This window comes from Taudactylus pleione, unplaced genomic scaffold (assembly GCF_031769625.1).
Source record: "Taudactylus pleione unplaced genomic scaffold, aTauple2 ptg000032l, whole genome shotgun sequence".
NCBI lineage: Eukaryota > Metazoa > Chordata > Amphibia > Anura > Myobatrachidae > Taudactylus > Taudactylus pleione.
In genome coordinates, this window is record NW_028284434.1 from 13018520 (window position 1) to 13090608 (window position 72089).

A 72089-nucleotide genomic window follows, 5' to 3' on the forward strand; every position below is an offset into this window, starting at 1 on the left:
CTGAGTTATGCCTTCCGAAAAATCCATTATAGAGAACAGCAAAAGTGGTCCTAATTGAGAGTGTCAGAAAAAACTGACATTTGGAAATTCAGATTACTTCCAAAACCTATTTATTTATGTTTTTTCCATGAAATTTGGAATGCAGCACGAGCGACAGTTCTACCCGCCCATGCTAAATTTCAGCACAGTACCTCCGATAACTTTGGAGGTGTAGCCCCTTAAACACCATGCCCTTCCTCGGGAGTTCTCTATGGGAGATTTCAGTTTTTTTAAATTCAGCCTTAATATAACTGTGCCCTTATAATATACATAGTGACACGGAAACTTATACACAGACAGACATATACAGTTACAAAGACATATACAGGTACACAGAACATATAGTTACACAGATACATGTATACAGTTACAGACACATATAGTTACAGTGATACATATATACAGACATATTTATATATATATACAGTAACTCAGACATACATATTGTTACAGACACATAACTACAGTTACAGATACATATAAACTGTTACATAGACACATATATACAGTTACACAGATACACCAGTTGTCTTCTGATTCTGATGCCCTCAGCCAGACTGCTGCTACATAACTACACTCAGGTGATAGTTTAACATGTGTTCCTGGCATACCTTTACTCAGTCTGTCTCAGTCTCTGGTCTATAACTACCTGTACAATTATCTGCCTCAGGTTACTTTACTGCCCGTTGCTACTCCAGCTTAACTCTCTGCAGCCACCTCGTTTCTTACTTAAGCTCCTACTATCTTGAGCTTATGTCTTGGGGGGCATCTAAGTACTTGTGAGAATATAAAACTCTATGGAAATGGCAGCTGCTATAGGTGAAGACCTCTCTAGCTTGATTCTAGGAATTCATGTGGTTTCCTAGGTGAGCCCTTACAGTATGAATGTATAGCAGGAACATATTATCACACCTCTGCAGGCCTAGAACAAGGGTCCAGCCTGGGAGTTACCAGTAATTAATAATAATTAATTACCTGTCCTGTGTTTTCTTATCTTGTGCTTCTCCTCCAGGTCCAAGCTTTGCTCCTGTGGTGTCAGCAGAGGCAGGTGACTCAACTTGTTTCTTCAGTATATGTTTTGTGGTAAAGATGACCTCACAGTTGTCCCAAGTAGACGTTTGGACTGAAGGTGACCTTCTAATAGTCCAGCAATGTAGTATGCTTTGCTGTTGACCTCACATTTTGTTCATTGGAGAAGGCCCACCTGGAAAAAGTTAGAGGTGTGATAATATGTTCCTGCTATACATTATACATGCACATATACAGGTAGTTTTGCCTAAGTAAAATGTCCATACCTAACATAAATATTTTACTTCACCCTATCTTGAGTAAATGTTTTGTGGTAAAGACAACTTCACAGTTGTCCTGAAGTGAAATTACAGGTGAATAATTCATAAATGAATATTGCTTGGCTGTTGACCTCACATATTGTTGGATGGAATGGTCCCACTTGGACAAACCTAGAGTTTTAATAATGTTCCTGCGATGTAGTAAAATGCATATATATATCACATTACACCTCTCTCTGTTTGCAGGTTGATTTAACACCGATACTGGAATTAGGCAAAAGAGATTTTGTAGTATAAGATTGGGGACAAAACGCCAAATCACAAATAGTCAAATTTCCCACCTCAATCCAAAAGTGTCTTTAAACACCCACAGGTCTCATGTTTGGGAAATGTGAGTGCAATGCTGTTTAGGACTTTGACACCGAAGCCCAATATCTACATAAAAACAGGGAGAGTGAACCCAATAAATATCCTGCACAGAAAAGAGACAGAAAGGAACTAATGGCACTAAAAAATAAAGGCAAATCACTGCAGCCCACTAGAAAAAACATGGTGTTTTTAAAAAAAGAAAGTTACACACATATGTAATTATGCAGACATATACACAGACACAAATATACAGTTTCAGAAACCTATATACACATACACATTTATACAGTTACACTGAAACAAATATAGGTACAGACATACAGCATATACAGTTACATAAAAACATGTACAAACACATAAACAGTATACAGTTACACAAAAACATATACAGACAGATATTTAGTTACACAGACACATATATACTGTAGGTACACAGAAACATTTATCCAGTGACACAGGCACATACACAGATATATATATATATATATATATATATATATATATATATACTGTATATATATATTCCTTAGACAAAAAACCTTATGGTTTCACATGTCCCATTAAGGATTCTTAGAAATGATCTGAAATTTCACAAAACCTACTGAATTTTTGCCACTTAAACTAAAAAAAAAATGAAATTCTGATCACCTTAATGGAAGTGTTCCTTGCGCAAAAAAATATGGTATGCCATCACACCCTGTGGTTAACTGCAGATTCAGTACTCTCACAGAGTGAAATTGCTGTCACTCACAAAATGGTGTAAATGCTAATTCACAAAATTGTGTGCTTATTGGAATACACACATGCAGTCTATGTAGCGAATTTAGACTTGGGGTTTGTTTTATTCAGTAGCTATTATTCAGGGTATGGCCCCCCAAAAAAACAACAACTAGCAGCGGGCTTTGGACACCCAGTACTGGTTGTGCTAAATACATGGGACAAACGACATAGGGTCCTCCATATTAAGCACAACCAGCACCAGGCTTTTTAGAACCATTCCTGGTTGCCAAAATACAGGAGGACAAAAGATGTAGGGGGCCCCCGTATTCAGCGTAACCAGAAATGGGCTTTGAGTCGGTCCTGGAAATACAGGTGAAAAATATGCGAAGGGTCCATATGTATTTACCAGAGATAGCACCAAACTTTTTCTAGCGGGGGCTAATTCCACAGCAAGGAAAGCGCTTTTACTGGGACCCCCGGCCGAAGCATCAACAATGACCGCTAGTCAGCCCCCAGGCCGGGAATGCCTGGGTACTTCCTCCAATAAAGGGTTCCCCCTCTCCAGGGCACCCCAAGCCCAGGCTGGTGGGTGCCGGGTTGATTATGTAATGTTTAGTGCATAAGAAAGATATAATTTATTGTCTTTTACAGAAGCACTACAGGCCCCAGCAAGTCTTCCCCACATGCTGGTACTTAGAGAACCACAAGTACCAACAAGCACGGCATAAAGAGCTCCGCTGATACCTATAGTATCCCTGTAAAAGAAATTTATAGAAAAAACACAGACACCGATTGTTTTAAAATTTTATTTTTCTGTACCATCACCTGGGGGAAGGCAGCCTTTAAGCTCTTTTGCATGGCTGCCACTTCCCCAGGACTTCTCCGGTGTCTTCACCTGGAGGGCGGCAGCCTTTAAGCTCTTCTTTATGGCTGCCACCCATCCAGGACTTTCCCGGTGTCTTCTTACTTTGGCAGGTCTTCTGTGCTGCCAAAGGGCTCCCCTGGCTGTTGCATTAGCCCCCTCTAGAAAGAGCCCAGCGCCACTACCGCCTGCACTGGCCAGCCATCTTGGTGCACCCAAGTGAAGCCACAGTGAGTACATCTGCTCCTACTGATGCTGCGCAACAAGTTGGAACTACCTATCTCTACAATGGCGGATTTGTGAGGTAATACGGTAACTTTCTCAGTAACCTAAACCCCAAAAGTACCTATCTTGGAACAAAAGCAACCTAATAAAACAAACCCAAGTCTAAATTCATCCACTACCCTGAGTTATGCCTTCCCAAAAATCCATTATAGAGAACAGCAGAAAAGTGGTCCTAATTGAGAGTGTCAGAATAAACTGACATTTGGAAATTCAGATTACTTCCAAAACCTATTTATTTATGTTTTTGCCATGAAATTTGGAATGCAGCACGAGCGACAGTTCTACCCGCCCATGCTAAATTTCAGCAGAGTACCTCCGATAACTTTGGAGGTGTAGCCCCTTAAACACCATGCCCTTCCTCGGGAGTTCTCTATGGGAGAATTCAGTTTTTTTAAATTCAGCCTTAATATAACGGCACGACTGTGCCCTTATAATATACATAGTGACACGGAAACTTATACACAGACAGACATATACAGTTACAAAGACATATACAGGTACACAGAACATATAGTTACACAGACACATGTATACAGTTACAGACACATATAGTTACAGTGATACATATATACAGACATATTTATATATATATACAGTAACTCAGACATACATATTGTTTAAGACACATAACTACAGTTACAGATACATATAAACAGTTACATAGACACATATATACAGTTACACAGATACACCAGTTGTCTTCTGATTCTGATGCCCTCAGCCAGACTGCTGCTGCATAACTACACTCAGGTGATAGTTTAACATGTGTTTCTGGCATACCTTTACTCAGTCTGTCTCAGTCTCTGGTCTATAACTACCTGTACAATTATCTGCCTCAGGTTACTTTACTGCCCGTTGCTACTCCAGCTTAACTCTCTGCAGCCACCACGTTTCTTACTTAAGCTCCTACTATCTTGAGCTTATGTCTTGGGGGGCATCTAAGTACTTGTGAGAATATAAAACTCTATGGAAATGGCAGCTGCTATAGGTGAAGACCTCTCTAGCTTGATTCTAGGAATTCATGTGGTTTCCTAGGTGAGCCCTAACAGTATGAATGTATAGCAGGAACATATTATCACACCTCTGCAGGCCTAGAACAAGGGTCCAGCCTGGGAGTTACCAGTAATTAATAATAATTAATTACCTGTCCTGTGTTTTCTTATCTTGTGCTTCTCCTCCAGGTCCAAGCTTTGCTCCTGTGGTGTCAGCAGAGGCAGGTGACTCAACTTGTTTCTTTAGTATATGTTTTGTGGTAAAGATGACCTCACAGTTGTCCCAAGTAGACGTTTGGACTGAAGGTGACCTTCTAATAGTCCAGCAATGTAGTATGCTTGCTGTTGACCTCACATTTTGTTCATTGGAGAAGGCCCACCTGGAAAAAGTTAGAGGTGTGATAATATGTTCCTGCTATACATTATACATGCACATATACAGGTAGTTTTGCCTAAGTAAAATGTCCATACCTAACATAAATATTTTACTTCACCCTATCTTGAGTAAATGTTTTGTGGTAAAGACAACTTCACAGTTGTCCTGAGGTGAAATTACGGGTGAATAATTCATAAATGAATATTGCTTGGCTGTTGACCTCACATATTGTTGGATGGAATGGTCCCACTTGGACAAACCTAGAGTTTTAATAATGTTCCTGCGATGCAGTAAAATGCATATATATCACATTACACCTCTCTCTGTTTGCAGGTTGATTTAACACCGATACTGGAATTAGGCAAAAGAGATTTTGTAGTATAAGATTGGGGACAAAACGCCAAATCACAAATAGTCACATTTCCCACCTCAATCCAAAAGTGTCTTTAAACACCCACAGGTCTCATGTTTGGGAAATGTGAGTGCAATGCTGTTTAGGACTTTGACACCGAAGCCCAATATCTACATAAAAACAGGGAGAGTGAACCCAATAAAAATCCTGCACAGAAAAGAGACAGAAAGGAACTAATGGCACTAAAAAATAAAGGCAAATCACTGCAGCCCACTAGAAAAAACATGGTGTTTTTAAAAAAAGAAAGTTACACACATATGTAATTATGCAGACATATACACAGACACAAATATACAGTTTCAGAAACCTATATACACATACACATTTATACAGTTACACTGAAACAAACATAGGTACAGACATACAGCATATACAGTTACATAAAAACATGTACAAACACATAAACAGTATACAGTTACACAAAAACATATACAGACAGATATGTACAGTTACACAGACACATATATACTGTAGGTACACAGAAACATTTATCCAGTGACACAGGCACATACACAGATATATATATATATATATATATATATATATATACTGTATATATATATATTCCTTAGACAAAAAACCTTACGGTTTCACATGTCCCATTAAGGATTCTTAGACATGATCTGAAATTTCACAAAACCTACTGAATTTTTGCCACTTAAACTAAAAAAAAAATGAAATTCTGATCACCTTAATGGAATTGTTCCTTGCGCAAAAAAATATGGTATGCCATCACACCCTGTGGTTAACTACAGATTCAGTACTCTCACAGAGTGAAATTGCTGTCACTCACAAAATGGTGTAAATGCTAATTCACAAAATTGTGTGCTTATTGGAATACACACATGCAGTCTATGTAGCGAATTTAGACTTGGGGTTTGTTTTATTTGGTAGCTATTATTCAGGGTATGGCCCCCCAAAAAATCAACAACTAGCAGCGCGCTTTGGACACCCAGTACTGGTTGTGCTAAATACATGGGACAAACGACATAGGGTCCTCCATATTAAGCACAACCAGCACCAGGCATTTTAGAACCAGTCCTGGTTGCCAAAATACAGGAGGACAAAAGATGTAGGGGGCCCCCGTATTCAGCGTAACCAGAAATGGGCTTTGAGTCGGTCCTGGAAATACAGGTGAAAAATATGCGAAGGGTCCATATGTATTTACCAGAGATAGCACCAAACTTTTTCTAGCGGGGGCTAATTCCACAGCAAGGAAAGCCCTTTTACTGGGACCCCCGGCCGAAGCATCAACAATGACCGCTAGTCAGCCCCCAGGCCGGGAATGCCTGGGGACTTCCTCCAATAAAGGGTTCCCCCTCTCCAGGGCACCCCAAGCCCAGGCTGGTGGGTGCCGGGTTGATTATGTAATGTTTAGTGCATAAGAAAGATATAATTTATTGTCTTTTACAGAAGCACTACAGGCCCCAGCAAGTCTTCCCCACATGCTGGTACTTAGAGAACCACAAGTACCAACAAGCACGGCATAAAGAGCTCCGCTGATACCTATAGTATCCCTGTAAAAGAAATTTATAGAAAAAACACAGACACCGATTGTTTTAAAATTTTATTTTTCTGTACCATCAACTGGGGGGTGGCAGCCTTTAAGCTCTTTTGCATGGCTGCCACTTCCCCAGGACTTCTCCGGTGTCTTCACCTGGAGGGCGGCGGCCTTTAAACTCTTCTTTATGGCCGCCACCCATCCAGGACTTTCCCGGTGTCTTCTTTCTTTGGCAGGTCTTCTGTGCTGCCAAAGGGCTCCCCTGGCTGTTGCATTAGCCCCCTCTAGAAAGAGCCCAGCGCCACTACCGCCTGCACTGGCCAGCCATCTTGGTGCACCCAAGTGAAGCCACAGTGAGTACATCTGTTCCTACTGATGCTGCGCAACAAGTTGGAACTACCTATCTCTACAATGGCGGATTTGTGAGGTAATACGGTAACTTTCTCAGTAACCTAAACCCCAAAAGTACCTATCTTGGAACAAAAGCAACCTAATAAAACAAACCCAAGTCTAAATTCATCCACTACCCTGAGTTATGCCTTCCGAAAAATCCATTATAGAGAACAGCTGAAAAGTGGTCCTAATTGAGAGTGTCAGAAAAAACTGACATTTGGAAATTCAGATTACTTCCAAAACCTATTTATTTGTTTTTTCCATGAAATTTGGAATGCAGCACGAGCGACAGTTCTACCCGCCCATGCTAAATTTCAGCACAGTACCTCCGATAACTTTGGAGGTGTAGCCCCTTAAACACCATGCCCTTCCTCGGGAGTTCTCTATGGGAGAATTCAGTTTTTTTAAATTCAGCCTTAATATAAGGGCACGACTGTGCCCTTATAATATACATAGTGACACGGAAACTTATACACAGACAGACATATACAGTTACAAAGACATATACAGGTACACAGAACATATAGTTACACAGACACATGTATACAGTTACAGACACATATAGTTACAGTGATACATATATACAGACATATTTATATATATATACAGTAACTCAGAAATACATATTGTTACAGACACATAACTACAGTTACAGATACATATAAACTGTTACATAGACACATATATACAGTTACACAGATACACCAGTTGTCTTCTGATTCTGATGCCCTCAGCCAGACTGCTGCTGCATAACTACACTCAGGTGATAGTTTAACATGTGTTCCTGGCATACCTTTACTCAGTCTGTCTCAGTCTCTGGTCTATAACTACCTGTACAATTATCTGCCTCAGGTTACTTTACTGCCCGTTGCTACTCCAGCTTAACTCTCTGCAGCCACCTCGTTTCTTACTTAAGCTCCTACTATCTTGAGCTTATGTCTTGGGGGGCATCTAAGTACTTGTGAGAATATAAACTCTATGGAAATGGCATCTGCTATAGGTGAAGACCTCTCTAGCTTGATTCTAGGAATTCATGTGGTTTCCTAGGTGAGCCCTAACAGTATGAATGTATAGCAGGAACATATTATCACACCTCTGCAGGCCTAGAACAAGGGTCCAGCCTGGGAGTTACCAGTAATTAATAATAATTAATTACCTGTCCTGTGTTTTCTTATCTTGTGCTTCTCCTCCAGGTCCAAGCTTTGCTCCTGTGGTGTCAGCAGAGGCAGGTGACTCAACTTGTTTCTTTAGTATATGTTTTGTGGTAAAGATGACCTCACAGTTGTCCCAAGTAGACGTTTGGACTGAAGGTGACCTTCTAATAGTCAAGCAATGTAGTATGCTTGGCTGTTGACCTCACATTTTGTTCATTGGAGAAGGCCCACCTGGAAAAAGTTAGAGGTGTGATAATATGTTCCTGCTATACATTATACATGCACATATACAGGTAGTTTTGCCTAAGTAAAATGTCCATACCTAACATAAATATTTTACTTCACCCTATCTTGAGTAAATGTTTTGTGGTAAAGACAACTTCACAGTTGTCCTGAGGTGAAATTACGGGTGAATAATTCATAAATGAATATTGCTTGGCTGTTGACCTCACATATTGTTGGATGGAATGGTCCCACTTGGACAAACCTAGAGTTTTAATAATGTTCCTGCGATGCAGTAAAATGCATATATATCACATTACACCTCTCTCTGTTTGCAGGTTGATTTAACACCGATACTGGAATTAGGCAAAAGAGATTTTGTAGTAAAAGATTGGGGACAAAACGCCAAATCACAAATAGTCACATTTCCCACCTCAATCCAAAAGTGTCTTTAAACACCCACAGGTCTCATGTTTGGGAAATGTGAGTGCAATGCTGTTTAGGACTTTGACACCGAAGCCCAATATCTACATAAAAACAGGGAGAGTGAACCCAATAAATATCCTGCACAGAAAAGAGACAGAAAGGAACTAATGGCACTAAAAAATAAAGGCAAATCACTGCAGCCCACTAGAAAAAACATGGTGTTTTAAAAAAAAAAAGTTACACACATATGTAATTATGCAGACATATACACAGACACAAATATACAGTTTCAGAAACCTATATACACATACACATTTATACAGTTACACTGAAACAAATATAGGTACAGACATACAGCATATACAGTTACATAAAAACATGTACAAACACATAAACAGTATACAGTTACACAAAAACATATACAGACAGATATTTACAGTTACACAGACACATATATACTGTAGGTACACAGAAACATTTATCCAGTGACACAGGCACATACACAGATATATATATATATATATATATATATATATACTGTATACATATATTCCTTAGACAAAAAACCTTACGGTTTCACATGTCCCATTAAGGATTCTTAGACATGATCTGAAATTTCACAAAACCTACTGAATTTTTGCCACTTAAACTAAAAAAAAAATGAAATTCTGATCACCTTAATGGAAGTGTTCCTTGCGCAAAAAAATATGGTATGCCATCACACCCTGTGGTTAACTGCAGATTCAGTACTCTCACAGAGTGAAATTGCTGTCACTCACAAAATGGTGTAAATGCTAATTCACAAAATTGTGTGCTTATCGGAATACACACATGCAGTCTATGTAGCGAATTTAGACTTGGGGTTTGTTTTATTCGGTAGCTATTATTCAGGGTATGGCCCCCCAAAAAATCAACAACTAGCAGCGCGCTTTGGACACCCAGTACTGGTTGTGCTAAATACATAGGACAAACGACATAGGGTCCTCCATATTAAGCACAACCAGCACCAGGCTTTTTAGAACCAGTCCTGGTTGCCAAAATACAGGAGGACAAAAGATGTAGGGGGCCCCCGTATTCAGCATAACCAGAAATGGGCTTTGAGTCGGTCCTGGAAATACAGGTGAAAAATATGCGAAGGGTCCATATGTATTTACCAGAGATAGCACCAAACTTTTTCTAGCGGGGGCTAATTCCACAGCAAGGAAAGCGCTTTTACTGGGACCCCTGGCCGAAGCATCAACAATGACCGCTAGTCAGCCCCCAGGCAGGGAATGCCTGGGGACTTCCTCCAATAAAGGGTTCCCCCTCTCCAGGGCACCCCAAGCCCAGGCTGGTGGGTGCCGGGTTGATTATGTAATGTTTAGTGCATAAGAAAGATATAATTTATTGTCTTTTACAGAAGCACTACAGGCCCCAGCAAGTCTTCCCCACATGCTGGTACTTAGAGAACCACAAGTACCAACAAGCACGGCATAAAGAGCTCCGCTGATACCTATAGTATCCCTGTAAAAGAAATTTATAGAAAAAACACAGACACCGATTGTTTTAAAATTTTATTTTTCTGTACCATCACCTGGGGGAAGGCAGCCTTTAAGCTCTTTTGCATGGCTGCCACTTCCCCAGGACTTCTCCGGTGTCTTCACCTGGAGGGCGGCAGCCTTTAAGCTCTTCTTTATGGCTGTCACCCATCCAGGACTTTCCCGGTGTCTTCTTACTTTGGCAGGTCTTCTGTGCTGCCAAAGGGCTCCCCTGGCTGTTGCATTAGCCCCCTCTAGAAAGAGCCCAGCGCCACTACCGCCTGCACTGGCCAGCCATCTTGGTGCACCCAAGTGAAGCCACAGTGAGTACATCTGCTCCTACTGATGCTGCGCAACAAGTTGGAACTACCTATCTCTACAATGGCGGATTTGTGAGGTAATACGGTAACTTTCTCAGTAACCTAAACCCCAAAAGTACCTATCTTGGAACAAAAGCAACCTAATAAAACAAACCCAAGTCTAAATTCATCCACTACCCTGAGTTATGCCTTCCCAAAAATCCATTATAGAGAACAGCAGAAAAGTGGTCCTAATTGAGAGTGTCAGAATAAACTGACATTTGGAAATTCAGATTACTTCCAAAACCTATTTATTTATGTTTTTGCCATGAAATTTGGAATGCAGCACGAGCGACAGTTCTACCCGCCCATGCTAAATTTCAGCAGAGTACCTCCGATAACTTTGGAGGTGTAGCCCCTTAAACACCATGCCCTTCCTCGGGAGTTCTCTATGGGAGAAATCAGTTTTTTTAAATTCAGCCTTAATATAAGGGCATGACTGTGCCCTTATAATATACATAGTGACACGGAAACTTATACACAGACAGACATATACAGTTACAAAGACATATACAGGTACACAGAACATATAGTTACACAGACACATGTATACAGTTACAGACACATATAGTTACAGTGATACATATATACAGACATATTTATATATATATACAGTAACTCAGACATACATATTGTTTCAGAAACAAAACTACAGTTACATATACATATAAACAGTTACATAGACACATATAAACAGTTACACAGATACACCAGTTGTTTTCTGATTCTGATGCCCTCAGCCAGACTGCTGCTGCATAACTACACTCAGGTGATAGTTTAACATGTGTTCCTGGCATACCTTTACTCAGTCTGTCTCAGTCTCTGGTCTATAACTACCTGTACAATTATCTGCCTCAGGTTACTTTACTGCCCGTTGCTACTCCAGCTTAAGTCTCTGCAGCCACCACGTTTCTTACTTAAGCTCCTACTATCTTGAGCTTATGTCTTGGGGGGCATCTAAGTATTTGTGAGAATATAAAACTCTATGGAAATGGCAGCTGCTATAGGTGAAGACCTCTCTAGCTTGATTCTAGGAATTCATGTGGTTTCCTAGGTGAGCCCTAACAGTATGAATGTATAGCAGGAACATATTATCACACCTCTGCAGGCCTAGAACAAGGGTCCAGCCTGGGAGTTACCAGTAATTAATAATAATTAATTACCTGTCCTGTGTTTTCTTATCTTGTGATTCTCCTCCAGGTCCAAGCTTTGCTCCTGTGGTGTCAGCAGAGGCAGGTGACTCAACTTGTTTCTTTAGTATATGTTTTGTGGTAAAGATGACCTCTTAGTTGTCCCAAGTAGATGTTTGGACTGAAGGTGACCTTCTAATAGTCCAGCAATGTAGTATGCTTGGCTGTTGACCTCACATTTTGTTCATTGGAGAAGGCCCACCTGGAAAAAGTTAGAGGTGTGATAATATGTTCCTGCTATACATTATACATGCACATATACAGGTAGTTTTGCCAAAGTAAAATGTCCATACCTAACATAAATATTTTACTTCACCCTATCTTGAGTAAATGTTTTGTGGTAAAGACAACTTCACAGTTGTCCTGAGGTGAAATTACGGGTGAATAATTCATAAATGAATATTGCTTGGCTGTTGACCTCACATATTGTTGGATGGAATGGTCCCACTTGGACAAACCTAGAGTTTTAATAATGTTCCTGCGATGCAATAAAATGCATATATATCACATTACACTTCTCTCTGTTTGCAGGTTGATTTAACACCGATACTGGAATTAGGCAAAAGAGATTTTGTAGTATAAGATTGGGGACAAAACGCCAAATCACAAATAGTCACATTTCCCACCTCAATCCAAAAGTGTCTTTAAACACCCACAGGTCTCATGTTTGGGAAATGTGAGTGCAATGCTGTTTAGGACTTTGACACCGAAGCCCAATATCTACATAAAAACAGGGAGAGTGTACCCAATAAATATCCTGCACAGAAAAGAGACAGAAAGGAACTAATGGCACTAAAAAATAAAGGCAAATCACTGCAGCCCACTAGAAAAAACATGGTGTTTTTTAAAAAAGAAAGTTACACACATATGTAATTATGCAGACATATACACAGACACAAATATACAGTTTCAGAAACCTATATACACATACACATTTATACAGTTACACTGAAACAAATATAGGTACAGACATACAGCATATACAGTTACATAAAAACATGTACAAACACATAAACAGTATACAGTTACACAAAAACATATACAGACAGATATTTACAGTTACACAGACACATATATACTGTAGGTACACAGAAACATTTATCCAGTGACACAGGCACATACACAGATATATATATATATATATATACTGTATATATATATTCCTTAGACAAAAAACCTTACGGTTTCACATGTCCCATTAAGGATTCTTAGACATGATCTGAAATTTCACAAAACCTACTGAATTTTTGCCACTTAAACTAAAAAAAAAATGACATTCTGATCACCTTAATGGAAGTGTTCCTTGCGCAAAAAAATATGGTATGCCATCACACCCTGTGGTTAACTGCAGATTCAGTACTCTCACAGAGTGAAATTGCTGTCACTCACAAAATGGTGTAAATGCTAATTCACAAAATTGTGTGCTTTTTGGAATACACACATGCAGTCTATGTAGCGAATTTAGACTTGGGGTTTGTTTTATTCGGTAGCTATTATTCAGGGTATGGCCCCCCAAAAAATCAACAACTAGCAGCGCGCTTTGGACACCCAGTACTGGTTGTGCTAAATACATGGGACAAACGACATAGGGTCCTCCATATTAAGCACAACCAGCACCAGGCTTTTTAGAACCAGTCCTGGTTGTCAAAATACAGGAGGACAAAAGATGTAGGGGGCCCCCGTATTCAGCGTAACCAGAAATGGGCTTTGAGTCGGTCCTGGAAATACAGGTGAAAAATATGCGAAGGGTCCATATGTATTTACCAGAGATAGCACCAAACTTTTTCTAGCGGGGGCTAATTCCACAGCAAGGAAAGCGCTGAAAGCGCTTTTACTGGGACCCCCGGCCGAAGCATCAACAATGACCACTAGTCAGCCCCCAGGCCGGGAATGCCTGGGGACTTCCTCCAATAAAGGGTTCCCCCTCTCCAGGGCACCCCAAGCCCAGGCTGGTGGGTGCCGGGTTGATTATGTAATGTTTAGTGCATAAAAAAGATATAATTTATTGTCTTTTACAGAAGCACTACAGGCCCCAGCAAGTCTTCCCCACATGCTGGTACTTAGAGAACCACAAGTACCAACAAGCACGGCATAAAGAGCTCCGCTGATACCTATAGTATCCCTGTAAAAGAAATTTATAGAAAAAACACAGACACCGATTGTTTTAAAATTTTATTTTTCTGTACCATCACCTGGGGGATGGCAGCCTTTAAGCTCTTTTGCATGGCTGCCACTTCCCCAGGACTTCTCCGGTGTCTTCACCTGGAGGGCGGCGGCCTTTAAGCTCTTCTTTATGGCCGCCACCCATCCAGGACTTTCCCGGTGTCTTCTTACTTTGGCAGGTCTTCTGTGCTGCCAAAGGGCTCCCCTGGCTGTTGCATTAGCCCCCTCTAGAAAGAGCCCAGCGCCACTACCGCCTGCACTGGCCAGCCATCTTGGTGCACCCAAGTGAAGCCACAGTGAGTACATCTGCTCCTACTGATGCTGCGCAACAAGTTGGAACTACCTATCTCTACAATGGCGGATTTGTGAGGTAATACGGTAACTTTCTCAGTAACCTAAACCCCAAAAGTACCTATCTTGGAACAAAAGCAACCTAATAAAACAAACCCAAGTCTAAATTCATCCACTACCCTGAGTTATGCCTTCCCAAAAATCCATAATAGAGAACAGCAGAAAAGTGGTCCTAATTGAGAGTGTCAGAATAAACTGACATTTGGAAATTCAGATTACTTCCAAAACCTATTTATTTATGTTTTTTCCATGAAATTTGGAATGCAGCACGAGCGACAGTTCTACCCGCCCATGCTAAATTTCAGCACAGTACCTCCGATAACTTTGGAGGTGTAGCCCCTTAAACACCATGCCCTTCCTCGGGAGTTCTCTATGGGAGAATTCAGTTTTTTTAAATTCAGCCTTAATATAAGGGCACGACTGTGCCCTTATAATATACATAGTGACACGGAAACTTATACACAGACAGACATATACAGTTACAAAGACATATACAGGTACACAGAACATATAGTTACACAGACACATGTATACAGTTACAGACACATATAGTTACAGTGATACATATATACAGACATATTTATATATATATACAGTAACTCAGACATACATATTGTTTCAGACACAAAACTACAGTTACATATACATATAAACAGTTACATAGACACATATATACAGTTACAAAGATACACCAGTTGTCTTCTGATTCTGATGCCCTCAGCCAGACTGCTGCTGCATAACTACACTCTGGTGATAGTTTAACATGTGTTCCTGGCATACCTTTACTCAGTCTGTCTCAGTCTCTGGTCTATAACTACCTGTACAATTATCTGCCTCAGGTTACTTTACTGCCCGTTGCTACTCCAGCTTAACTCTCTGCAGCCACCACGTTTCTTACTTAAGCTCCTACTATCTTGAGCTTATGTCTTGGGGGGCATCTAAGTATTTGTGAGAATATAAAACTCTATGGAAATGGCAGCTGCTATAGGTGAAGACCTCTCTAGCTTGATTCTAGGAATTCATGTGGTTTCCTAGGTGAGCCCTAACAGTATGAATGTATAGCAGGAACATATTATCACACCTCTGCAGGCCTAGAACAAGGGTCCAGCCTGGGAGTTACCAGTAATTAATAATAATTAATTACCTGTCCTGTGTTTTCTTATCTTGTGCTTCTCCTCCAGGTCCAAGCTTTGCTCCTGTGGTGTCAGCAGAGGCAGGTGACTCAACTTGTTTCTTTAGTATATGTTTTGTGGTAAAGATGACCTCACAGTTGTCCCAAGTAGACGTTTGGACTGAAGGTGACCTTCTAATAGTCCAGCAATGTAGTATGCTTGGCTGTTGACCTCACATTTTGTTCATTGGAGAAGGCCCACCTGGAAAAAGTTAGAGGTGTGATAATATGTTCCTGCTATACATTATACATGCACATATACAGGTAGTTTTGCCTAAGTAAAATGTCCATACCTAACATAAATATTTTACTTCACCCTATCTTGAGTAAATGTTTTGTGGTAAAGACAACTTCACAGTTGTCCTGAGGTGAAATTACGGGTGAATAATTCATAAATGAATATTGCTTGGCTGTTGACCTCACATATTGTTGGATGGAATGGTCCCACTTGGACAAACCTAGAGTTTTAATAATGTTCCTGCGATGCAGTAAAATGCATATATATCACATTACACCTCTCTCTGTTTGCAGGTTGATTTAACACCGATACTGGAATTAGGCAAAAGAGATTTTGTAGTATAAGATTGGGGACAAAACGCCAAATCACAAATAGTCACATTTCCCACCTCAATCCAAAAGTGTCTTTAAACACCCACAGGTCTCATGTTTGGGAAATGTGAGTGCAATGCTGTTTAGGACTTTGACACCGAAGCCCAATATCTACATAAAAACAGGGAGAGTGAACCCAATAAATATCCTGCACAGAAAAGAGACAGAAAGGAACTAATGGCACTAAAAAATAAAGGCAAATCACTGCAGCCCACTAGAAAAAACATGGTGTTTTTTAAAAAAGAAAGTTACACACATATGTAATTATGCAGACATATACACAGACACAAATATACAGTTTCAGAAACCTATATACACATACACATTTATACAGTTACACTGAAACAAATATAGGTACAGACATACAGCATATACAGTTACATAAAAACATGTACAAACACATAAACAGTATACAGTTAGACAAAAACATAAACACAGATATTTACAGTTACACAGACACATATATACTGTAGGTACACAGAAACATTTATCCAGTGACACAGGCACATACACAGATATATATATATATATATATATATATATATATTGTATATATATATTCCTTAGACAAAAAACTTACGGTTTCACATATCCCATTAAGGATTCTTAGACATGATCTGAAATTTCACAAAACCTACTGAATTTTTGCCACTTAAACTAAAAATAAAATGAAATTCTGATCACCTTAATGGAAGTGTTCCTTGCGCAAAAAAATATGGTATGCCATCACACCCTGTGGTTAACTGCAGATTCAGTACTCTCACAGAGTGAAATTGCTGTCACTCACAAAATGGTGTAAATGCTAATTCACAAAATTGTGTGCTTATTGGAATACACACATGCAGTCTATGTAGCGAATTTAGACTTGGCGTTTGTTTTATTTGGTAGCTATTATTCAGGGTATGGCCCCCCAAAAAAACAACAACTAGCAGCACGCTTTGGACACCCAGTACTGGTTGTGCTAAATACATGGGACAAACGACATAGGGTCCTCCATATTAAGCACAACCAGCACCAGGCTTTTTAGAACCATTCCTAGTTGCCAAAATACAGGAGGACAAAAGATGTAGGGGGCCCCCGTATTCAGCGTAACCAGAAATGGGCTTTGAGTCGGTCCTGGAAATACAGGTGAAAAATATGCGAAGGGTCCATATGTATTTACCAGAGATAGCACCAAACTTTTTCTAGCGGGGGCTAATTCCACAGCAAGGAAAGCGCTTTTACTGGGACCCCCGGCCGAAGCATCAACAATGACCGCTAGTCAGCCCCCAGGCCAGGAATGCCTGGGGACTTCCTCCAATAAAGGGTTCCCCCTCTCCAGGGCACCCCAAGCCCAGGCTGGTGGGTGCCGGGTTGATTATGTAATGTTTAGTGCATAAGAAAGAACTAATTTATTGTCTTTTACAGAAGCACTACAGGCCCCAGCAAGTCTTCCCCACATGCTGGTACTTAGAGAACCACAAGTACCAACAAGCATGGCATAAAGAGCTCCGCTGATACCTATAGCATCCTTGTAAAAGAATTTTATAGAAAAAACACAGACACCGATTGTTTTAAAATTTTATTTTTCTGTACCATCACCTGGGGGATGGCAGCCTTTAAGCTCTTTTGCATGGCTGCCACTTCCCCAGGACTTCTCCGGTGTCTTCACCTGGAGGGCGGCGGCCTTTAAGCTCTTCTTTATGGCTGCCACCCATCCAGGACTTTCCCGGTGTCTTCTTTCTTTGGCAGGTCTTCTGTGCTGCCAAAGGGCTCCACTGGCTGTTGCATTAGCCCCCTCTAGAAAGAGCCCAGCGCCACTACCGCCTGCACTGGCCAGCCATCTTGGTGCACCCAAGTGAAGCCACAGTGAGTACATCTGTTCCTACTGATGCTGCGCAACAAGTTGGAACTACCTATCTCTACAATGGCGGATTTGTGAGGTAATACGGTAACTTTCTCAGTAACCTAAACCCCAAAAGTACCTATCTTGGAACAAAAGCAACCTAATAAAACAAACCCAAGTCTAAATTCAACCACTACCCTGAGTTATGCCTTCCCAAAAATCCATTATAGAGAACAGCAGAAAAGTGGTCCTAATTGAGAGTGTCAGAAAAAACTGACATTTGGAAATTCAGATTACTTCCAAAACCTATTTATTTATGTTTTTTCCATGAAATTTGGAATGCAGCACGAGCGACAGTTCTACCCGCCCATGCTAAATTTCAGCACAGTACCTCCGATAACTTTGGAGGTGTAGCCCCTTAAACACCATGCCCTTCCTCGGGAGTTCTCTATGGGAGAATTCAGTTTTTTTAAATTCAGCCTTAATATAAGGGCACGACTGTGCCCTTATAATATACATAGTGACACGGAAACTTATACACAGACAGACATATACAGTTACAAAGACATATACAGGTACACAGAACATATAGTTACACAGACACATGTATACAGTTACAGACACATATAGTTACAGTGATACATATATACCGACATATTTATATATATATACAGTAACTCAGACATACATATTGTTACAGACACATAACTACAGTTACAGATACATATACACTGTTACATAGACACATATATACAGTTACACAGATACACCAGTTGTCTTCTGATTCTGATGCCCTCAGCCAGACTGCTGCTGCATAACTACACTCAGGTGATAGTTTAACATGTGTTCCTGGCATACCTTTACTCAGTCTGTCTCAGTCTCTGGTCTATAACTACCTGTACAATTATCTGCCTCAGGTTACTTTACTGCCCGTTGCTACTCCAGCTTAACTCTCTGCAGCCACCTCGTTTCTTACTTAAGCTCCTACTATCTTGAGCTTATGTCTTGGGGGGCATCTAAGTACTTGTGAGAATATAAAACTCTATGGAAATGGCAGCTGCTATAGGTGAAGACCTCTCTAGCTTGATTCTAGGAATTCATGTGGTTTCCTAGGTGAGCCCTAACAGTATGAATGTATAGCAGGAACATATTATCACACCTCTGCAGGCCTTGAACAAGGGTCCAGCCTGGGAGTTACCAGTAATTAATAATAACTAATTACCTGTCCTGTGTTTTCATATCTTGTGCTTCTCCTCCAGGGCCAAGCTTTGCTCCTGTGGTGTCAGCAGAGGCAGGTGACTCAACTTGTTTCTTTTGTATATGTTTTGTGGTAAAGATGACCTCACAGTTGTCCCAAGTAGACGTTTGGACTGAAGGTGACCTTCTAATAGTCCAGCAATGTAGTATGCTTGGCTGTTGACCTCACATTTTGTTCATTGGAGAAGGCCCACCTGGAAAAAGTTAGAGGTGTGATAATATGTTCCTGCTATACATTATACATGCACATATACAGGTAGTTTTGCCTAAGTAAAATGTCCATACCTAACATAAATATTTTACTTCACCCTATCTTGAGTAAATGTTTTGTGGTAAAGACAACTTTACAGTTGTCCTGAGGTGAAATTACGGGTGAATAATTCATAAATGAATATTGCTTGGCTGTTGACCTCACATATTGTTGGATGGAATGGTCCCACTTGGACAAACCTACAGTTTTAATAATGTTCCTGCGATGCAGTAAAATGCATATATATCACATTACACCTCTCTCTGTTTGCAGGTTGATTTAACACCGATACTGGAATTAGGCAAAAGAGATTTTGTAGTATAAGATTGGGGACAAAACGCCAAATCACAAATAATCACATTTCCCACCTCAATCCAAAAGTGTCTTTAAACACCCACAGGTCTCATGTTTGGGAAATGTGAGTGCAATGCTGTTTAGGACTTTGACACCGAAGCCCAATATCTACATAAAAACAGGGAGAGTGAACCCAATAAATATCCTGCACAGAAAAGAGACAGAAAGGAACTAATGGCACTAAAAAATAAAGGCAAATCACTGCAGCCCACTAGAAAAAACATGGTGTTTTTTAAAAAAGAAAGTTACACACATATGTAATTATGCAGACATATACACAGACACAAATATACAGTTTCAGAAACCTATATACACATACACATTTATACAGTTACACTGAAACAAATATAGGTACAGACATACAGCATATACAGTTACATAAAAACATGTACAAACACATAAACAGTATACAGTTACACAAAAACATATACAGACAGATATTTACAGTTACACAGACACATATATACTGTAGGTACACAGAAACATTTATCCAGTGACACAGGCACATACACAGATATATATATATATATATATATATATATATATATATACTGTATATATATATTCCTTAGACAAAAAACCTTACGGTTTCACATGTCCCATTAAGGATTCTTAGACATGATCTGAAATTTCACAAAACCTACTGAATTTTTGCCACTTAAACTAAAAAAAAAATGACATTCTGATCACCTTAATGGAAGTGTTCCTTGCGCAAAAAAATATGGTATGCCATCACACCCTGTGGTTAACTGCAGATTCAGTACTCTCACAGAGTGAAATTGCTGTCACTCACAAAATGGTGTAAATGCTAATTCACAAAATTGTGTGCTTATTGGAATACACACATGCAGTCTATGTAGCGAATTTAGACTTGGGGTTTGTTTTATTTGGTAGCTATTATTCAGGGTATGGCACCCCAAAAAATCAACAACTAGCAGCGCGCTTTGGACACCCAGTACTGGTTGTGCTAAATACATGGGACAAACGACATAGGGTCCTCCATATTAAGCACAACCAGCACCAGGCTTTTTAGAACCAGTCCTGGTTGTCAAAATACAGGAGGACAAAAGATGTAGGGGGCCCCCGTATTCAGCGTAACCAGAAATGGGCTTTGAGTCGGTCCTGGAAATACAGGTGAAAAATATGCGAAGGGTCCATATGTATTTACCAGAGATAGCACCAAACTTTTTCTAGCGGGGGCTAATTCCACAGCAAGGAAAGCGCTTTTACTGGGACCCCCGGCCGAAGCATCAACAATGACCACTAGTCAGCCCCCAGGCCGGGAATGCCTGGGGACTTCCTCCAATAAAGGGTTCCCCCTCTCCAGGGCACCCCAAGCCCAGGCTGGTGGGTGCCGGGTTGATTATGTAATGTTTAGTGCATAAAAAAGATATAATTTATTGTCTTTTACAGAAGCACTACAGGCCCCAGCAAGTCTTCCCCACATGCTGGTACTTAGAGAACCACAAGTACCAACAAGCACGGCATAAAGAGCTCCGCTGATACCTATAGTATCCCTGTAAAAGAAATTTATAGAAAAAACACAGACACCGATTGTTTTAAAATTTTATTTTTCTGTACCATCACCTGGGGGATGGCAGCCTTTAAGCTCTTTTGCATGGCTGCCACTTCCCCAGGACTTCTCCGGTGTCTTCACCTGGAGGGCGGCGGCCTTTAAGCTCTTCTTTATGGCCGCCACCCATCCAGGACTTTCCCGGTGTCTTCTTACTTTGGCAGGTCTTCTGTGCTGCCAAAGGGCTCCCCTGGCTGTTGCATTAGCCCCCTCTAGAAAGAGCCCAGCGCCACTACCGCCTGCACTGGCCAGCCATCTTGGTGCACCCAAGTGAAGCCACAGTGAGTACATCTGCTCCTACTGATGCTGCGCAACAAGTTGGAACTACCTATCTCTACAATGGCGGATTTGTGAGGTAATACGGTAACTTTCTCAGTAACCTAAACCCCAAAATTACCTATCTTGGAACAAAAGCAACCTAATAAAACAAACCCAAGTCTAAATTCATCCACTACCCTGAGTTATGCCTTCCCAAAAATCCATAATAGAGAACAGCAGAAAAGTGGTCCTAATTGAGAGTGTCAGAATAAACTGACATTTGGAAATTCAGATTACTTCCAAAACCTATTTATTTATGTTTTTTCCATGAAATTTGGAATGCAGCACGAGCGACAGTTCTACCCGCCCATGCTAAATTTCAGCACAGTACCTCCGATAACTTTGGAGGTGTAGCCCCTTAAACACCATGCCCTTCCTCGGGAGTTCTCTATGGGAGAATTCAGTTTTTTTAAATTCAGCCTTAATATAAGGGCACGACTGTGCCCTTATAATATACATAGTGACACGGAAACTTATACACAGACAGACATATACAGTTACAAAGACATATACAGGTACACAGAACATATAGTTACACAGACACATGTATACAGTTACAGACACATATAGTTACAGTGATACATATATACAGACATATTTATATATATATACAGTAACTCAGACATACATATTGTTTCAGACACAAAACTACAGTTACATATACATATAAACAGTTACATAGACACATATATACAGTTACACAGATACACCAGTTGTCTTCTGATTCTGATGCCCTCAGCCAGACTGCTGCTGCATAACTACACTCTGGTGATAGTTTAACATGTGTTCCTGGCATACCTTTACTCAGTCTGTCTCAGTCTCTGGTCTATAACTACCTGTACAATTATCTGCCTCAGGTTACTTTACTGCCCGTTGCTACTCCAGCTTAACTCTCTGCAGCCACCACGTTTCTTACTTAAGCTCCTACTATCTTGAGCTTATGTCTTGGGGGGCATCTAAGTATTTGTGAGAATATAAAACTCTATGGAAATGGCAGCTGCTATAGGTGAAGACCTCTCTAGCTTGATTCTAGGAATTCATGTGGTTTCCTAGGTGAGCCCTAACAGTATGAATGTATAGCAGGAACATATTATCACACCTCTGCAGGCCTAGAACAAGGGTCCAGCCTGGGAGTTACCAGTAATTAATAATAATTAATTACCTGTCCTGTGTTTTCTTATCTTGTGCTTCTCCTCCAGGTCCAAGCTTTGCTCCTGTGGTGTCAGCAGAGGCAGGTGACTCAACTTGTTTCTTTAGTATATGTTTTGTGGTAAAGATGACCTCACAGTTGTCCCAAGTAGACGTTTGGACTGAAGGTGACCTTCTAATAGTCCAGCAATGTAGTATGCTTGGCTGTTGACCTCACATTTTGTTCATTGGAGAAGGCCCACCTGGAAAAAGTTAGAGGTGTGATAATATGTTCCTGCTATACATTATACATGCACATATACAGGTAGTTTTGCCTAAGTAAAATGTCCATACCTAACATAAATATTTTACTTCACCCTATCTTGAGTAAATGTTTTGTGGTAAAGACAACTTCACAGTTGTCCTGAGGTGAAATTACCGGTGAATAATTCATAAATGAATATTGCTTGGCTGTTGACCTCACATATTGTTGGATGGAATGGTCCCACTTGGACAAACCTAGAGTTTTAATAATGTTCCTGCGATGCAGTAAAATGCATATATATCACATTACACCTTTCTCTGTTTGCAGGTTGATTTAACACCGATACTGGAATTAGGCAAAAGAGATTTTGTAGTATAAGATTGGGGACAAAACGCCAAATCACAAATAGTCACATTTCCCACCTCAATCCAAAAGTGTCTTTAAACACCCACAGGTCTCATGTTTGGGAAATGTGAGTGCAATGCTGTTTAGGACTTTGACACCGAAGCCCAATATCTACATAAAAACAGGGAGAGTGAACCCAATAAATATCCTGCACAGAAAAGAGACAGAAAGGAACTAATGGCACTAAAAAATAAAGGCAAATCACTGCAGCCCACTAGAAAAAACATGGTGTTTTTTAAAAAAGAAAGTTACACACATATGTAATTATGCAGACATATACACAGACACAAATATACAGTTTCAGAAACCTATATACACATACACATTTATACAGTTACACTGAAACAAATATAGGTACAGACATACAGCATATACAGTTACATAAAAACATGTACAAACACATAAACAGTATACAGTTAGACAAAAACATAAACAGACAGATATTTACAGTTACACAGACACATATATACTGTAGGTACACAGAAACATTTATCCAGTGACACAGGCACATACACAGATATATAGATATATATATATATATATATATATATATTGTATATATATATTCCTTAGACAAAAAACTTACGGTTTCACATATCCCATTATGGATTCTTAGACATGATCTGAAATTTCACAAAACCTACTGAATTTTTGCCACTTAAACTAAAAAAAAAATGAAATTCTGATCACCTTAATGGAAGTGTTCCTTGCACAAAAAAATATGGTATGCCATCACACCCTGTGGTTAACTGCAGATTCAGTACTCTCACAGAGTGAAATTGCTGTCACTCACAAAATGGTGTAAATGCTAATTCACAAAATTGTGTGCTTATTGGAATACACACATGCAGTCTATGTAGCGAATTTAGACTTGGGGTTTGTTTTATTCGGTAGCTATTATTCAGGGTATGGCCCCCCAAAAAAACAACAACTAGCAGCGCGCTTTGGACACCCAGTACTGGTTGTGCTAAATACATGGGACAAACGACATAGGGTCCTCCATATTAAGCACAACCAGCACCAGGCTTTTTAGAACCATTCCTGGTTGCCAAAATACAGGAGGACAAAAGATGTAGGGGGCCCCCGTATTCAGCGTAACCAGAAATGGGCTTTGAGTCGGTCCTGGAAATACAGGTGAAAAATATGCGAAGGGTCCATATGTATTTACCAGAGATAGCACCAAACTTTTTCTAGCGGGGGCTAATTCCACAGCAAAGAAAGCGCTTTTACTGGGACCCCCGGCCGAAGCATCAACAATGACCGCTAGTCAGCCCCCAGGCCAGGAATGCCTGGGGACTTCCTCCAATAAAGGGTTCCCCCTCTCCAGGGCACCCCAAGCCCAGGCTGGTGGGTGCCGGGTTGATTATGTAATGTTTAGTGCATAAGAAAGAAATAATTTATTGTCTTTTACAGAAGCACTACAGGCCCCAGCAAGTCTTCCCCACATGCTGGTACTTAGAGAACCACAAGTACCAACAAGCATGGCATAAAGAGCTCCGCTGATACCTATAGTATCCCTGTAAAAGAAATTTATAGAAAAAACACAGACACCAATTGTTTTAAATTTTTATTTTTCTGTACCATCACCTGGGGGATGGCAGCCTTTAAGCTCTTTTGCATGGCTGCCTCTTCCCCAGGACTTCTCCGGTGTCTTCACCTGGAGGGCAGCGGCCTTTAAGCTCTTCTTTATGGCCGCCACCCATCCAGGACTTTCCCGGTGTCTTCTTTCTTTGGCAGGTCTTCTGTGCTGCCAAAGGGCTCCACTGGCTGTTGCATTAGCCCCCTCTAGAAAGAGCCCAGCGCCACTACCGCCTGCACTGGCCAGCCATCTTGGTGCACCCAAGTGAAGCCACAGTGAGTACATCTGCTCCTACTGATGCTGCGCAACAAGTTGGAACTACCTATCTCTACAATGGCGGATTTGTGAGGTAATACGGTAACTTTCTCAGTAACCTAAACCCCAAAAGTACCTATCTTGGAACAAAAGCAACCTAATAAAACAAACCCAAGTCTAAATTCATCCACTACCCTCAGTTATGCCTTCCCAAAAATCCATTATAGAGAACAGCTGAAAAGTGGTCCTAATTGAGAGTGTCAGAAAAAACTGACATTTGGAAATTCAGATTACTTCCAAAACCTATTTATTTATGTTTTTTACATGAAATTTGGAATGCAGCATGAGCGACTGTACTACCCGCCCATGCTAAATTTCAGCACATTACCTCCGATAACTTTGGAGGTGTAGCCCCTTAAACACCATGCCCTTCCTCGGGAGTTCTCTATGGGAGAATTCAGTTTTTTTAAATTCAGCCTTAATATAAGGGCACGACTGTGCCCTTATAATATACATAGTGACACGGAAACTTATACACAGACAGACATATACAGTTACAAAGACATATACAGGTACACAGAACATATAGTTACACAGACACATGTATACAGTTACAGACACATATAGTTACAGTGATACATATATACCGACATATTTATATATATATACAGTAACTCAGACATACATATTGTTACAGACACATAACTACAGTTACAGATACATATAAACTGTTACATAGACACATATATACAGTTACACAGATACACCAGTTGTCTTCTGATTCTGATGCCCTCAGCCAGACTGCTGCTGCATAACTACACTCAGGTGATAGTTTAACATGTGTTCCTGGCATACCTTTACTCAGTCTGTCTCAGTCTCTGGTCTATAACTACCTGTACAATTATCTGCCTCAGGTTACTTTACTGCCCGTTGCTACTCCAGCTTAACTCTCTGCAGCCACCTCGTTTCTTACTTAAGCTCCTACTATCTTGAGCTTATGTCTTGGGGGGCATCTAAGTACTTGTGAGAATATAAAACTCTATGGAAATGGCAGCTGCTATAGGTGAAGACCTCTCTAGCTTGATTCTAGGAATTCATGTGGTTTCCTAGGTGAGCCCTAACAGTATGAATGTATAGCAGGAACATATTATCACACCTCTGCAGGCCTAGAACAAGGGTCCAGCCTGGGAGTTACCAGTAATTAATAATAATTAATTACCTGTCCTGTGTTTTCTTATCTTGTGCTTCTCCTCCAGGTCCAAGCTTTGCTCCTGTGGTGTCAGCAGAGGCAGGTGACTCAACTTGTTTCTTTAGTATATGTTTTGTGGTAAAGATGACCTCACAGTTGTCCCAAGTAGACGTTTGGACTGAAGGTGACCTTCTAATAGTCCAGCAATGTCGTATGCTTGGCTGTTGACCTCACATTTTGTTCATTGGAGAAGGCCCACCTGGAAAAAGTTAGAGGTGTGATAATATGTTCCTGCTATACATTATACATGCACATATACAGGTAGTTTTGCCTAAGTAAAATGTCCATACCTAACATAAATATTTTACTTCACCCTATCTTGAGTAAATGTTTTGTGGTAAAGACAACTTTACAGTTGTCCTGAGGTGAAATTACGGGTGAATAATTCATAAATGAATATTGCTTGGCTGTTGACCTCACATATTGTTGGATGGAATGATCCCACTTGGACAAACCTAGAGTTTTAATAATGTTCCTGCGATGCAGTAAAATGCATATATATCACATTACACCTCTCTCTGTTTGCAGGTTGATTTAACACCGATACTGGAATTAGGCAAAAGAGATTTTGTAGTATAAGATTGGGGACAAAACGCCAAATCACAAATAATCACATTTCCCACCTCAATCCAAAAGTGTTTAAACACCCACAGGTCTCATGTTTGGGAAATGTGAGTGCAATGCTGTTTAGGACTTTGACACCGAAGCCCAATATCTACATAAAAACAGGGAGAGTGAACCCAATAAATATCCTGCACAGAAAAGAGACAGAAAGGAACTAATGGCACTAAAAAATAAAGGCAAATCACTGCAGCCCACTAGAAAAAACATGGTGTTTTTTAAAAAAGAAAGTTACACACATATGTAATTATGCAGACATATACACAGACACAAATATACAGTTTCAGAAACCTATATACACATACACATTTATACAGTTACACTGAAACAAATATAGGTACAGACATACAGCATATACAGTTACATAAAAACATGTACAAACACATAAACAGTATACAGTTACACAAAAACATATACAGACAGATATTTACAGTTACACAGACACATATATACTGTAGGTACACAGAAACATTTATCCAGTGACACAGGCACATACACAGATATATATATATATATATATATATATATATATATATACTGTATATATATATTCCTTAGACAAAAAACCTTACGGTTTCACATATCCCATTAAGGATTCTTAGACATGATCTGAAATTTCACAAAACCTACTGAATTTTTGCCACTTAAACTAAAAAAAAAATGAAATTCTTATCACCTTAATGGAAGTGTTCCTTGCGCAAAAAAATATGGTATGCCATCACACCCTGTGGTTAACTGCAGATTCAGTACTCTCACAGAGTGAAATTGCTGTCACTCACAAAATGGTGTAAATGCTAATTCACAAAATTGTGTGCTTATTGGAATACACACATGCAGTCTATGTAGCGAATTTAGACTTGGGGTTTGTTTTATTCTGTAGCTATTATTCAGGGTATGGCCCCCCAAAAAAACAACAACTAGCAGCGCGCTTTGGACACCCAGTACTGGTTGTGCTAAATACATGGGACAAACGACATAGGGTCCTCCATATTAAGCACAACCAGCACCAGGCTTTTTAGAACCATTCCTGGTTGCCAAAATACAGGAGGACAAAAGATGTAGGGGGCCCCCGTATTCAGCGTAACCAGAAATGGGCTTTGAGTAGGTCCTGGAAATACAGGTGAAAAATATGCGAAGGGTCCATATGTATTTACCAGAGATAGCACCAAACTTTTTCTAGCGGGGGCTAATTCCACAGCAAGGAAAGCGCTTTTACTGGGACCCCCGGCCGAAGCATCAACAATGACCGCTAGTCAGCCCCCAGGCCAGGAATGCCTGGGGACTTCCTCCAATAAAGGGTTCCCCCTCTCCAGGGCACCCCAAGCCCAGGCTGGTGGGTGCCGGGTTGATTATGTAATGTTTAGTGCATAAGAAAGAAATAATTTATTGTCTTTTACAGAAGCTCTACAGGCCCCAGCAAGTCTTCCCCACATGCTGGTACTTAGAGAACCACAAGTACCAACAAGCATGGCATAAAGAGCTCCGCTGATACCTATAGTATCCCTGTAAAAGAAATTTATAGAAAAAACACAGACACCGATTGTTTTAAAATTTTATTTTTCTGTACCATCACCTGGGGGATGGCAGCCTTTAAGCTCTTTTGCATGGCTGCCTCTTCCGAAGGAATTCTCCGGTGTCTTCACCTGGAGGGCGGCGCCCTTTAAGCTCTTCTTTATGGCCGCCACCCATCCAGGACTTTCCCGGTGTCTTCTTTCTTTGGCAGGTCTTCTGTGCTGCCAAAGGGCTCCACTGGCTGTTGCATTAGCCCCCTCTAGAAAGAGCCCAGCGCCACTACCGCCTGCACTGGCCAGCCATCTTGGTGCACCCAAGTGAAGCCACAGTGAGTACATCTGCTCCTACTGATGCTGCGCAACAAGTTGGAACTACCTATCTCTACAATGGCGGATTTGTGAGGTAATACGGTAACTTTCTCAGTAACCTAAACCCCAAAAGTACCTATCTTGGAACAAAAGCAACCTAATAAAACAAACCCAAGTCTAAATTCATCCACTACCCTCAGTTATGCCTTCCCAAAAATCCATTATAGAGAACAGCAGAAAAGTGGTCCTAATTGAGAGTGTCAGAAAAAACTGACATTTGGAAACTCAGATTACTTCCAAAACCTATTTATTTATGTTTTTTCCATGAAATTTGGAATGCAGCACGAGCGACAGTTCTACCCGCCCATGCTAAATTTCAGCACAGTACCTCCGATAACTTTGGAGGTGTAGCCCCTTAAACACCATGCCCTTCCTCGGGAGTTCTCTATGGGAGAATTCAGTTTTTTTAAATTCAGCCTTAATATAAGGGCACGACTGTGCCCTTATAATATACATAGTGACACGGAAACTTATACACAGACAGACATATACAGTTACAAAGACATATACAGGTACACAGAACATATAGTTACACAGACACATGTATACAGTTACAGACACATATAGTTACAGTGATACATATATACAGACATATTTATATATATATATACAGTAACTCAGACATACATATTGTTTCAGACACATAACTACAGTTACAGATACATATAAACAGTTACATAGACACATATATACAGTTACACAGATACACCAGTTGTCTTCTGATTCTGATGCCCTCAGCCAGACTGCTGCTGCATAACTACACTCAGGTGATAGTTTAACATGTGTTTCTGGCATACCTTTACTCAGTCTGTCTCAGTCTCTGGTCTATAACTACCTGTACAATTATCTGCCTCAGGTTACTTTACTGCCCGTTGCTACTCCAGCTTAACTCTCTGCAGCCACCTCGTTTCTTACTTAAGCTCCTACTATCTTGAGCTTATGTCTTGGGAGGCATCTAAGTACTTGTGAGAATATAAAACTCTATGGAAATGGCAGCTGCTATAGGTGAAGACCTCTCTAGCTTGATTCTAGGAATTCATGTGGTTTCCTAGGTGAGCCCTAACAGTATGAATGTATAGCAGGAACATATTATCACACCTCTGCAGGCCTAGAACAAGGGTCCAGCCTGGGAGTTACCAGTAATTAATAATAATTAATTACCTGTCCTGTGTTTTCTTATCTTGTGCTTCTCCTCCAGGTCCAAGCTTTGCTCCTGTGGTGTCAGCAGAGGCAGGTGACTCAACTTGTTTCTTTAGTATATGTTTTGTGGTAAAGATGACCTCACAGTTGTCCCAAGTAGATGTTTGGACTGAAGGTGACCTTCTAATAGTCCAGCAATGTAGTATGCTTGGTTGTTGACCTCACATTTTGTTCATTGGAGAAGGCGCTCCTGGAAAAAGTTAGAGGTGTGATAATATGTTCCTGCTATACATTATACATGCACATATACAGGTAGTTTTGCCTAAGTAAAATGTCCATACCTAACATAAATATTTTACTTCACCCTATCTTGAGTAAATGTTTTGTGGTAAAGACAACTTCACAGTTGTCCTGAGGTGAATTTACGGCTGAATAATTCATAAATGAATATTGCTTGGCTGTTGACCTCACATATTGTTGGATGGAATGGTCCCACTTGGACAAACCTAGAGATTTAATAATGTTCCTGCGATGCAGTAAAATGCATATATATCACATTACACCTCTCTCTGTTTGCAGGTTGATTTAACACCGATACTGGAATTAGGCAAAAGAGATTTTGTAGTATAAGATTGGGGACAAAACGCCAAATCACAAATAGTCACATTTCCCACCTCAATCCAAAAGTGTCTTTAAACACCCACAGGTCTCATGTTTGGGAAATGTGAGTGCAATGCTGTTTAGGACTTTGACACCGAAGCCCAATATCTACATAAAAACAGGGAGAGTGAACCCAATAAATATCCTGCACAGAAAAGAGACAGAAAGGAACTAATGGCACTAAAAAATAAAGGCAAATCACTGCAGCCCACTAGAAAAAACATGGTGTTTTTTAAAAAAGAAAGTTACACACATATGTAATTATGCAGACATATACACAGACACAAATATACAGTTTCAGAAACCTATATACACATACACATTTATACAGTTACACTGAAACAAATATAGGTACAGACATACAGCATATACAGTTACATAAAAACATGTACAAACACATAAACAGTATACAGTTACACAAAAACATATACAGACAGATATTTACAGTTACACAGACACATATATACTGTAGGTACACAGAAACATTTATCCAGTGACACAGGCACATACACAGATATATATATATATATATATATATATATATATACTGTATATATATATTCCTTAGACAAAAAACCTTACGGTTTCACATATCCCATTAAGGATTCTTAGACATGATCTGAAATTTCACAAAACCTACTGAATTTTTGCCACTTAAACTAAAAAAAAATGAAATTCTTATCACCTTAATGGAAGTGTTCCTTGCGCAAAAAAATATGGTATGCCATCACACCCTGTGGTTAACTGCAGATTCAGTACTCTCACAGAGTGAAATTGCTGTCACTCACAAAATGGTGTAAATGCTAATTCACAAAATTGTGTGCTTATTGGAATACACACATGCAGTCTATGTAGCGAATTTAGACTTGGGGTTTGTTTTATTCGGTAGCTATTATTCAGGGTATGGCCCCCCAAAAAAACAACAACTAGCAGCGCGCTTTGGACACCCAGTACTGGTTGTGCTAAATACATGGGACAAACGACATAGGGTCCTCCATATTAAGCACAACCAGCACCAGGCTTTTTAGAACCATTCCTGGTTGCCAAAATACAGGAGGACAAAAGATGTAGGGGGCCCCCGTATTCAGCGTAACCAGAAATGGGCTTTGAGTCGGTCCTGGAAATACAGGTGAAAAATATGCGAAGGGTCCATATGTATTTACCAGAGATAGCACCAAACTTTTTCTAGCGGGGGCTAATTCCACAGCAAGGAAAGTGCTTTTACTGGGACCCCCGGCCGAAGCATCAACAATGACCGCTAGTCAGCCCCCAGGCCAGGAATGCCTGGGGACTTCCTCCAATAAAGGGTTCCCCCTCTCCAGGGCACCCCATGCCCAGGCTGGTGGGTGCTGGGTTGATTATGTAATGTTTAGTGCATAAGAAAGAAATAATTTATTGTCTTTTACAGAAGCACTACAGGCCCCAGCAAGTCTTCCCCACATGCTGGTACTTAGAGAACCACAAGTACCAACAAGCATGGCATAAAGAGCTCCGCTGATACCTATAGTATCCCTGTAAAAGAAATTTATAGAAAAAACACAGACACCGATTGTTTTAAAATTTTATTTTTCTGTACCATCACCTGGGGGAAGGCAGCCTTTAAGCTCTTTTGCATGGCTGCCTCTTCCCCAGGACTTCTCCGGTGTCTTCACCTGGAGGGCGGCGCCCTTTAAGCTCTTCTTTATGGCCGCCACCCATCCAGGACTTTCCCGGTGTCTTCTTTCTTTGGCAGGTCTTCTGTGCTGCCAAAGGGCTCCACTGGCTGTTGCATTAGCCCCCTCTAGAAAGAGCCCAGCGCCACTACCGCCTGCACTGGCCAGCCATCTTGGTGCACCCAAGTGAAGCCACAGTGAGTACATCTGCTCCTACTGATGCTGCGCAACAAGTTGGAACTACCTATCTCTACAATGGCGGATTTGTGAGGTAATACGGTAACTTTCTCAGTAACCTAAACCCCAAAAGTACCTATCTTGGAACAAAAGCAACCTAATAAAACAAACCCAAGTCTAAATTCATCCACTACCCTCAGTTATGCCTTCCCAAAAATCCATTATAGAGAACAGCTGAAAAGTGGTCCTAATTGAGAGTGTCAGAAAAAACTGACATTTGGAAACTCAGATTACTTCCAAAACCTATTTATTTATGTTTTTTCCATGAAATTTGGAATGCAGCACGAGCGACAGTTCTACCCGCCCATGCTAAATTTCAGCACAGTACCTCCGATAACTTTGGAGGTGTAGCCCCTTAAACACCATGCCCTTCCTCGGGAGTTCTCTATGGGAGAATACAGTTTTTTTAAATTCAGCCTTAATATAAGGGCACGACTGTGCCCTTATAATATACATAGTGACATGGAAACTTATACACAGACAGACATATACAGTTACAAAGACATATACAGGTACACAGAACATATAGTTACACAGACACATGTATACAGTTACAGACACATATAGTTACAGTGATACATATATACAGACATATTTATATATATATACAGTAACTCAGACATACATATTGTTTCAGACACATAACTACAGTTACAGATACATATAAACAGTTACATAGACACATATATACAGTTACACAGATATACCAGTTGTCTTCTGATTCTGATGCCCTCAGCCAGACTGCTGCTGCATAACTACACTCAGGTGATAGTTTAACATGTGTTTCTGGCATACCTTTACTCAGTCTGTCTCAGTCTCTGGTCTATAACTACCTGTACAATTATCTGCCTCAGGTTACTTTACTGCCCGTTGCTACTCCAGCTTAGCTCTCTGCAGCCACTATGTTTCTTACTTAAGCTCCTACTATCTTGAGCTTATGTCTTGGGGGGCATCTAAGTACTTGTGAGAATATAAAACTCTATGGAAATGGCAGCTGCTATAGGTGAAGACCTCTCTAGCTTGATTCTAGGAATTCATGTGGTTTCCTAGGTGAGCCCTAACAGTATGAATGTATAGCAGGAACATATTATCACACCTCTGCAGGCCTAGAACAAGGGTCCAGCCTGGGAGTTACCAGTAATTAATAATAATTAATTACCTGTCCTGTGTTTTCATATCTTGTGCTTCTCCTCCAGGTCCAAGCTTTGCTCCTGTGGTGTCAGCAGAGGCAGGTGACTCAACTTGTTTCTTTAGTATATGTTTTGTGGTAAAGATGACCTCACAGTTGTCCCAAGTAGACGTTTGGACTGAAGGTGACCTTCTAATAGTCCAGCAATGTAGTATGCTTGGCTGTTGACCTCACATTTTGTTCATTGTAGAAGGCCCACCTGGAAAAAGTTAGAGGTGTGATAATATGTTCCTGCTATACATTATACATGCACATATACAGGTAGTTTTGCCTAAGTAAAATGTCCATACCTAACATAAATATTTTACTTCACCCTATCTTGAGTAAATGTTTTGTGGTAAAGACAACTTTACAGTTGTCCTGAGGTGAAATTACGGGTGAATAATTCATAAATGAATATTGCTTGGCTGTTGACCTCACATATTGTTGGATGGAATGGTCCCACTTGGACAAACCTAGAGTTTTAATAATGTTCATGCGATGCAGTAAAATGCATATATATCACATTACACCTCTCTCTGTTTGCAGGTTGATTTAACACCGATACTGGAATTAGGCAAAAGAGATTTTGTAGTATAAGATTGGGGACAAAACGCCAAATCACAAATAATCACATTTCCCACCTCAATCCAAAAGTGTTTAAACACCCACAGGTCTCATGTTTGGGAAATGTGAGTGCAATGCTGTTTAGGACTTTGACACCGAAGCCCAATATCTACATAAAAACAGGGAGAGTGAACCCAATAAATATCCTGCACAGAAAAGAGACAGAAAGGAACTAATGGCACTAAAAAATAAAGGCAAATCACTGCAGCCCACTAGAAAAAACATGGTGTTTTTTAAAAAAGAAAGTTACACATATATGTAATTATGCAGACATATACACAGACACAAATATACAGTTTCAGAAACCTATATACACATACACATTTATACAGTTACACTGAAACAAATATAGGTACAGACATACAGCATATACAGTTACATAAAAACATGTACAAACACATAAACAGTATACAGTTACACAAAAACATATACAGACAGATATTTACAGTTACACAGACACATATATACTGTAGGTACACAGAAACATTTATCCAGTGACACAGGCACATACACAGATATATATATATATATATATACTGTATATATATATTCCTTAGACAAAAAACCTTACGGTTTCACATGTCCCATTAAGGATTCTTAGACATGATCTGAAATTTCACAAAACCTACTGAATTTTTGCCACTTAAACTAAAAAAAAAATGAAATTCTGATCACCTTAATGGAAGTGTTCCTTGCGCAAAAAAATATGGTATGCCATCACACCCTGTGGTTAACTGCAGATTCAGTACTCTCACAGAGTGAAATTGCTGTCACTCACAAAATGGTGTAAATGCTAATTCACAAAATTGTGTGCTTATTGGAATACACACATGCAGTCTATGTAGCGAATTTAGACTTGGGGTTTGTTTTATTCGGTAGCAATTATTCAGGGTATAGCCCCCCCCAAAAAACAACAACTAGCAGCGGGATTTGGACACCCAGTACTGGTTGTGCTAAATACATGGGACAAACGACATAGGGTCCTCCATATTAAGCACAACCAGCACCAGGCTTTTTAGAACCAGTCCTGGTTGCCAAAATACAGGAGGACAAAAGATGTAGGGGGCCCCCGTATTCAGCGTAACCAGAAATGGGCTTTGAGTCGGTCCTGGAAATACAGGTGAAAAATATGCGAAGGGTCCATATGTATTTACCAGAGATAGCACCAAACTTTTTCTAGCGGGGGCTAATTCCACAGCAAGGAAAGCGCTTTTACTGGGACACCCGGCCGAAGCATCAACAATGACCGCTAGTCAGCCCCCAGGCCGGGAATGCCTGGGGACTTCCTCCAATAAAGGGTTCCCCCTCTCCAGGGCACCCCAAGCCCAGGCTGGTGGGTGCCGGGTTGATTATGTAATGTTTAGTGCATAAGAAAGATATAATTTATTGTCTTTTACAGAAGCACTACAGGCCCCAGCAAGTCTTCCCCACATGCTGGTACTTAGAGAACCACAAGTACCAACAAGCACGGTATAAAGAGCTCCGCTGATACCTATAGTATCCCTGTAAAAGAAATTTATAGAAAAAACACAGACACCGATTGTTTTAAAATTTTATTTTTCTGTACCATCACCTGGGGGATGGCAGCCTATAAGCTCTTTTGCATGGCTGCCACTTCCCCAGGACTTCTCCGGTGTCTTCACCTGGAGGGCGGTGGCCTTTATGCTCTTCTTTATGGCCGCCACCCATCCAGGACTTTCCCGGTGTCTTCTTTCTTTGGCAGGTCTTCTGTGCTGCCAAAGGGCACCCCTGGCTGTTGCATTAGCCCCCTCTAGAAAGAGCCCAGCGCCACTACCGCCTGCACTGGCCAGCCATCTTGGTGCACCCAAGTGAAGCCACAGTGAGTACATCTGCTCCTACTGATGCTGCTCAACAAGTTGGAACTACCTTTCTCTACAATGGCGGATTTGTGAGGTAATACGGTAACTTTCTCAGTAACCTAAACCCCAAAAGTACCTATCTTGGAAAAAAAGCAACCTAATAAAACAAACCCAAGTCTAAATTCATCCACTACCCTCAGTTATGCCTTCCCAAAAATCCATTATAGAGAACAGCAGAAAAGTGGTCCTAATTGAGAGTGTCAGAAAAAACTGACATTTGGAAATTCAGATTACTTCCAAAACCTATTTATTTATGTTTTTTCCATGAAATTTGGAATGCAGCACGAGCGACAGTTCTACCCGCCCATGCTAAATTTCAGCACAGTACCTCCGATAACTTTGGAGGCGTAGCCCCTTAAACACCATGCCCTTCCTCGGGAGTTCTCTATGGGAGAATTCAGTTTTTTTAAATTCAGCCTTAATATAAGGGCACGACTGTGCCCTTATAATATACATAGTGACACGGAAACTTATACACAGACAGACATATACAGTTACAAAGACATATACAGGTACACAGAACATATAGTTACACAGACACATGTATACAGTTACAGACACATATAGTTACAGTGATACATATATACACATATTTATATATATATACAGTAACTCAGACATACATATTGTTACAGACACATAACTACAGTTACAGATACATATAAACTGTTACATAGACACATATATACAGTTACACAGATACACCAGTTGTCTTCTGATTCTGATGCCCTCAGCCAGACTGCTGCTGCATAACTACACTCAGGTGATAGTTTAACATGTGTTCCTGGCATACCTTTACTCAGTCTATCTCAGTCTCTGGTCTATAACTACCTGTACAATTATCTGCCTCAGGTTACTTTACTGCCCGTTGCTACTCCAGCTTAACTCTGCAGCCACCTCGTTTCTTACTTAAGCTCCTACTATCTTGAGCTTATGTCTTGGGGGGCATCTAAGTACTTGTGAGAATATAAAACTCTATGGAAATGGCAGCTGCTATAGGTGAAGACCTCTCTAGCTTGATTCTAGGAATTCATGTGGTTTCCTAGGTGAGCCCTAACAGTATGAATGTATAGCAGGAACATATTATCACACCTCTGCAGGCCTAGAACAAGGGTCCAGCCTGGGAGTTACCAGTAATTAATAATAATTAATTACCTGTCCTGTGTTTTCTTATCTTGTGCTTCTCCTCCAGGTCCAAGCTTTGCTCCTGTGGTGTCAGCAGAGGCAGGTGACTCAACTTGTTTCTTTAGTATATGTTTTGTGGTAAAGATGACCTCACAGTTGTCCCAAGTAGATGTTTGGACTGAAGGTGACCTTCTAATAGTCCAGCAATGTAGTATGCTTGGCTGTTAACCTCACATTTTGTTCATTGGAGAAGGCCCACCTGGACAAAGTTAGAGGTGTGATAATATGTTCCTGCTATACATTATACATGCACATATACAGGTAGTTTTGCCTAAGTAAAATGTCCATACCTAACATAAATATTTTACTTCACCCTATCTTGAGTAAATGTTTTGTGGTAAAGACAACTTCACAGTTGTCCTGAGGTGAAATTACGGGTGAATAATTCATAAATGAATATTGCTTGGCTGTTGACCTCACATATTGTTGGATGGAATGGTCCCACTTGGACAAACCTAGAGTTTTAATAATGCTCCTGCGATGCAGTAAAATGCATATATATCACATTACACCTCTCTCTGTTTGCAGGTTGATTTAACACCGATACTGGAATTAGGCAAAAGAGATTTTGTAGTATAAGATTGGGGACAAAACGCCAAATCACAAATAGTCACATTTCCCACCTCAATCCAAAAGTGTCTTTAAACACCCACAGGTCTCATGTTTGGGAAATGTAAGTGCAATGCTGTTTAGGACTTTGACACCGAAGCCCAATATCTACATAAAAACAGGGAGAGTGAACCCAATAAATATCCTGCACAGAAAAGAGACAGAAAGGAACTAATGGCACTAAAAAATAAAGGCAAATCACTGCAGCCCACTAGAAAAAACATGGTGTTTTTTAAAAAAGAAAGTTACACACATATGTAATTATGCAGACATATACACAGACACAAATATACAGTTTCAGAAACCTATATACACATACACATTTATACAGTTACACTGAAACAAATATAGGTACAGACATACAGCATATACAGTTACATAAAAACATGTACAAACACATAAACAGTATACAGTTACACAAAAACATATACAGACAGATATTTACAGTTACACAGACACATATATACTGTAGATACACAGAAACATTTATCCAGTGACACAGGCACATACACAGATATATATATATATATATATATAATACTGTATATATATATTCCTTAGACAAAAAACCTTACGGTTTCACATGTCCCATTAAGGATTCTTAGACATGATCTGAAATTTCACAAAACCTACTGAATTTTTGCCACTTAAACTAAAAAAAAAATGAAATTCTGATCACCTTAATGGAAGTGTTCCTTGCGCAAAAAAATATGGTATGCCATCACACCCTGTGGTTAACTGCAGATTCAGTACTCTCACAGAGTGAAATTGCTGTCACTCACAAAATGGTGTAAATGCTAATTCACAAAATTGTGTGCTTATTGGAATACACACATGCAGTCTATGTAGCGAATTTAGACTTGGGGTTTGTTTTATTCGGTAGCAATTATTCAGGGTATAGCCCCCCCAAAAAAACAACAACTAGCAGCGGGCTTTGGACACCCAGTACTGGTTGTGCTAAATACATGGGACAAACGACATAGGGTCCTCCATATTAAGCACAACCAGCACCAGGCTTTTTAGAACCAGTCCTGGTTGCCAAAATACAGGAGGACAAAAGATGTAGGGGGCCCCCGTATTCAGCGTAAACAGAAATGGGCTTTGAGTCGGTCCTGGAAATACAGGTGAAAAATATGCGAAGGGTCCATATGTATTTACCAGAGATAGCACCAAACTTTTTCTAGCGGGGGCTAATTCCACAGCAAGGAAAGCGCTTTTACTGGGACCCCCGGCCGAAGCATCAACAATGACCGCTAGTCAGCCCCCAGGCCGGGAATGCCTGGGGACTTCCTCCAATAAAGGGTTCCCCCTCTCCAGGGCACCCCAAGCCCAGGCTGGTGGGTGTCGGGTTGATTATGTAATGTTTAGTGCATAAGAAAGATATAATTTATTGTCTTTTACAGAAGCACTACAGGCCCCAGCAAGTCTTCCCCACATGCTGGTACTTAGAGAACCACAAGTACCAACAAGCACGGCATAAAGAGCTCCGCTGATACCTATAGTATCCCTGTAAAAGAAATTTATAGAAAAAACACAGACACCGATTGTTTTAAAATTTTATTTTTCTGTACCATCACCTGGGGGATGGCAGCCTTTAAGCTCTTTTGCATGGCTGCCACTTCCCCAGGACTTCACCGGTGTCTTCACCTGGAGGGCGGTGGCCTTTAAGCTCTTCTTTATGGCCGCCACCCATCCAGGACTTTCCTGGTGTCTTCTTTCTTTGGCAGGTCTTCTGTGCTGCCAAAGGGCTCCCCTGGCTGTTGCATTAGTCCGCTCTAGAAAGAGCCCAGTGCCACTACCGCCTGCACTGGCCAGCCATCTTGGTGCACCCAAGTGAAGCCACAGTGAGTACATCTGCTCCTACTGATGCTGCGCAACAAGTTGGAACTACCTATCTCTACAATGGCGGATTTGTGAGGTAATACGGTAACTTTCTCAGTAACCTAAACCAAAAAAAACCTATCTTGGAACAAAAGCAACCTAATAAAACAAACCCAAGTCTAAATTCATCCACTACCCTCAGTTATGCCTTCCCAAAAATCCATTATAGAGAACAGCAGAAAAGTGGTCCTAATTGAGAGTGTCAGAAAAAACTGACATTTGGAAATTCAGATTACTTCCAAAACCTATTTATTTATGTTTTTTCCATGAAATTTGGAATGCAGCACGAGCGACAGTTCTACCCGCCCATGCTAAATTTCAGCACAGTACCTCCGATAACTTTGGAGGTGTAGCCCCTTAAACACCATGCCCTTCCTCGGGAGTTCTCTATGGGAGAATTCAGTTTTTTTAAATTCAGCCTTAATATAAGGGCACGACTGTGCCCTTATAATATACATAGTGACACGGAAACTTATACACAGACAGACATATACAGTTACAAAGACATATACAGGTACACAGAACATATAGTTACACAGACACATGTATACAGTTACAGACACATATAGTTACAGTGATACATATATACACATATTTATATATATATACAGTAACTCAGACATACATATTGTTACAGACACATAACTACAGTTACAGATACATATAAACTGTTACATAGACACATATATACAGTTACACAGATACACCAGTTGTCTTCTGATTCTGATGCCCTCAGCCAGACTGCTGTTGCATAACTACACTCAGGTGATAGTTTAACATGTGTTCCTGGCATACCTTTACTCAGTCTATCTCAGTCTCTGGCCTATAACTACCTGTACAATTATCTGCCTCAGGTTACTTTACTGCCCGTTGCTACTCCAGCTTAACTCTCTGCAGCCACCTCGTTTCTTACTTAAGCTCCTACTATCTTGAGCTTATGTCTTGGGGGGCATCTAAGTACTTGTGAGAATATAAAACTCTATGGAAATGGCAGCTGCTATAGGTGAAGACCTCTCTAGCTTGACTCTAGGAATTCATGTGGTTTCCTAGGTGAGCCCTAACAGTATGAATGTATAGCAGGAACATATTATCACACCTCTGCAGGCCTAGAACAAGGGTCCAGCCTGGGAGTTACCAGTAATTAATAATAATTAATTACCTGTCCTGTGTTTTCTTATCTTGTGCTTCTCCTCCAGGTCCAAGCTTTGCTCCTGTGGTGTCAGCAGAGGCAGGTGACTCAACTTGTTTCTTTAGTATATGTTTTGTGGTAAAGATGACCTCACAGTTGTCCCAAGTAGATGTTTGGACTGAAGGTGACCTTCTAATAGTCCAGCAATGTAGTATGCTTGGCTGTTAACCTCACATTTTGTTCATTGGAGAAGGCCCACCTGGACAAAGTTAGAGGTGTGATAATATGTTCCTGCTATACATTATACATGCACATATACAGGTAGTTTTGCCTAAGTAAAATGTCCATACCTAACATAAATATTTTACTTCACCCTATCTTGAGTAAATGTTTTGTGGTAAAGACAACTTCACAGTTGTCCTGAGGTGAAATTACGGGTGAATAATTCATAAATGAATATTGCTTGGCTGTTGACCTCACATATTGTTGGATGGAATGGTCCCACTTGGACAAACCTAGAGTTTTAATAATGCTCCTGCGATGCAGTAAAATGCATATATATCACATTACACCTCTCTCTGTTTGCAGGTTGATTTAACACCGATACTGGAATTAGGCAAAAGAGATTTTGTAGTATAAGATTGGGGACAAAACGCCAAATCACAAATAGTCACATTTCCCACCTCAATCCAAAAGTGTCTTTAAACACCCACAGGTCTCATGTTTGGGAAATGTAAGTGCAATGCTGTTTAGGACTTTGACACCGAAGCCCAATATCTACATAAAAACAGGGAGAGTGAACCCAATAAATATCCTGCACAGAAAAGAGACAGAAAGGAACTAATGGCACTAAAAAATAAAGGCAAATCACTGCAGCCCACTAGAAAAAACATGGTGTTTTTTAAAAAAGAAAGTTACACACATATGTAATTATGCAGACATATACACAGACACAAATATACAGTTTCAGAAACCTATATACACATACACATTTATACAGTTACACTGAAACAAATATAGGTACAGACATACAGCATATACAGTTACATAAAAACATGTACAAACACATAAACAGTATACAGTTACACAAAAACATATACAGACAGATATTTACAGTTACACAGACACATATATACTGTAGATACACAGAAACATTTATCCAGTGACACAGGCACATACACAGATATATATATATATATATATATATATATATATATATATATATATATTACTGTATATATATATTCCTTAGACAAAAAACCTTACGGTTTCACATGTCCCATTAAGGATTCTTAGACATGATCTGAAATTTCACAAAACCTACTGAATTTTTGCCACTTAAACTAAAAAAAAAATGAAATTCTGATCACCTTAATGGAAGTGTTCCTTGCGCAAAAAAATATGGTATGCCATCACACCCTGTGGTTAACTGCAGATTCAGTACTCTCACAGAGTGAAATTGCTGTCACTCACAAAATGGTGTAAATGCTAATTCACAAAATTGTGTGCTTATTGGAATACACACATGCAGTCTATGTAGCGAATTTAGACTTGGGGTTTGTTTTATTCGGTAGCAATTATTCAGGGTATAGCCCCCCCAAAAAAACAACAACTAGCAGCGGGCTTTGGACACCCAGTACTGGTTGTGCTAAATACATGGGACAAACGACATAGGGTCCTCCATATTAAGCACAACCAGCACCAGGCTTTTTAGAACCAGTCCTGGTTGCCAAAATACAGGAGGACAAAAGATGTAGGGGGCCCCCGTATTCAGCGTAACCAGAAATGGGCTTTGAGTCGGTCCTGGAAATACAGGTGAAAAATATGCGAAGGGTCCATATGTATTTACCAGAGATAGCACCAAACTTTTTCTAGCGGGGGCTAATTCCACAGCAAGGAAAGCGCTTTTACTGGGACCCCCGGCCGAAGCATCAACAATGACCGCTAGTCAGCCCCCAGGCTGGGAATGCCTGGGGACTTCCTCCAATAAAGGGTTCCCCCTCTCCAGGGCACCCCAAGCCCAGGCTGGTGGGTGTCGGGTTGATTATGTAATGTTTAGTGCATAAGAAAGATATAATTTATTGTCTTTTACAGAAGCACTACAGGCCCCAGCAAGTCTTCCCCACATGCTGGTACTTAGAGAACCACAAGTACCAACAAGCACGGCATAAAGAGCTCCGCTGATACCTATAGTATCCCTGTAAAAGAAATTTATAGAAAAAACACAGACACCGATTGTTTTAAAATTTTATTTTTCTGTACCATCACCTGGGGGATGGCAGCCTTTAAGCTCTTTTGCATGGCTGCCACTTCCCCAGGACTTCACCGGTGTCTTCACCTGGAGGGCGGTGGCCTTTAAGCTCTTCTTTATGGCCGCCACCCATCCAGGACTTTCCTGGTGTCTTCTTTCTTTGGCAGGTCTTCTGTGCTGCCAAAGGGCTCCCCTGGCTGTTGCATTAGCCCCCTCTAGAAAGAGCCCAGCGCCACTACCGCCTGCACTGGCCAGCCATCTTGGTGCACCCAAGTGAAGCCACAGTGAGTACATCTGCTCCTACTGATGCTGCGCAACAAGTTGGAACTACCTATCTCTACAATGGCGGATTTGTGAGGTAATACGGTAACTTTCTCAGTAACCTAAACCAAAAAAAACCTATCTTGGAACAAAAGCAACCTAATAAAACAAACCCAAGTCTAAATTCATCCACTACCCTCAGTTATGCCTTCCCAAAAATCCATTATAGAGAACAGCAGAAAAGTGGTCCTAATTGAGAGTGTCAGAAAAAACTGACATTTGGAAATTCAGATTACTTCCAAAACCTATTTATTTATGTTTTTTCCATGAAATTTGGAATGCAGCACGAGCGACAGTTCTACCCGCCCATGCTAAATTTCAGCACAGTACCTCCGATAACTTTGGAGGTGTAGCCCCTTAAACACCATGCCCTTCCTCGGGAGTTCTCTATGGGAGAATTCAGTTTTTTTAAATTCAGCCTTAATATAAGGGCACGACTGTGCCCTTATAATATACATAGTGACACGGAAACTTATACACAGACAGACATATACAGTTACAAAGACATATACAGGTACACAGAACATATAGTTACACAGACACATGTATACAGTTACAGACACATATAGTTACAGTGATACATATATACACATATTTAAATATATATACAGTAACTCAGACATACATATTGTTACAGACACATAACTACAGTTACAGATACATATAAACTGTTACATAGACACATATATACAGTTACACAGATACACCAGTTGTCTTCTGATTCTGATGCCCTCAGCCAGACTGCTGCTGCATAACTACACTCAGGTGATAGTTTAACATGTGTTCCTGGCATACCTTTACTCAGTCTATCTCAGTCTCTGGCCTATAACTACCTGTACAATTATCTGCCTCAGGTTACTTTACTGCCCGTTGCTACTCCAGCTTAACTCTCTGCAGCCACCTCGTTTCTTACTTAAGCTCCTACTATCTTGAGCTTATGTCTTGGGGGGCATCTAAGTACTTGTGAGAATATAAAACTCTATGGAAATGGCAGCTGCTATAGGTGAAGACCTCTCTAGCTTGACTCTAGGAATTCATGTGGTTTCCTAGGTGAGCCCTAACAGTATAAATGTATAGCAGGAACATATTATCACACCTCTGCAGGCCTAGAACAAGGGTCCAGCCTGGGAGTTACCAGTAATTAATAATAATTAATTACCTGTCCTGTGTTTTCTTATCTTGTGCTTCTCCTCCAGGTCCAAGCTTTGCTCCTGTGGTGTCAGCAGAGGCAGGTGACTCAACTTGTTTCTTTAGTATATGTTTTGTGGTAAAGATGACCTCACAGTTGTCCCAAGTAGATGTTTGGACTGAAGGTGACCTTCTAATAGTCCAGCAATGTAGTATGCTTGGCTGTTAACCTCACATTTTGTTCATTGGAGAAGGCCCACCTGGACAAAGTTAGAGGTGTGATAATATGTTCCTGCTATACATTATACATGCACATATACAGGTAGTTTTGCCTAAGTAAAATGTCCATACCTAACATAAATATTTTACTTCACCCTATCTTGAGTAAATGTTTTGTGGTAAAGACAACTTCACAGTTGTCCTGAGGTGAAATTACGGGTGAATAATTCATAAATGAATATTGCTTGGCTGTTGACCTCACATATTGTTGGATGGAATGGTCCCACTTGGACAAACCTAGAGTTTTAATAATGCTCCTGCGATGCAGTAAAATGCATATATATCACATTACACCTCTCTCTGTTTGCAGGTTGATTTAACACCGATACTGGAATTAGGCAAAAGAGATTTTGTAGTATAAGATTGGGGACAAAACGCCAAATCACAAATAGTCACATTTCCCACCTCAATCCAAAAGTGTCTTTAAACACCCACAGGTCTCATGTTTGGGAAATGTAAGTGCAATGCTGTTTAGGACTTTGACACCGAAGCCCAATATCTACATAAAAACAGGGAGAGTGAACCCAATAAATATCCTGCACAGAAAAGAGACAGAAAGGAACTAATGGCACTAAAAAATAAAGGCAAATCACTGCAGCCCACTAGAAAAAACATGGTGTTTTTTAAAAAAGAAAGTTACACACATATGTAATTATGCAGACATATACACAGACACAAATATACAGTTTCAGAAACCTATATACACATACACATTTATACAGTTACACTGAAACAAATATAGGTACAGACATACAGCATATACAGTTACATAAAAACATGTACAAACACATAAACAGTATACAGTTACACAAAAACATATACAGACAGATATTTACAGTTACACAGACACATATATACTGTAGATACACAGAAACATTTATCCAGTGACACAGGCACATACACAGATATATATATATATATATATATATATATACTGTATATATATATTCCTTAGACAAAAAACCTTACGGTTTCACATGTCCCATTAAGGATTCTTAGACATGATCTGAAATTTCACAAAACCTACTGAATTTTTGCCACTTAAACTAAAAAAAAAATGAAATTCTGATCACCTTAATGGAAGTGTTCCTTGCGCAAAAAAATATGGTATGCCATCACACCCTGTGGTTAACTGCAGATTCAGTACTCTCACAGAGTGAAATTGCTGTCACTCACAAAATGGTGTAAATGCTAATTCACAAAATTGTGTGCTTATTGGAATACACACATGCAGTCTATGTAGCGAATTTAGACTTGGGGTTTGTTTTATTCGGTAGCAATTATTCAGGGTATAGCCCCCCCAAAAAAACAACAACTAGCAGCGGGCTTTGGACACCCAGTACTGGTTGTGCTAAATACATGGGACAAACGACATAGGGTCCTCCATATTAAGCACAACCAGCACCAGGCTTTTTAGAACCAGTCCTGGTTGCCAAAATACAGGAGGACAAAAGATGTAGGGGGCCCCCGTATTCAGCGTAAACAGAAATGGGCTTTGAGTCGGTCCTGGAAATACAGGTGAAAAATATGCGAAGGGTCCATATGTATTTACCAGAGATAGCACCAAACTTTTTCTAGCGGGGGCTAATTCCACAGCAAGGAAAGCGCTTTTACTGGGACCCCCGGCCGAAGCATCAACAATGACCGCTAGTCAGCCCCCAGGCCGGGAATGCCTGGGGACTTCCTCCAATAAAGGGTTCCCCCTCTCCAGGGCACCCCAAGCCCAGGCTGGTGGGTGTCGGGTTGATTATGTAATGTTTAGTGCATAAGAAAGATATAATTTATTGTCTTTTACAGAAGCACTACAGGCCCCAGCAAGTCTTCCCCACATGCTGGTACTTAGAGAACCACAAGTACCAACAAGCACGGCATAAAGAGCTCCGCTGATACCTATAGTATCCCTGTAAAAGAAATTTATAGAAAAAACACAGACACCGATTGTTTTAAAATTTTATTTTTCTGTACCATCACCTGGGGGATGGCAGCCTTTAAGCTCTTTTGCATGGCTGCCACTTCCCCAGGACTTCACCGGTGTCTTCACCTGGAGGGCGGTGGCCTTTAAGCTCTTCTTTATGGCCGCCACCCATCCAGGACTTTCCTGGTGTCTTCTTTCTTTGGCAGGTCTTCTGTGCTGCCAAAGGGCTCCCCTGGCTGTTGCATTAGCCCGCTCTAGAAAGAGCCCAGCGCCACTACCGCCTGCACTGGCCAGCCATCTTGGTGCACCCAAGTGAAGCCACAGTGAGTACATCTGCTCCTACTGATGCTGCGCAACAAGTTGGAACTACCTATCTCTACAATGGCGGATTTGTGAGGTAATACGGTAACTTTCTCAGTAACCTAAACCAAAAAAAACCTATCTTGGAACAAAAGCAACCTAATAAAACAAACCCAAGTCTAAATTCATCCACTACCCTCAGTTATGCCTTCCCAAAAATCCATTATAGAGAACAGCAGAAAAGTGGTCCTAATTGAGAGTGTCAGAAAAAACTGACATTTGGAAATTCAGATTACTTCCAAAACCTATTTATTTATGTTTTTTCCATGAAATTTGGAATGCAGCACGAGCGACAGTTCTACCCGCCCATGCTAAATTTCAGCACAGTACCTCCGATAACTTTGGAGGTGTAGCCCCTTAAACACCATGCCCTTCCTCGGGAGTTCTCTATGGGAGAATTCAGTTTTTTTAAATTCAGCCTTAATATAAGGGCACGACTGTGCCCTTATAATATACATAGTGACACGGAAACTTATACACAGACAGACATATACAGTTACAAAGACATATACAGGTACACAGAACATATAGTTACACAGACACATGTATACAGTTACAGACACATATAGTTACAGTGATACATATATACACATATTTATATATATATACAGTAACTCAGACATACATATTGTTACAGACACATAACTACAGTTACAGATACATATAAACTGTTACATAGACACATATATACAGTTACACAGATACACCAGTTGTCTTCTGATTCTGATGCCCTCAGCCAGACTGCTGCTGCATAACTACACTCAGGTGATAGTTTAACATGTGTTCCTGGCATACCTTTACTCAGTCTATCTCAGTCTCTGGCCTATAACTACCTGTACAATTATCTGCCTCAGGTTACTTTACTGCCCGTTGCTACTCCAGCTTAACTCTCTGCAGCCACCTCGTTTCTTACTTAAGCTCCTACTATCTTGAGCTTATGTCTTGGGGGGCATCTAAGTACTTGTGAGAATATAAAACTCTATGGAAATGGCAGCTGCTATAGGTGAAGACCTCTCTAGCTTGACTCTAGGAATTCATGTGGTTTCCTAGGTGAGCCCTAACAGTATGAATGTATAGCAGGAACATATTATCACACCTCTGCAGGCCTAGAACAAGGGTCCAGCCTGGGAGTTACCAGTAATTAATAATAATTAATTACCTGTCCTGTGTTTTCTTATCTTGTGCTTCTCCTCCAGGTCCAAGCTTTGCTCCTGTGGTGTCAGCAGAGGCAGGTGACTCAACTTGTTTCTTTAGTATATGTTTTGTGGTAAAGATGACCTCACAGTTGTCCCAAGTAGATGTTTGGACTGAAGGTGACCTTCTAATAGTCCAGCAATGTAGTATGCTTGGCTGTTAACCTCACATTTTGTTCATTGGAGAAGGCCCACCTGGACAAAGTTAGAGGTGTGATAATATGTTCCTGCTATACATTATACATGCACATATACAGGTAGTTTTGCCTAAGTAAAATGTCCATACCTAACATAAATATTTTACTTCACCCTATCTTGAGTAAATGTTTTGTGGTAAAGACAACTTCACAGTTGTCCTGAGGTGAAATTACGGGTGAATAATTCATAAATGAATATTGCTTGGCTGTTGACCTCACATATTGTTGGATGGAATGGTCCCACTTGGACAAACCTAGAGTTTTAATAATGCTCCTGCGATGCAGTAAAATGCATATATATCACATTACACCTCTCTCTGTTTGCAGGTTGATTTAACACCGATACTGGAATTAGGCAAAAGAGATTTTGTAGTATAAGATTGGGGACAAAACGCCAAATCACAAATAGTCACATTTCCCACCTCAATCCAAAAGTGTCTTTAAACACCCACAGGTCTCATGTTTGGGAAATGTAAGTGCAATGCTGTTTAGGACTTTGACACCGAAGCCCAATATCTACATAAAAACAGGGAGAGTGAACCCAATAAATATCCTGCACAGAAAAGAGACAGAAAGGAACTAATGGCACTAAAAAATAAAGGCAAATCACTGCAGCCCACTAGAAAAAACATGGTGTTTTTTAAAAAAGAAAGTTACACACATATGTAATTATGCAGACATATACACAGACACAAATATACAGTTTCAGAAACCTATATACACATACACATTTATACAGTTACACTGAAACAAATATAGGTACAGACATACAGCATATACAGTTACATAAAAACATGTACAAACACATAAACAGTATACAGTTACACAAAAACATATACAGACAGATATTTACAGTTACACAGACACATATATACTGTAGATACACAGAAACATTTATCCAGTGACACAGGCACATACACAGATATATATATATATATATATATATATATATATATATAATACTGTATATATATATTCCTTAGACAAAAAACCTTACGGTTTCACATGTCCCATTAAGGATTCTTAGACATGATCTGAAATTTCACAAAACCTACTGAATTTTTGCCACTTAAACTAAAAAAAAAATGAAATTCTGATCACCTTAATGGAAGTGTTCCTTGCGCAAAAAAATATGGTATGCCATCACACCCTGTGGTTAACTGCAGATTCAGTACTCTCACAGAGTGAAATTGCTGTCACTCACAAAATGGTGTAAATGCTAATTCACAAAATTGTGTGCTTATTGGAATACACACATGCAGTCTATGTAGCGAATTTAGACTTGGGGTTTGTTTTATTCGGTAGCAATTATTCAGGGTATAGCCCCCCCAAAAAAACAACAACTAGCAGCGGGCTTTGGACACCCAGTACTGGTTGTGCTAAATACATGGGACAAACGACATAGGGTCCTCCATATTAAGCACAACCAGCACCAGGCTTTTTAGAACCAGTCCTGGTTGTCAAAATACAGGAGGACAAAAGATGTAGGGGGCCCCCGTATTCAGCGTAAACAGAAATGGGCTTTGAGTCGGTCCTGGAAATACAGGTGAAAAATATGCGAAGGGTCCATATGTATTTACCAGAGATAGCACCAAACTTTTTCTAGCGGGGGCTAATTCCACAGCAAGGAAAGCGCTTTTACTGGGACCCCCGGCCGAAGCATCAACAATGACCGCTAGTCAGCCCCCAGGCCGGGAATGCCTGGGGACTTCCTCCAATAAAGGGTTCCCCCTCTCCAGGGCACCCCAAGCCCAGGCTGGTGGGTGTCGGGTTGATTATGTAATGTTTAGTGCATAAGAAAGATATAATTTATTGTCTTTTACAGAAGCACTACAGGCCCCAGCAAGTCTTCCCCACATGCTGGTACTTAGAGAACCACAAGTACCAACAAGCACGGCATAAAGAGCTCCGCTGATACCTATAGTATCCCTGTAAAAGAAATTTATAGAAAAAACACAGACACCGATTGTTTTATAATTTTATTTTTCTGTACCATCACCTGGGGGATGGCAGCCTTTAAGCTCTTTTGCATGGCTGCCACTTCCCCAGGACTTCACCGGTGTCTTCACCTGGAGGGCGGTGGCCTTTAAGCTCTTCTTTATGGCCGCCACCCATCCAGGACTTTCCTGGTGTCTTCTTTCTTTGGCAGGTCTTCTGTGCTGCCAAAGGGCTCCCCTGGCTGTTGCATTAGCCCGCTCTAGAAAGAGCCCAGCGCCACTACCGCCTGCACTGGCCAGCCATCTTGGTGCACCCAAGTGAAGCCACAGTGAGTACATCTGCTCCTACTGATGCTGCGCAACAAGTTGGAACTACCTATCTCTACAATGGCGGATTTGTGAGGTAATACGGTAACTTTCTCAGTAACCTAAACCAAAAAAAACCTATCTTGGAACAAAAGCAACCTAATAAAACAAACCCAAGTCTAAATTCATCCACTACCCTCAGTTATGCCTTCCCAAAAATCCATTATAGAGAACAGCAGAAAAGTGGTCCTAATTGAGAGTGTCAGAAAAAACTGACATTTGGAAATTCAGATTACTTCCAAAACCTATTTATTTATGTTTTTTCCATGAAATTTGGAATGCAGCACGAGCGACAGTTCTACCCGCCCATGCTAAATTTCAGCACAGTACCTCCGATAACTTTGGAGGTGTAGCCCCTTAAACACCATGCCCTTCCTCGGGAGTTCTCTATGGGAGAATTTAGTTTTTTTAAATTCAGCCTTAATATAAGGGCACGACTGTGCCCTTATAATATACATAGTGACACGGAAACTTATACACAGACAGACATATACAGTTACAAAGACATATACAGGTACACAGAACATATAGTTACACAGACACATGTATACAGTTACAGACACATATAGTTACAGTGATACATATATACACATATTTATATATATATACAGTAACTCAGACATACATATTGTTACAGACACATAACTACAGTTACAGATACATATAAACTGTTACATAGACACATATATACAGTTACACAGATACACCAGTTGTCTTCTGATTCTGATGCCCTCAGCCAGACTGCTGCTGCATAACTACACTCAGGTGATAGTTTAACATGTGTTCCTGGCATACCTTTACTCAGTCTATCTCAGTCTCTGGCCTATAACTACCTGTACAATTATCTGCCTCAGGTTACTTTACTGCCCGTTGCTACTCCAGCTTAACTAACTGCAGCCACCTCGTTTCTTACTTAAGCTCCTACTATCTTGAGCTTATGTCTTGGGGGGCATCTAAGTACTTGTGAGAATATAAAACTCTATGGAAATGGCAGCTGCTATAGGTGAAGACCTCTCTAGCTTGACTCTAGGAATTCATGTGGTTTCCTAGGTGAGCCCTAACAGTATGAATGTATAGCAGGAACATATTATCACACCTCTGCAGGCCTAGAACAAGGGTCCAGCCTGGGAGTTACCAGTAATTAATAATAATTAATTACCTGTCCTGTGTTTTCTTATCTTGTGCTTCTCCTCCAGGTCCAAGCTTTGCTCCTGTGGTGTCAGCAGAGGCAGGTGACTCAACTTGTTTCTTTAGTATATGTTTTGTGGTAAAGATGACCTCACAGTTGTCCCAAGTAGATGTTTGGACTGAAGGTGACCTTCTAATAGTCCAGCAATGTAGTATGCTTGGCTGTTAACCTCACATTTTGTTCATTGGAGAAGGCCCACCTGGACAAAGTTAGAGGTGTGATAATATGTTCCTGCTATACATTATACATGCACATATACAGGTAGTTTTGCCTAAGTAAAATGTCCATACCTAACATAAATATTTTACTTCACCCTATCTTGAGTAAATGTTTTGTGGTAAAGACAACTTCACAGTTGTCCTGAGGTGAAATTACGGGTGAATAATTCATAAATGAATATTGCTTGGCTGTTGACCTCACATATTGTTGGATGGAATGGTCCCACTTGGACAAACCTAGAGTTTTAATAATGCTCCTGCGATGCAGTAAAATGCATATATATCACATTACACCTCTCTCTGTTTGCCGGTTGATTTAACACCGATACTGGAATTAGGCAAAAGAGATTTTGTAGTATAAGATTGGGGACAAAACGCCAAATCACAAATAGTCACATTTCCCACCTCAATCCAAAAGTGTCTTTAAACACCCACAGGTCTCATGTTTGGGAAATGTAAGTGCAATGCTGTTTAGGACTTTGACACCGAAGCCCAATATCTACATAAAAACAGGGAGAGTGAACCCAATAAATATCCTGCACAGAAAAGAGACAGAAAGGAACTAATGGCACTAAAAAATAAAGGCAAATCACTGCAGCCCACTAGAAAAAACATGGTGTTTTTTAAAAAAGAAAGTTACACACATATGTAATTATGCAGACATATACACAGACACAAATATACAGTTTCAGAAACCTATATACACATACACATTTATACAGTTACACTGAAACAAATATAGGTACAGACATACAGCATATACAGTTACATAAAAACATGTACAAACACATAAACAGTATACAGTTACACAAAAACATATACAGACAGATATTTACAGTTACACAGACACATATATACTGTAGATACACAGAAACATTTATCCAGTGACACAGGCACATACACAGATATATATATATATATATATATATTACTGTATATATATATTCCTTAGACAAAAAACCTTACGGTTTCACATGTCCCATTAAGGATTCTTAGACATGATCTGAAATTTCACAAAACCTACTGAATTTTTGCCACTTAAACTAAAAAAAAAATGAAATTCTGATCACCTTAATGGAAGTGTTCCTTGCGCAAAAAAATATGGTATGTCATCACACCCTGTGGTTAACTGCAGATTCAGTACTCTCACAGAGTGAAATTGCTGTCACTCACAAAATGGTGTAAATGCTAATTCACAAAATTGTGTGCTTATTGGAATACACACATGCAGTCTATGTAGCGAATTTAGACTTGGGGTTTGTTTTATTCGGTAGCAATTATTCAGGGTATAGCCCCCCCAAAAAAACAACAACTAGCAGCGGGCTTTGGACACCCAGTACTGGTTGTGCTAAATACATGGGACAAACGACATAGGGTCCTCCATATTAAGCACAACCAGCACCAGGCTTTTTAGAACCAGTCCTGGTTGCCAAAATACAGGAGGACAAAAGATGTAGGGGGCCCCCGTATTCAGCGTAACCAGAAATGGGCTTTGAGTCGGTCCTGGAAATACAGGTGAAAAATATGCGAAGGGTCCATATGTATTTACCAGAGATAGCACCAAACTTTTTCTAGCGGGGCTAATTCCACAGCAAGGAAAGCGCTTTTACTGGGACCCCCGGCCGAAGCATCAACAATGACCGCTAGTCAGCCCCCAGGCCGGGAATGCCTGGGGACTTCCTCCAATAAAGGGTTCCCCCTCTCCAGGGCACCCCAAGCCCAGGCTGGTGGGTGTCGGGTTGATTATGTAATGTTTAGTGCATAAGAAAGATATAATTTATTGTCTTTTACAGAAGCACTACAGGCCCCAGCAAGTCTTCCCCACATGCTGGTACTTAGAGAACCACAAGTACCAACAAGCACGGCATAAAGAGCTCCGCTGATACCTATAGTATCCCTGTAAAAGAAATTTATAGAAAAAACACAGACACCGATTGTTTTAAAATTTTATTTTTCTGTACCATCACCTGGGGGATGGCAGCCTTTAAGCTCTTTTGCATGGCTGCCACTTCCCCAGGACTTCACCGGTGTCTTCACATGGAGGGCGGTGGCCTTTAAGCTCTTCTTTATGGCCGCCACCCATCCCGGACTTTCCTGGTGTCTTCTTTCTTTGGCAGGTCTTCTGTGCTGCCAAAGGGCTCCCCTGGCTGTTGCATTAGCCCCCTCTAGAAAGAGCCCAGCGCCACTACCGCCTGCACTGGCCAGCCATCTTGGTGCACCCAAGTGAAGCCACAGTGAGTACATCTGCTCCTACTGATGCTGCGCAACAAGTTGGAACTACCTATCTCTACAATGGCGGATTTGTGAGGTAATACGGTAACTTTCTCAGTAACCTAAACCAAAAAAAACCTATCTTGGAACAAAAGCAACCTAATAAAACAAACCCAAGTCTAAATTCATCCACTACCCTCAGTTATGCCTTCCCAAAAATCCATTATAGAGAACAGCAGAAAAGTGGTCCTAATTGAGAGTGTCAGAAAAAACTGACATTTGGAAATTCAGATTACTTCCAAAACCTATTTATTTATGTTTTTTCCATGAAATTTGGAATGCAGCACGAGCGACAGTTCTACCCGCCCATGCTAAATTTCAGCACAGTACCTCCGAAAACTTTGGAGGTGTAGCCCCTTAAACACCATGCCCTTCCTCGGGAGTTCTCTATGGGAGAATTCAGTTTTTTTAAATTCAGCCTTAATATAAGGGCACGACTGTGCCCTTATAATATACATAGTGACACGGAAACTTATACACAGACAGACATATACAGTTACAAAGACATATACAGGTACACAGAACATATAGTTACACAGACACATGTATACAGTTACAGACACATATAGTTACAGTGATACATATATACACATATTTATATATATATATATACAGTAACTCAGACATACATATTGTTACAGACACATAACTACAGTTACAGATACATATAAACTGTTACATAGACACATATATACAGTTACACAGATACACCAGTTGTCTTCTGATTCTGATGCCCTCAGCCAGACTGCTGCTGCATAACTACACTCAGGTGATAGTTTAACATGTGTTCCTGGCATACCTTTACTCAGTCTATCTCAGTCTCTGGCCTATAACTACCTGTACAATTATCTGCCTCAGGTTACTTTACTGCCCGTTGCTACTCCAGCTTAACTAACTGCAGCCACCTCGTTTCTTACTTAAGCTCCTACTATCTTGAGCTTATGTCTTGGGGGGCATCTAAGTACTTGTGAGAATATAAAACTCTATGGAAATGGCAGCTGCTATAGGTGAAGACCTCTCTAGCTTGACTCTAGGAATTCATGTGGTTTCCTAGGTGAGCCCTAACAGTATGAATGTATAGCAGGAACATATTATCACACCTCTGCAGGCCTAGAACAAGGGTCCAGCCTGGGAGTTACCAGTAATTAATAATAATTAATTACCTGTCCTGTGTTTTCTTATCTTGTGCTTCTCCTCCAGGTCCAAGCTTTGCTCCTGTGGTGTCAGCAGAGGCAGGTGACTCAACTTGTTTCTTTAGTATATGTTTTGTGGTAAAGATGACCTCACAGTTGTCCCAAGTAGACGTTTGGACTGAAGGTGACCTTCTAATAGTCCAGCAATGTAGTATGCTTGGCTGTTGACCTCACATTTTGTTCATTGGAGAAGGCCCACCTGGAAAAAGTTAGAGGTGTGATAATATGTTCCTGCTATACATTATACATGCACATATACAGGTAGTTTTGCCTAAGTAAAATGTCCATACCTAACATAAATATTTTACTTCACCGTATCTTGAGTAAATGTTTTGTGGTAAAGACAACTTCACAGTTGTCCTGAGGTGAAATTACGGGTGAATAATTCATAAATGAATATTGCTTGGCTGTTGACCTCACATATTGTTGGATGGAATGGTCCCACTTGGACAAACCTAGAGTTTTAATAATGTTCCTGCGATGCAGTAAAATGCATATATATCACATTACACCTCTCTCTGTTTGCAGGTTGATTTAACACCGATACTGGAATTAGGCAAAAGAGATTTTGTAGTATAAGATTGGGGACAAAACGCCAAATCACAAATAGTCACATTTCCCACCTCAATCCAAAAGTGTCTTTAAACACCCACAGGTCTCATGTTTGGGAAATGTAAGTGCAATGCTGTTTAGGACTTTGACACCGAAGCCCAATATCTACATAAAAACAGGGAGATTGAACCCAATAAATATCCTGCACAGAAAAGAGACAGAAAGGAAATAATGGCACTAAAAAATAAAGGCAAATCACTGCAGCCCACTAGAAAAAACATGGTGTTTTTTAAAAAAGAAAGTTACACACATATGTAATTATGCAGACATATACACAGACACAAATATACTGTTTCAGAAACCTATATACACATACACATTTATACAGTTACACTGAAACAAATATAGGTACAGACATACAGCATATACAGTTACATAAAAACATGTACAAACACATAAACAGTATACAGTTGCACAAAAACATATACAGACAGATATTTACAGTTACACAGACACATATATACTGTAGGTACACAGAAACATTTATCCAGTGACACAGGCACATACACAGATATATATATATATATATATATATATATATATATACTGTATATATATATTCCTTAGACAAAAAACCTTACGGTTTCACATGTCCCATTAAGGATTCTTAGACTTGATCTGAGATTTCACAAAATCTACTGAATTTTTGCCACTTAAACTAAAAAAAAAATGAAATTCTGATCACCTTAATGGAAGTGTTCCTTGCGCAAAAAAATATGGTATGCCATCACACCCTGTGGTTAACTGCAGATTCAGTACTCTCACAGAGTGAAATTGCTGTCACTCACAAAATGTTGTAAATGCTAATTCACAAAATTGTGTGCTTATTGGAATACACACATGCAGTCTATGTAGCGAATTTAGACTTGGGGTTTGTTTTATACGGTAGCAATTATTCAGGGTATAGCCCCCCCAAAAAAACAACAACTAGCAGCGGGATTTGGACACCCAGTACTGGTTGTGCTAAATACATGGGACAAACGACATAGGGTCCTCCATATTAAGCACAACCAGCACCAGGCTTTTTAGAACCAGTCCTGGTTGCCAAAATACAGGAGGACAAAAGATGTAGGGGGCCCCCGTATTCAGCGTAACCAGAAATGGGCTTTGAGTCGGTCCTGGAAATACAGGTGAAAAATATGCGAAGGGTCCATATGTATTTACCAGAGATAGCACCAAACTTTTTCTAGCGGGGGCTAATTCCACAGCAAGGAAAGCGCTTTTACTGGGACCCCCGGCCGAAGCATCAACAATGACCGCTAGTCAGCCCCCAGGCCGGGAATGCCTGGGGACTTCCTCCAATAAAGGGTTCCCCCTCTCCAGGGCACCCCAAGCCCAGGCTGGTGGGTGTCGGGTTGATTATGTAATGTTTAGTGCATAAGAAAGATATAATTTATTGTCTTTTACAGAAGCACTACAGGCCCCAGCAAGTCTTCCCCACATGCTGGTACTTAGAGAACCACAAGTACCAACAAGCACGGCATAAAGAGCTCCGCTGATACCTATAGTATCCCTGTAAAAGAAATTTATAGAAAAAACACAGACACCGATTGTTTTAAAATTTTATTTTTCTGTACCATCACCTGGGGGATGGCAGCCTTTAAGCTCTTTTGCATGGCTGCCACTTCCCCAGGACTTCACCGGTGTCTTCACCTGGAGGGCGGTGGCCTTTAAGCTCTTCTTTATGGCCGCCACCCATCCAGGACTTTCCTGGTGTCTTCTTTCTTTGGCAGGTCTTCTGTGCTGCCAAAGGGCTCCCCTGGCTGTTGCATTAGCCCCCTCTAGAAAGAGACCAGCGCCACTACCGCCTGCACTGGCCAGCCATCTTGGTGCACCCAAGTGAAGCCACAGTGAGTATATCTGCTCCTACTGATGCTGCGCAACAAGTTGGAACTACCTATCTCTACAATGGCGGATTTGTGAGGTAATACGGTAACTTTCTCAGTAACCTAAACCAAAAATAACCTATCTTGGAACAAAAGCAACCTAATAAAACAAACCCAAGTCTAAATTCATCCACTACCCTCAGTTATGCCTTCCCAAAAATCCATTATAGAGAACAGCAGAAAAGTGGTCCTAATTGAGAGTGTCAGTAAAACCTGACATTTGGAAATTCAGATTACTTCCAAAACCTATTTATTTATGTTTTTTCCATGAAATTTGGAATGCAGCACGAGCGACAGTTCTACTCGCCCATGCTAAATTTCAGCACAGTACCTCCGATAACTTTGGAGGTGTAGCCCCTTAAACACCATGCCCTTCCTCGGGAGTTCTCTATGGGAGAATTCAGTTTTTTTAAATTCAGCCTTGATATAAGGGCACGACTGTGCCCTTATAATATACATAGTGACACGGAAACTTATACACAGACAGACATATACAGTTACAAAGACATATACAGGTACACAGAACATATAGTTACACAGACACATGTATAAAGTTACAGACACATATAGTTACAGTGATACATATATACAGACATATTTATATATATATATATACAGTAACTCAGACATACATATTGTTACAGACACATAACTACAGTTACAGATACATATAAACTGTTACATAGACACATATATACAGTTACACAGATACACCAGTTGTCTTCTGATTCTGATGCCCTCAGCCAGACTGCTGCTGCATAACTACACTCAGGTGATAGTTTAACATGTGTTCCTGGCATACCTTTACTCAGTCTGTCTCAGTCTCTGGTCTATAACTACCTGTACAATTATCTGCCTCAGGTTACTTTACTGCCCGTTGCTACTCCAGCTTAACTCTCTGCAGCCACCTTGTTTCTTACTTAAGCTCCTACTATCTTGAGCTTATGTCTTGGGGGGCATCTAAGTACTTGTGAGAATATAAAACTCTATGGAAATGGCAGCTGCTATAGGTGAAGACCTCTCTAGCTTGATTCTAGGAATTCATGTGGTTTCCTAGGTGAGCCCTAACAGTATGAATGTATAGCAGGAACATATTATCACACCTCTGCAGGCCTAGAACAAGGGTCCAGCCTGGGAGTTACCAGTAATTAATAATAATTAATTACCTGTCCTGTGTTTTCTTATCTTGTGCTTCTCCTCCAGGTCCAAGCTTTGCTCCTGTGGTGTCAGCAGAGGCAGGTGACTCAACTTGTTTCTTTAGTATATGTTTTGTGGTAAAGATGACCTCACAGTTGTCCCAAGTAGACGTTTGGACTGAAGGTGACCTTCTAATAGTCCAGCAATGTAGTATGCTTGGCTGTTGACCTCACATTTTGTTCATTGGAGAAGGCCCACCTGGAAAAAGTTAGAGGTGTGATAATATGTTCCTGCTATACATTATACATGCACATATACAGGTAGTTTTGCCTAAGTAAAATGTCCATACCTAACATAAATATTTTACTTCACCCTATCTTGAGTAAATGTTTTGTGGTAAAGACAACTTCACAGTTGTCCTGAGGTGAAATTACGGGTGAATAATTCATAAATGAATATTGCTTGGCTGTTGACCTCACATATTGTTGGATGGAATGGTCCCACTTGGACAAACCTAGAGTTTTAATAATGTTCCTGCGATGCAGTAAAATGCATATATATCACATTACACCTCTCTCTGTTTGCAGGTTGATTTAACACCGATACTGGAATTAGGCAAAAGAGATTTTGTAGTATAAGATTGGGGACAAAACGCCAAATCACAAATAGTCACATTTCCCACCTCAATCCAAAAGTGTCTTTAAACACCCACAGGTCTCATGTTTGGGAAATGTAAGTGCAATGCTGTTTAGGACTTTGACACCGAAGCCCAATATCTACATAAAAACAGGGAGAGTGAACCCAATAAATATCCTGCACAGAAAAGAGACAGAAAGGAACTAATGGCACTAAAAAATAAAGGCAAATCACTGCAGCCCACTAGAAAAAACATGGTGTTTTTTAAAAAAGAAAGTTACACACATATGTAATTATGCAGACATATACACAGACACAAATATACAGTTTCAGAAACCTATATACACATACACATTTATACAGTTACACTGAAACAAATATAGGTACAGACATACAGCATATACAGTTACATAAAAACATGTACAAACACATAAACAGTATACAGTTACACAAAAACATATACAGACAGATATTTACAGTTACACAGACACATATATACTGTAGGTACACAGAAATATTTATCCAGTGACACAGGCACATACACAGATATATATATATATATATATATATATATTCCTTAGACAAAAAACCATACGGTTTCACATGTCCCATTAAGGATTCTTAGACATGATCTGAAATTTCACAAAACCTACTGAATTTTTGCCACTTAAACTAAAAAAAAAATGAAATTCTGATTGCCTTAATGGAAGTGTTCCTTGCGCAAAAAAATATGGTATGCCATCACACCCTGTGGTTAACTGCAGATTCAGTACTCTCACAGAGTGAAATTGCTGTCACTCACAAAATGGTGTAAATGCTAATTCACAAAATTGTGTGCTTATTGGAATACACACATTCAGTCTATGTAGCGAATTTAGACTTGGGGTTTGTTTTATTCGGTAGCTATTATTCAGGGTATGGCCCCTCAAAAAAACAACAACTAGCAGTGGGCTTTGGACACCTAGTACTGGTTGTGCTAAATACATGGGACAAACGACATAGGGTCCTCCATATTAAGCACAACCAGCACCAGGCTTTTTAGAACCAGTCCTGGTTGCCAAAATACAGGAGGACAAAAGATGTAGGGGGCCCCCGTATTCAGCGTAACCAGCAATGGGCTTTGAGTCGGTCCTCGAAATACAGGTGAAAAATATGCGAAGGATCCATATGTATTTACCAGAGATAGCACCAAACTTTTTCTAGCGGGGGCTAATTCCACAGCAAGGAAAGCGCTTTTACTGGGACCCCCGGCCGAAGCATCAACAATGACCGCTAGTCAGCCCCCAGGCCGGGAATGCCTGGGGACTTCCTCCAATAAAGGGTTCCCCCTCTCCAGGGCACCCCAAGCCCAGGCTGGTGGGTGCCGGGTTGATTATGTAATGTTTAGTGCATAAGAAAGATATAATTTATTGTCTTTTACAGAAGCACTACAGGCCCCAGCAAGCCTTCCCCACATGCTGGTACTTAGAGAACCACAAGTACCAACAAGCACGGCATAAAGAGCTCCGCTGATACCTATAGTACCCCTGTAAAAGAAATTTATAGAAAAAACACAGACACCGATTGTTTTAAAATTTTATTCTTCAGTACCATCACCAGGGGGATGGCAGCTTTTAAGCTCTTTTGCATGGCTGCCACTTCCCCAGGACTTCTCCGGTGTCTTCACCTAGAGGGCGGCGGCCTTTAAGCTCTTCTTTATGGCCGCCACCCATCCAGGACTTTCCCGGTGTCTTCTTTCTTTGGCAGGTCTTCTGTGCTGCCAGAGGGCTCCCCTGGCTGTTGCATTAGCCCCCTCTAGAAAGAGCCCAGCGCCACTACCGCCTGCACTGGCCAGCCATCTTGGTGCACCCAAGTGAAGCCACAGTGAGTACATCTGCTCCTACTGATGCTGCGCAACAAGTTGGAACTACCTATCTCTACAATGGCGGATTTGTGAGGTAATACGGTAACTTTCTCAGTAACCTAAACCCCAAAAGTACCTATCTTGGAACAAAAGCAACCTAATAAAACAAACCCAAGTCTAAATTCATCCACTACCCTCAGTTATGCCTTCCCAAAAATCCAATATTGAGAACAGCTGAAAAGTGGTCCTAATTGAGAGTGTCAGAAAAAACTGACATTTGGAAAGTCAGATTACTTCCAAAACCTATTTATTTATGTTTTTTCCATGAAATTTGGAATGCAGCACGAGCGACAGTTCTACCCGCCCATGCTAAATTTCAGCACAGTACCTCCGATAACTTTGGAGGTGTAGCCCCTTAAACACCATGCCCTTCATCGGGAGTTCTCTATGGGAGAATTCAGTTTTTTTAAATTCAGCCTTAATATAAGGGCACGACTGTGCCCTTATAATATACATAGTGACACGGAAACTTATACACAGACAGACATATACAGTTACAAAGACATATACAGGTACACAGAACATATAGTTACACAGACACATGTATACAGTTACAGACACATATAGTTACAGTGATACATATATACAGACATATTTATATATATATACAGTAACTCAGACATACATATTGTTACAGACACATAACTACAGTTACAGATACATATAAACTGTTACATAGACACATATATACAGTTACACAGATACACCAGTTGTCTTCTGATTCTGATGCCCTCAGCCTGACTGCTGCTGCATAACTACACTCAGGTGATAGTTTAACATGTGTTCCTGGCATACCTTTACTCAGTCTATCTCAGTCTCTGGTCTATAACTACCTGTACAATTATCTGCCTCAGGTTACTTTACTGCCCATTGCTACTCCAGCTTAACTCTCTGCAGCCACCTCGTTTCTTACTTAAGCTCCTACTATCTTGAGCTTATGTCTTGGGGGGCATCTAAGTACTTGTGAGAATATAAAACTCTATGGAAATGGCAGCTGCTATAGGTGAAGACCTCTCTAGCTTGATTCTAGGAATTCATGTGGTTTCCTAGGTGAGCCCTAACAGTATGAATGTATAGCAGGAACATATTATCATACCTCTGCAGGCCTAGAACAAGGGTCCAGCCTGGGAGTTACCAGTAATTAATAATAATTAATTACCTGTCCTGTGTTTTCTTATCTTGTGCTTCTCCTCCAGGTCCAAGCTTTGCTCCTGTGGTGTCAGCAGAGGCAGGTGACTCAACTTGTTTCTTTAGTATATGTTTTGTGGTAAAGATGACCTCACAGTTGTCCCAAGTAGACGTTTGGACTGAAGGTGACCTTCTAATAGTCCAGCAATGTAGTATGCTTGGCTGTTGACCTCACATTTTGTTCATTGGAGAAGGCCCACCTGGAAAAAGTTAGAGGTGTGATAATATGTTCCTGCTATACATTATACATGCACATATACAGGTAGTTTTGCCTAAGTAAAATGTCCATACCTAACATAAATATTTTACTTCACCCTATCTTGAGTAAATGTTTTGTGGTAAAGACAACTTCACAGTTGTCCTGAGGTGAAATTACGGGTGAATAATTCATAAATGAATATTGCTTGGCTGTTGACCTCACATATTGTTGGATGGAATGGTCCCACTTGGACAAACCTAGAGTTTTAATAATGTTCCTGCGATGCAGTAAAATGCATATATATCACATTACACCTCTCTCTGTTTGCAGGTTGATTTAACACCGATACTGGAATTAGGCAAAAGAGATTTTGTAGTATAAGATTGGGGACAAAACGCCAAATCACAAATAGTCACATTTCCCACCTCAATCCAAAAGTGTCTTTAAACACCCACAGGTCTCATGTTTGGGAAATGTAAGTGCAATGCTGTTTAGGACTTTGACACCGAAGCCCAATATCTACATAAAAACAGGGAGAGTGAACCCAATAAATATCCTGCACAGAAAAGAGACAGAAAGGAACTAATGGCACTAAAAAATAAAGGCAAATCACTGCAGCCCACTAGAAAAAACATGGTGTTTTTTAAAAAAGAAAGTTACACACATATGTAATTATGCAGACATATACACAGACACAAATATACAGTTTCAGAAACCTATATACACATACACATTTATACAGTTACTCTGAAACAAATATAGGTACAGACATACAGCATATACAGTTACATAAAAACATGTACAAACACATAAACAGTATACAGTTACACAAAAACATATACAGACAGATATTTACAGTTACACAGACACATATATACTGTAGGTACACAGAAACATTTATCCAGTGACACAGGCACATACACAGATATATATATATATATATATATTCCTTAGACAAAAAACCTTACGGTTTCACATGTCCCATTAAGGATTCTTAGACATGATCTGAAATTTCACAAAACGTACTGAATTTTTGCCACTTAAACTAAAAAAAAAATGAAATTCTGATCACCTTAATGGAAGTGTTCCTTGCGCAAAAAAATATGGTATGCCATCACACCCTGTGGTTAACTGCAGATTCATTACTCTCACAGAGTGAAATTGCTGTCACTCACAAAATGGTGTAAATGCTAATTCACAAAATTGTGTGCTTATTGGAATACACACATGCAGTCTATGTAGCGAATTTAGACTTGGGGTTTGTTTTATTCGGTAGCTATTATTCAGGGTATGGCCCCTCAAAAAAACAACAACTAGCAGTGGGCTTTGGACACCCAGTACTGGTTTTGCTAAATATATGGGACAAACGACATAGGGTCCTCCATATTAAGCACAACCAGCACCAGGCTTTTTAGAACCAGTCCTGGTTGCCAAAATACAGGAGGACAAAAGATGTAGGGGGCCCCCGTATTCAGCGTAACCAGCAATGGGCTTTGAGTCGGTCCTCGAAATACAGGTGAAAAATATGCGAAGGATCCATATGTATTTACCAGAGATAGCACCAAACTTTTTCTAGCGGGGGCTAATTCCACAGCAAGGAAAGCGCTTTTACTGGGACCCCCGGCCGAAGCATCAACAATGACCGCTAGTCAGCCCCCAGGCTGGGAATGCCTGGGGACTTCATCCAATAAAGGGTTCCCCCTCTCCAGGGCACCCCAAGCCCAGGCTGGTGGGTGCCGGGTTGATTATGTAATGTTTAGTGCATAAGAAAGATATAATTTATTGTCTTTTACAGAAGCACTACAGGCCCCAGCAAGCCTTCCCCACATGCTGGTACTTAGAGAACCACAAGTACCAACAAGCACGGCATAAAGAGCTCCGCTGATACCTATAGTACCCCTGTAAAAGAAATTTATAGAAAAAACACAGACACCGATTGTTTTAAAATTTTATTCTTCAGTACCATCACCAGGGGGATGGCAGCTTTTAAGCTCTTTTGCATGGCTGCCACTTCCCCAGGACTTCTCCGGTGTCTTCACCTGGAGGGCGGCGGCCTTTAAGCTCTTCTTTATGGCCGCCACCCATCCAGGACTTTCCCGGTGTCTTCTTTCTTTGGCAGGTCTTCTGTGCTGCCAAAGGGCTCCCCTGGCTGTTGCATTAGCCCCCTCTAGAAAGAGCCCAGCGCCACTACCGCCTGCACTGGCCAGCCATCTTGGTGCACCCAAGTGAAGCCACAGTGAGTACATCTGCTCCTACTGATGCTGCGCAACAAGTTGGAACTACCTATCTCTACAATGGCGGATTTGTGAGGTAATACGGTAACTTTCTCAGTAACCTAAACCCCAAAAGTACCTATCTTGGAACAAAAGCAACCTAATAAAACAAACCCAAGTCTAAATTCATCCACTACCCTCAGTTATGCCTTCCCAAAAATCCAATATTGAGAACAGCTGAAAAGTGGTCCTAATTGAGAGTGTCAGAAAAAACTGACATTTGGAAAGTCAGATTACTTCCAAAACCTATTTATTTATGTTTTTTCCATGAAATTTGGAATGCAGCACGAGCGACAGTTCTACCCGCCCATGCTAAATTTCAGCACAGTACCTCCGATAACTTTGGAGGTGTAGCCCCTTAAACACCATGCCCTTCATCGGGAGTTCTCTATGGGAGAATTCAGTTTTTTTAAATTCAGCCTTAATATAAGGGCACGACTGTGCCCTTATAATATACATAGTGACACGGAAACTTATACACAGACAGACATATACAGTTACAAAGACATATACAGGTACACAGAACATATAGTTACACAGACACATGTATACAGTTACAGACACATATAGTTACAGTGATACATATATACAGACATATTTATATATATATACAGTAACTCAGACATACATATTGTTACAGACACATAACTACAGTTACAGATACATATAAACTGTTACATAGACACATATATACAGTTACACAGATACACCAGTTGTCTTCTGATTCTGATGCCCTCAGCCTGACTGCTGCTGCATAACTACACTCAGGTGATAGTTTAACATGTGTTCCTGGCATACCTTTACTCAGTCTATCTCAGTCTCTGGTCTATAACTACCTGTACAATTATCTGCCTCAGGTTACTTTACTGCCCATTGCTACTCCAGCTTAACTCTCTGCAGCCACCTCGTTTCTTACTTAAGCTCCTACTATCTTGAGCTTATGTCTTGGGGGGCATCTAAGTACTTGTGAGAATATAAAACTCTATGGAAATGGCAGCTGCTATAGGTGAAGACCTCTCTAGCTTGATTCTAGGAATTCATGTGGTTTCCTAGGTGAGCCCTAACAGTATGAATGTATAGCAGGAACATATTATCATACCTCTGCAGGCCTAGAACAAGGGTCCAGCCTGGGAGTTACCAGTAATTAATAATAATTAATTACCTGTCCTGTGTTTTCTTATCTTGTGCTTCTCCTCCAGGTCCAAGCTTTGCTCCTGTGGTGTCAGCAGAGGCAGGTGACTCAACTTGTTTCTTTAGTATATGTTTTGTGGTAAAGATGACCTCACAGTTGTCCCAAGTAGACGTTTGGACTGAAGGTGACCTTCTAATAGTCCAGCAATGTAGTATGCTTGGCTGTTGACCTCACATTTTGTTCATTGGAGAAGGCCCACCTGGAAAAAGTTAGAGGTGTGATAATATGTTCCTGCTATACATTATACATGCACATATACAGGTAGTTTTGCCTAAGTAAAATGTCCATACCTAACATAAATATTTTACTTCACCCTATCTTGAGTAAATGTTTTGTGGTAAAGACAACTTCACAGTTGTCCTGAGGTGAAATTACAGGTGAATAATTCATAAATGAATATTGCTTGGCTGTTGACCTCACATATTGTTGGATGGAATGGTCCCACTTGGACAAACCTAGAGTTTTAATAATGTTCCTGCGATGCAGTAAAATGCATATATATCACATTACACCTCTCTCTGTTTGCAGGTTGATTTAACACCGATACTGGAATTAGGCAAAAGAGATTTTGTAGTATAAGATTGGGGACAAAACGCCAAATCACAAATAGTCACATTTCCCACCTCAATCCAAAAGTGTCTTTAAACACCCACAGGTCTCATGTTTGGGAAATGTAAGTGCAATGCTGTTTAGGACTTTGACACCGAAGCCCAATATCTACATAAAAACAGGGAGAGTGAACCCAATAAATATCCTGCACAGAAAAGAGACAGAAAGGAACTAATGGCACTAAAAAATAAAGGCAAATCACTGCAGCCCACTAGAAAAAACATGGTGTTTTTAAAAAAAGAAAGTTACACACATATGTAATTATGCAGACATATACACAGACACAAATATACAGTTTCAGAAACCTATATACACATACACATTTATACAGTTACACTGAAACAAATATAGGTACAGACATACAGCATATACAGTTACATAAAAACATGTACAAACACATAAACAGTATACAGTTACACAAAAACATATACAGACAGATATTTACAGTTACACAGACACATATATACTGTAGGTACACAGAAACATTTATCCAGTGACACAGGCACATACACAGATATATATATATATATATATTCCTTAGACAAAAAACCTTACGGTTTCACATGTCCCATTAAGGATTCTTAGACATGATCTGAAATTTCACAAAACGTACTGAATTTTTGCCACTTAAACTAAAAAAAAAATGAAATTCTGATCACCTTAATGGAAGTGTTCCTTGCGCAAAAAAATATGGTATGCCATCACACCCTGTGGTTAACTGCAGATTCAGTACTCTCACAGAGTGAAATTGCTGTCACTCACAAAATGGTGTAAATGCTAATTCACAAAATTGTGTGCTTATTGGAATACACACATGCAGTCTATGTAGCGAATTTAGACTTGGGGTTTGTTTTATTCGGTAGCTATTATTCAGGGTATGGCCCCTCAAAAAAACAACAACTAGCAGTGGGCTTTGGACACCCAGTACTGGTTTTGCTAAATATATGGGACAAACGACATAGGGTCCTCCATATTAAGCACAACCAGCACCAGGCTTTTTAGAACCAGTCCTGGTTGCCAAAATACAGGAGGACAAAAGATGTAGGGGGCCCCCGTATTCAGCGTAACCAGCAATGGGCTTTGAGTCGGTCCTCGAAATACAGGTGAAAAATATGCGAAGGATCCATATGTATTTACCAGAGATAGCACCAAACTTTTTCTAGCGGGGGCTAATTCCACAGCAAGGAAAGCGCTTTTACTGGGACCCCCGGCCGAAGCATCAACAATGACCGCTAGTCAGCCCCCAGGCTGGGAATGCCTGGGGACTTCATCCAATAAAGGGTTCCCCCTCTCCAGGGCACCCCAAGCCCAGGCTGGTGGGTGCCGGGTTGATTATGTAATGTTTAGTGCATAAGAAAGATATAATTTATTGTCTTTTACAGAAGCACTACAGGCCCCAGCAAGCCTTCCCCACATGCTGGTACTTAGAGAACCACAAGTACCAACAAGCACGGCATAAAGAGCTCCGCTGATACCTATAGTACCCCTGTAAAAGAAATTTATAGAAAAAACACAGACACCGATTGTTTTAAAATTTTATTCTTCAGTACCATCACCAGGGGGATGGCAGCTTTTAAGCTCTTTTGCATGGCTGCCACTTCCCCAGGACTTCTCCGGTGTCTTCACCTGGAGGGCGGCGGCCTTTAAGCTCTTCTTTATGGCCGCCACCCATCCAGGACTTTCCCGGTGTCTTCTTTCTTTGGCAGGTCTTCTGTGCTGCCAAAGGGCTCCCCTGGCTGTTGCATTAGCCCCCTCTAGAAAGAGCCCAGCGCCACTACCGCCTGCACTGGCCAGCCATCTTGGTGCACCCAAGTGAAGCCACAGTGAGTACATCTGCTCCTACTGATGCTGCGCAACAAGTTGGAACTACCTATCTCTACAATGGCGGATTTGTGAGGTAATACGGTAACTTTCTCAGTAACCTAAACCCCAAAAGTACCTATCTTGGAACAAAAGCAACCTAATAAAACAAACCCAAGTCTAAATTCATCCACTACCCTCAGTTATGCCTTCCCAAAAATCCAATATTGAGAACAGCTGAAAAGTGGTCCTAATTGAGAGTGTCAGAAAAAACTGACATTTGGAAAGTCAGATTACTTCCAAAACCTATTTATTTATGTTTTTTCCATGAAATTTGGAATGCAGCATGAGCGACAGTTCTACCCGCCCATGCTAAATTTCAGCACAGTACCTCCGATAACTTTGGAGGTGTAGCCCCTTAAACACCATGCCCTTCCTCGGGAGTTCTCTATGGGAGAATTCAGTTTTTTTAAATTCAGCCTTAATATAAGGGCACGACTGTGCCCTTATAATATACATAGTGACACGGAAACTTATACACAGACAGACATATACAGTTACAAAGACATATACAGGTACACAGAACATATAGTTACACAGACACATGTATACAGTTACAGACACATATAGTACAGTGATACATATATACAGACATATTTATATATATATACAGTAACTCAGACATACATATTGTTACAGACACATAACTACAGTTACAGATACATATAAACTGTTACATAGACACATATATACAGTTACACAGATACACCAGTTGTCTTCTGATTCTGATGCCCTCAGCCTGACTGCTGCTGCATAACTACACTCAGGTGATGGTTTAACATGTGTTCCTGGCATACCTTTACTCAGTCTATCTCAGTCTCTGGTCTATAACTACCTGTACAATTATCTGCCTCAGGTTACTTTACTGCCCATTGCTACTCCAGCTTAACTCTCTGCAGCCACCTCGTTTCTTACTTAAGCTCCTACTATCTTGAGCTTATGTCTTGGGGGGCATCTAAGTACTTGTGAGAATATAAAACTCTATGGAAATGGCAGCTGCTATAGGTGAAGACCTCTCTAGCTTGATTCTAGGAATTCATGTGGTTTCCTAGGTGAGCCCTAACAGTATGAATGTATAGCAGGAACATATTATCATACCTCTGCAGGCCTAGAACAAGGGTCCAGCCTGGGAGTTACCAGTAATTAATAATAATTAATTACCTGTCCTGTGTTTTCTTATCTTGTGCTTCTCCTCCAGGTCCAAGCTTTGCTCCTGTGGTGTCAGCAGAGGCAGGTGACTCAACTTGTTTCTTTAGTATATGTTTTGTGGTAAAGATGACCTCACAGTTGTCCCAAGTAGACGTTTGGACTGAAGGTGACCTTCTAATAGTCCAGCAATGTAGTATGCTTGGCTGTTGACCTCACATTTTGTTCATTGGAGAAGGCCCACCTGGAAAAAGTTAGAGGTGTGATAATATGTTCCTGCTATACATTATACATGCACATATACAGGTAGTTTTGCCTAAGTAAAATGTCCATACCTAACATAAATATTTTACTTCACCCTATCTTGAGTAAATGTTTTGTGGTAAAGACAACTTCACAGTTGTCCTGAGGTGAAATTACGGGTGAATAATTCATAAATGAATATTGCTTGGCTGTTGACCTCACATATTGTTGGATGGAATGGTCCCACTTGGACAAACCTAGAGTTTTAATAATGTTCCTGCGATGCAGTAAAATGCATATATATCACATTACACCTCTCTCTGTTTGCAGGTTGATTTAACACCGATACTGGAATTAGGCAAAAGAGATTTTGTAGTATAAGATTGGGGACAAAACGCCAAATCACAAATAGTCACATTTCCCACCTCAATCCAAAAGTGTCTTTAAACACCCACAGGTCTCATGTTTGGGAAATGTAAGTGCAATGCTGTTTAGGACTTTGACACCGAAGCCCAATATCTACATAAAAACAGGGAGAGTGAACCCAATAAATATCCTGCACAGAAAAGAGACAGAAAGGAAATAATGGCACTAAAAAATAAAGGCAAATCACTGCAGCCCACTAGAAAAAACATGGTGTTTTTTAAAAAAGAAAGTTACACACATATGTAATTATGCAGACATATACACAGACACAAATATACAGTTTCAGAAACCTATATACACATACACATTTATACAGTTACACTGAAACAAATATAGGTACAGACATACAGCATATACAGTTACATAAAAACATGTACAAACACATAAACAGTATACAGTTACACAAAAACATATACAGACAGATATTTACAGTT